This window comes from Ahaetulla prasina, chromosome 14, assembly GCF_028640845.1.
Source record: "Ahaetulla prasina isolate Xishuangbanna chromosome 14, ASM2864084v1, whole genome shotgun sequence".
NCBI classification, from domain to species: domain Eukaryota; kingdom Metazoa; phylum Chordata; class Lepidosauria; order Squamata; family Colubridae; genus Ahaetulla; species Ahaetulla prasina.
Window position 1 is genome coordinate 2,607,089 of NC_080552.1, and position 61,225 is coordinate 2,668,313.

The 61,225-nt window shown below is 48.1% G+C and overlaps 2 protein-coding genes across 3 annotated transcripts; both read left to right on the plus strand.

The window, feature by feature from the left end:
* Positions 1-6,211: 6,211 nt before the first annotated feature.
* Positions 6,212-13,655, plus strand: SCNN1G (sodium channel epithelial 1 subunit gamma). The gene is made up of 13 exons (XM_058157271.1): positions 6,212-6,269; positions 7,002-7,337; positions 7,451-7,754; positions 8,014-8,207; positions 8,627-8,730; positions 9,780-9,943; positions 10,205-10,303; positions 10,676-10,793; positions 11,187-11,265; positions 11,552-11,609; positions 12,009-12,070; positions 12,199-12,274; positions 12,595-13,655. The coding sequence occupies exons 2-13, from the start codon at positions 7,021-7,023 to the stop codon at positions 12,976-12,978; spliced, it is 1,959 nt and encodes a 652-aa protein (XP_058013254.1). The 5' UTR covers positions 6,212-6,269; positions 7,002-7,020; the 3' UTR covers positions 12,979-13,655.
* A 7,491-nt stretch (positions 13,656-21,146) lies between these two features.
* SCNN1B (sodium channel epithelial 1 subunit beta) lies at positions 21,147-59,927 on the plus strand. Of its 2 annotated transcripts, none has more exons than XM_058157888.1 (14): positions 21,147-21,268; positions 47,724-48,045; positions 48,579-48,876; positions 50,129-50,319; positions 52,684-52,787; positions 53,360-53,523; positions 53,792-53,890; positions 55,158-55,250; positions 55,506-55,623; positions 55,893-55,968; positions 56,058-56,115; positions 56,348-56,409; positions 58,273-58,348; positions 58,946-59,927. In XM_058157888.1, exons 2-14 carry the CDS (start codon positions 47,735-47,737, stop codon positions 59,354-59,356), a joined length of 2,061 nt encoding a protein of 686 aa, XP_058013871.1. In that variant the 5' UTR covers positions 21,147-21,268; positions 47,724-47,734; the 3' UTR covers positions 59,357-59,927. The 2 variants fall into 2 exon arrangements, with proteins under 2 accessions (XP_058013871.1, XP_058013870.1); XM_058157887.1 differs by lacking the exon at positions 21,147-21,268 and adding an exon at positions 22,440-22,599.
* The last annotated feature ends 1,298 nt before the right edge of the window (positions 59,928-61,225 follow it).

The following is a 61,225-nucleotide window of genomic DNA, read 5'->3' on the forward strand; positions in this document are numbered from 1 at the left end:
AGTGCACGGGTGGCCTGGGTGCTTGGGACAGAACATCCCGTCTGGAATTTGAAGCATTTCATCATTTGTGCATAACACGAGTAGCACACATTACACTAGTAGCGTCTAACAAGAATGTCAAGATACTGCAGTACAATTCACTCTGTACTAAGAGGTGCAACACTTGTTGAGGAAATGAGAGGGCTTGAAAACCTGGTTGTGCCAACAGGCCTGGGAACCCAGAGTGGGATGGAGCCCATCCAGTGGCTTCTTTGACTTGTGGTTGTTGTGGGGGGAGGGGGGTTATCACTTTTTATTGCTTTTTTAATGAGATTTTTATCTTTGTAAGCTGCCCAAAGTCACTGAGAGTAAGTTAGGCAGCCATATACATTTTCATTAATTAATTAATTAATTCATCCATTCATAAATGCCAATGCAAAACAATGCCTTTTTTGCTGGGCTGTGAGAAACACCCTTAACGGTGTTTCAAACCTGATTTAACTTTTTGAACGGTGTTCCCGCTAAGGAAGGCTCCTTTGTGGAGTCTCTGGTGCTCCCTGAGCGTGGACATTTTCTTGCAGACATTTCATTACCTGATTAGGTAACATCTTCAGTATTAGAAGGGAATGAGGTTTGTTTTCTGTTTAGCTTGCCCTGCCAGTGTTGGTGTGGGTGTGGGTGTGGCTTTCTCCGTGGTAATTCCTTGATTAGGCTGTTGTTTATTGTTCAATTGTTTCTCTGGTGTTCACCCCTGCTTATCTGGGTGTTGGCTGCTAGAGAGGATATGTTCTGGTCTTTTTATTTCCTTTTTCAGGTTGTTATTGCCTCTTGAATGGTGTGTAAATATTGTTTATATCTGGGTGCCTCTTAATGGCTGATTTGTCTGACTGTGAAGCTTCCAGGAATTCCCTAGCATTTTGGATTTAGCTTGGTCTAGAATGCTCACAGTTTCCTTATCAAAACTAGAGTTTAATCTGTCTATGAAATTCAGTTTTCTGACTTCTACATAATGTTCATGGATGTGCTCTGCTACTCTTCTGCTAATAGTGGCTTTTACAGTCCTTATTGCATGTTGTAGATGACTACTGTTTCTTCTTCATGGGCTATTGTGTCATTTGGTTTACTTAAGATGTTTTGAAGGACTTCAATAGGCTTCTGTGCTAGAGTGACACTGTGTGATGTCGTGCTGGGTTGGCTAAGATATTTTTGATGTATGGCAGTGTTATCCTTTTCATAGCTTGTGTTGGTTGGGCTGTAGCAGGTTGAGTAGTCCGACCTCTTGGCCACACAGTCTGTGGTCTAGCACAGGACATCATTGTGGAAAAAAGGACTGAGCCTCACCTAGAGCAACCCTGGAGAAACATCCTTCCTTTCCTTAGTATGTTTGAGCTCTACAAAGTACACATTTCAACCTCCAACACAGGCATGGGGTGATGGAAGAAAGCACACAGTACTCGCTTCTAAGTGGCACCCTCTGCTGTTAGGAGTCTCTGAATAAACTGGATCAGGCCCAAAGGCAAAGTCTGCTTGGTTTGGTACATAAAATTGGGGTCCTTTTGATAGCAGGAGAAACTGATTTAGTCCTCGGTCTCCTGCAGACTGAAGGATGGCAATTAAGTCCAAATTCCTTGAAACCCTTGTCTGTTTAAGAGGAGTGGCAAAAGACCACCCTGGGCTGGATTTGAAGAATCACAAACCTGTGGAGTCAGAATTGTGAAAGGGAGCCCATGAACTTTTAGTCCAAGCCTCTGTCTTGGGCAGGAAAGCCATCCAGGAGAGGGGTTGCCCAGCATCTTAAAATCTTATAGGGATGGAAAACCCATACAGTAGTGGCCAAAATTGGGGAAATCTTTTGGGGAAAGTATATTTTTGAGGTTTGATGGCTAATAACACCACTTTTTGGGGGGGGGGAGTTTCAAGATAATCCTATTCCACTGCTGGAATGGCCTGGGAATAGCCCAGAGCTTCAACCAATTGAAAATCTATGGAGCCGACTAAAGAACCTTGCTAGTCAGAAGTGACCCAGCAATCTGGGCAAAAAATCAAGAATAAAATTAAAAATAATGCAGGATACAAGGGAAAGGGGGGGTCTTAAAATGCCTAACTTGAAATTGTATTATGAAGCAGTTGTTTTATCATTAATTACTGATTGGATTAATTTAACTGAGGAAAGAGTTTTGAATATAGAAGGGTATGGTTTGTTATATGGGTGGCACGCCTATATATTATATGATAAGAAAGTAGATAAAATATTTAAAAATAATATAATTAGAAATGCATTATTGAGGGTTTGGAGGAAATATCAATATAAATTAGATGGAAAGATTCCAATATGGGCAATCCCGAGACACATGATAGAAAATATAAATATATATCAAAAGATGGAGGTAGTTACCTATAAAGAACTTCTTTGTATGGAAAAGGGGAATTACAATTAAAATCTAGAGAAAAGATGGGGAAGAGAGGAAAAATTATACATGGTTCCAATATGGACAATTACAAGCTAGATGGAAATTAGATCAAAAAATAGGTGTTAAGCAAACTGAGGATAATTTGTTAAAACAAATGAGAGATTAAGGCCAACAGCATATTAAGAGGTTGTATAATGTATTAGTAGAAATAGACTCAGAGTCCGAACTAGTTAAGGATTGTATGATTAAGTGGGCACAAAATTTTCAGCAACCAATAATGTTGGAAACTTGGGAAAGAATTTGGGTGAGGAATGTTAAATTTACACAAGCGCAAAATATGAGAGAAAATTTTATAAGATGTTTTATAGATGGCATTTAGACCCCAAAAGTTGTCATGTATGTATCCTAATGTACAGGCTAAATGTTGGAGATGCGATTGTGAAGATGCCACTTATTACCATATATGGTGGACTTGTAAAAAAGTTAAAGCATTTTGGATTAAAGTATGGTGGATCATGCAGAATATTTTGAAAAGAAGATTAAGTTTACTCCGCAGTTCTTTCTACTAGGAATAATTATGGACTGTACAGCTATAGAGACTAAATTGATTTTGAACTTAATAACAGCTGCAAGACTTTTATTGCTTTTTAATGAGATTTTTATCTTGTAAGCTGCCCAAAGTCACTGAGAGTAAGTTAGGCAGCCATATACATTTTCATTAATTAATTAATTAATTCATCCATTCATAAATGCCAATGCAAAACAATGCCTTTTTTGCTGGGCTGTGAGAAACACCCTTAACGGTGTTTCAAACCTGATTTAACTTTTTGAACGGTGTTCCCGCTAAGGAAGGCTCCTTTGTGGAGTATCTGGTGCTCCCTGAGCGTGGACATTTTCTTGCAGACATTTCATTACCTGATTAGGTAACATCTTCAGTATTAGAAGGGAATGAGGTTTGTTTTCTGTTTAGCTTGCCCTGCCAGTGTTGGTGTGGGTGTGGGTGTGGCTTTCTCCGTGGTAATTCCTTGTTTAGGCTGTTGTTTATTGTTCAATTGTTTCTCTGGTGTTCACCCCTGCTTATCTGGGTGTTGGCTGCTAGAGAGGATATGTTCTGGTCTTTTTATTTCCTTTTTCAGGTTGTTATTGCCTCTTGAATGGTGTGTAAATATTGTTTATATCTGGGTGCCTCTTAATGGCTGATTTGTCTGACTGTGAAGCTTCTAGGAATTCCCTAGCATTTTGGATTTAGCTTGGTCTAGAATGCTCACAGTTTCCTTATCAAAACTAGAGTTTAATCTGTCTATGAAATTCAGTTTTCTGACTTCTACATAATGTTCATGGATGTGCTCTGCTACTCTTCTGCTAATAGTGGCTTTTACAGTCCTTATTGCATGTTGTAGATGACTACTGTTTCTTCTTCATGGGCTATTGTGTCATTTGGTTTACTTCAGATGTTTTGAAGGACTTCAATAGGCTTCCGTGCTAGAGTGACACTGTGTGATGTCGTGCTGGGTTGGCTGAGATATTTTTGATGTATGGCAGTGTTATCCTTTTCATAGCTTGTGTTGGTTGGGCTGTAGCAGGTTGAGTAGTCCAACCTCTTGGCCACACAGTCTGTGGTCTAGCACAGGACATCATTGTGGAAAAAAGGACTGAGCCTCACCTAGAGCAACCCTGGAGAAACATCCTTCCTTTCCTTAGTATGTTTGAGCTCTACAAAGTACACATTTCAACCTCCAACACAGGCATGGGGTGATGGAAGAAAGCACACAGTACTCGCTTCTAAGTGGCACCCTCTGCTGTTAGGAGTCTCTGAATAAACTGGATCAGGCCCAAAGGCAAAGTCTGCTTGGTTTGGTACATAAAATTGGGGTCCTTTTGATAGCAAGAGAAACTGATTTAGTCCTCGGTCTCCTGCAGACTGAAGGATGGCAATTAAGTCCAAATTCCTTGAAACCCTTGTCTGTTTAAGAGGAGTGGCAAAAGACCACCCTGGGCTGGATTTGCAGAATCACAGACCTGTGGAGTCAGAATTGTGAAAGGGAGCCCATGAACTTTTAGTCCAAGCCTCTGTCTTGGGCAGGAAAGCCATCCAGGAGAGGGGTTGCCCAGCATCTTAAAATCTTATAGGGATGGAAAACCCATACAGTAGTGGCCAAAATTGGGGAAATCTTTTGGGGAAAGTATATTTTTGAGGTTTGATGGCTAATAACACCACTTTTTTTTTGGGGGGGGGAGTTTCAAGATAATCCTATTCCACTGCTGGAATGGCCTGGGAATAGCTCAGAGCTTCAACCAATTGAAAATCTATGGAGCCGACTAAAGAACCTTGCTAGTCAGAAGTGACCCAGCAATAAACCCCAGTTAATAGAAGCCATAATTCAATCTTGGTTTCACATTATGTCAGCTGCGGAACTAAAAGACTTGGATCACTCCGTGGGAAGACATTGTAAGGCCGTAATTTATGCTAAAGGTTACCCAACTAAGTATTAACTGATGTGATCATTTTTGTGTATCTTGTTTTTTGTATGGTGATAATTTTTGTATATCTCATTTTTTTACGTGTTTTACTTTTCTTCTTTATCTTGTAACTGCTATTCTAATAGCAAATCCTTCATAAAAGTTATTACATTACATTCTTGATTAAAGTATCTTTCCATTGATATATTATTTTATGGTACTACTCCAAAAAAAGTGGTGTTATTAGCTAGCTCCTAATAATATTAGCTCCTCAGGGTGCTATCAGCCAAGCAATGCCAGCTGGCAACCCCCAGGGGAAGGGCCTTTTCTGTGGGGGCTCCTACCCTCTGGAACGAACTCCCCACGGGGCTCCGTCAACTTCCCGACCTTCGGACCTTTCGCCGTGAGCTGAAGACATATTTGTTTCGTCAAGCAGGACTGGCATAGGATTTTAGAATTCTAATTCTTTTTGTTGGGGTTTTAATTCAATTGGTTTTATTGTTTTATATGTATTTTATATAAGGCCGTATTTGATAGGTTTTTTAATTATTGTTTTATTATATTTATTATTATGGTTTTATATGGCTGTCAACCGCCCTGAGTCCTTCGGGAGAAGGGCGGTATAAAAATCTAATTAAATAAATAAAATAAAATAAATAAATAAATAGTTTTAGAAAATACACTTTTCCGAAAAGATTTCCACAATTTTGGCCACTACTGTAGGTAGACCATTCCATTGTCATTCAGACCTCATCATCAAGAACTTTTATGGTTAGTTGAAAGTTAGGTCGCTGCAATTTATGCCCATTATTATGGCCTGGAAAGGGGCTCTTGGCCAGCTTCCCCTTGTGCACCTGGCTACGGAGATCATGTCTCACCAGGTCCCAAGTGCCTTCTTCAGATGGAAAATCCCCCTCTTTTCTGTCCGTCCCAGCCACCCCTCCTGGCAGCTTCCTGGGGCTCCACTCAGTTGGGCTTCTTGCCAAACTCCCTGCCCCCCCACTTCACCTGGAGGTCATCTTGGACCTCTCGGCCAAGTCTCCCAACCTGTCCTGCCGTCCCTTCGTCCCCCGGGCTTGGCCTGAGCGCCACTTTGGTGTCCCTGCGCCAACTCCAGGCTCGGGCCAAGCTTGCCACAGAACTCTAATCCTCTCCCGGCGCCCCAAAGCCTCGTCGGGCACAGCTCGGGCGCTACGGGCAGCGCAGGACGGGGGGTGGGGGGGGGGAAGCGGTTGCCGCGCCACCCGCCGCCGACAGGGGCCGCCTCAGGACCGCCGGTGCCCGGGAGGCCGCCTGGCCGGCGGGGGAGTCACCCTGCAGGGCGGGGGCGCCGCCCCAGTCGAGAGAGGCGGGGCGCGGCGGCGGCGGCGGCGGGCACAGCGCGGAGAGCTCCGGCGATTCTGGCACGGCGTCTGGCAGGTGAGACGCGGGGCCGTCGTGCTGGGGGAGGGAGGCTCCCCCCGGCCGTTCGCCTTGGGCTCCTTCCTCGACGGCCCGCCGGAGGTCCGGCGCTGCCCCGTCTGAGCGCGGGCTCTGCCGCGGGACAGGGAACGGCCGCTGCCGCCCGCCTGCCCGGCCGCCCTCTCCTGCCCGGGGCAGCGTCGCGGGCTGAGCTGGGGCTTCGGCGACTCCTCCGTTACCGCCGCCGCTTCTCCTGCCTGCGCTGCCAAGCCGAGCTGCCCCGTCGGAAGAAGCCGGCAGCTGGCACCGTCGGGGCGCGTTCGGCTGTGCCGTCCTGGGCGGCGGGAGAGCAGCCTTCTTCGGGGCCAGAGCGCGGTCGCTCGCCGGAGGAGACGTCCCGACCAGCGTGGCTCTGGCTCGGCGCCCCTCTCGTTTAGTTGGCCGACCCTGGAGGGAAGGCTGGGAGAGCTGCGCGATGGAGGAACCGTCCAAAGCCCTCCCGGCCCTTCCTCCTCCCCCTTCCTTTCACCCCAAAGCCTGAGCTGTGTCTTTGGGGCCAGGTGGGGCTGAGCTCCAAGCAGCCGCAGGAAAGGTTTCCCTGCCCCTGGACCCCTCCCGCTCCTGAAGCTGCTTGGGAAGCCCAGCAGAGGCCCTGGGAAGGATTGGAGCCGGCCCCACAGACAGATCTTGGCTGAAATCATCAGAGGGAAGAGTCTCCTCCAGATAGTTTTCTCTTCCTTCGTGCCCCAGGACAGGACCACCAGGCAACATGGCTCCCGCGGAGAAGATCAAGGCCAAGATCAAGAAGACATTGCCCGTGACCGGCCCCCAGGCCCCCACTCTGAAGGAACTGATGCACTGGTACTGCATGAACACCAACACCCACGGCTGCCGGCGCATCGTGGTCTCCCGGGGACGTCTACGCCGCGTCCTCTGGATCATCCTGACCTTGACGGCAGTGGGGCTGATCCTGTGGTACTGTGCCCAGTTGATCATCAACTACTACACAGCCTCTGTCTCCGTCACAGTGCAGTTCCAGAAGCTGCCCTTCCCAGCCGTGACCATCTGCAACATCAACCCTTACAAGTAGGTGCTGCCGGTTGGCAGGAATCTGCAGCAGGGGACAGAGAAGACAACAGGGGGGAGGGGAGGGCTCCTGCCCGCCACCAAAACTTTCCTCGGCTCCTTCTTTTACGCAGATACAGTGCCATAAAAGAGCACCTCGCAGAACTGGACAAGGAGACCATGTCAGTCCTGGAGTCCTTGTATAACTTCTCGGGAGCAGGAAGCAAGCCACGGGAACGCCGTGATGCAGGCAGGCAACACCCTGAGAAGAGCAAGTTTCTCAGGAAGTTTCCCCTGATGAAACTGGACAGCCTCCATGCCAAGCCCACCGTCAATGTCTCTGCTGGATACAAGCGGCGGATGAATGCCAGAATCATCTCAGGCAGCTCCAGCATAGTCAACGTTAGAAGCCCACGTGATGTTGTGGGCTTCCAGCTGGTGAGTGCTTCTTCCAGGAAAGCTGGGGTCTTCCTAGGGGCGCCTTTCTGGGATTGGAATTATTGGCATGGCTTGTGGCAAGGGGGAGGCCCACCTTTTGGTTCTAGCATGAGCTATGCTCCCACGGAGGGCCAAGAGGGAGAGGGAGGGGGGCCTCCCATCGGCAAAGTGGTGATGCCCACAGCTCAGCTTTGAAAAGTTTTCCAAAATGGGGCAATTTGGCCTGTATTCCCGCCCCAGCCTCTTGCTTTTCTTGCAGTGTGACACCAGCAACAAGAGCGACTGCACTGTGTATACCTTCAGCTCAGGCGTCAATGCCATCCAGGAGTGGTACAAGCTGCACTACATGAACATCATGGCTCAGATTGATGCGGAGGAGAAGGAGAGGATGAGCTACTCGGCAGAGGAGCTGATGCTGAGCTGCTTGTTTGATGGGGACTCCTGTGATGCCAGGTCAGCTCTGGGGAAAGGGAAGACAAGAGCGGGCACCTGGGCAGCTCCTGGTTCACCCAAGAGAGAGCGGGGAGGGCATGCCAGTCTCTGGCCAACTCAGGGAAGGGCCAACTCATACGAGGGCTACATTGGCACTGCCAGCTTAGCCTGAAGGCACCAGATTCACTCCACCAACTAAGTGGTAGAGAAACTCCGGCCAGACTTGGCCTGTGTTTGTAACTGACCCAGTTAAGCTCTCTGCCTTTCAGCCTCAGCTCTCCATTTGGAAAACGAGGAAGAAGAAGAGCAACCCTGTCACAAGGTCGAATTCCTGTTCTTGTCCGTCCAGGCAGTAGAAACCTGACGTTCCTCACCCCTGTTTTTAGGTTTGGGGAAGCGTAACGCTCTTAATAAAATGTTTCCTATATGGCCTCTCTCAGGAACTTCACTTCCTTCCACCATCCTCTCCACGGAAATTGCTACACCTTCAACAGTGGGCAAGAGGGGAAGATCCTGACCACGTCCACAGGAGGCAGCGAGAATGGTGAGAGCCGCAGGGGCTGCCGAGAAGTTGGTGCTGGGGCAAAGGAGAAGAGAGCAAGCTGGGCTCTTTGCCCACTAGTGGCGTCTTTTCTGACTTGCTTATCTGTGGTTTCATTTCGATGTGGCTCATGTCCTGCTTGCTTCTGTCCTTCTTGTGGACCCTCCATGTTTCAGGGCATGTGGGGCTCTGTGAACTCCAAGGCTCTGCCCACCATTTCTTTTCACCTGGCCTTTTCGGGAGCAGTCGAGGTTCTGCTTTTGCAGTGTGGCCTCCCCTACCCTGTAAAGCCAGCCTCTCTGTCCAGGACAGGACTCTTCCCAGACTCCTGGCAAAGAAGACACCCCAAGCAGAAGCCCCCAGCCCCCAAGGGGCAACGGAGGGCTGAATTTGCTCAGAATAAGCAGAAAAGAACTTCTCTAGAAGAACGGAGGAGCAGGAAGTTAGGTAGCCCCTCTGGCAACAGGACCACGTGGGTCCCTCTTGGAGCCATCACTGGAAACACAGTCATTGACTGTCAAGCCTGAACTGCTCCTTTCCTTGCCTCTCGTGTAGGAATTCCTCAACATGTGGCAGAATATTTTTTCTGACCAGGAGATGCACATTGTGGCCTTGTTTTGTTTTGAGATAAAGTCGGTATCCATTTCTCTGGAAAGGGTTTCTTGCCAACCACCAACCCCACCCCTTGTAGAGGTTATATGCAGCATGAGTGTCACAGTTAGGGCACCAGGCTAGAAACCAGGAGAAGGTGAGTTTTTCCCCTGCCTTTCTGCAGCTGGATCATTTTGGGCCAGTGACTTTCTCTCAGCCCCAGGTAGGAGGAAATCGTTTCCGAAAAACCTGGCCAAGAAAACTGCAGGGACTTGTCCAGGCAGCCCCTGAGAATCAGAGAGGATTGAACAGAAGAGAGGGGAAAACTCGCAGCACACATTTACACAGAAGACTGATATTACTGCTGACGTAGAAGCATGTTCCCAACCTTCTTCCCTCCCCGCTTTGCTCCTGCTCATTCTCCCTGCAGGGCCTCAGGTTACTCCTACTTCTCTGCCCAGGGCTGCAGGTGATCCTGTATATAGAAGAAGCCGACTACAACCCCTTCCTGGTGACCTCCACGGGCGCCAAGATTGTGATCCATGATCAGAACGAATACCCCTTCATTGAGGACATTGGCACTGAGATAGAGACGGCCACGGCCACCTCCATCGGGATGCACTTTGTGAGTGACACCGACTCGGGGTCTCCGGCCCAGGAAGCAGGACAGACTCCCGCAGTTGGGAGGCTCTTTGGGAAATGGGGCTTTCGCACATTCTTTGCCCTTTGCTCGGCTCCAAGCTGCATCTCCTGAGCAGGTCAGAAAGAGGCCCCCTTGCAGCAGAGGAACACTTGGCGGAAGGGTGTTCCCTTGGTGGTCCCAAGCCCCCTCCCCTGGGTTCCCCCAAGCGTCTCCCCAACAGAGCTCTTCTTTGTCCTGCTCCAGACCACGTCCCACCGTCTCAGCCGGCCATACAGCAACTGCACGGAAGACGGAGGTGATGTTCCCGTGCAGAACCTCTACAACAAAAGCTACTCATTGCAGGTGAGTCCATCTTGACCACCTCTGGCCGTGGCCTTCCCTGCAGCTGCCCCTGAAGTGACACCCGTTAGAGCTAGCCCCATTCAGCAAGCGCCCTGGCCATCCCTTCCCAGTTATTCAGCAAATCGAGGCTGCCTTCTTTGGGCATCAGAACAGCCCAGGGGCAACTGTGACCTGCTTCAGTGGCTGCAAGGCCCACTGACGCTCCAAGCAGCAAAGCAGGCTGTGCCTTGAGCCCCTGTGGACCCTCCCTCCCTCCCTCCCTCACACCCACAGCTGCTAGGGATTAGGAGGAAGAAGGCCATGGTGGGCATCTCACCAGATTTCATCAGTGCTCGATTTCTCCCCTCCCCCCTCCCCCCCTCCCCCATACAGATCTGCCTGCATTCCTGCTTCCAGAATTCGATGGTGAAAACCTGTGGATGTGCTCAGTACGCTCAGCCCCTGCCTGCTGGAGCCGAATTCTGCAACTATAAAAAATACCCCAATTGGAGTAAGTCTCCCCAGGAGGTTAGAGGTGGACTGTGGGCATCTGCCTTTAGAGCAGAGTTCTCAACCTCGGCCACTTTAAGGCGCATGGACTTCAACTTCCAGAATTCCCCAGCTGAAGCCCACCTCTCTTAAAGTGGCTGAGGTGGTGAAAGTTTTAGGGTCTCCTGAGGTCCCTTGAAAGTGGCAGCCGAGCTCTTCCGGTTTCCTGGGGCTGCCTCTGGGTTGCCCACCAAGCTTTGAAAAGAAGGCTCTGAGATAGCCCTGCCCTGTCGGAGGTGGTCTTCCTGCCCTTCCTCAGGCTCCCCCCAAGATGCTTTCTCCACCGGGGCCCAGTGAAGCTTTGGTCCCCTCCCTCTCTCTCCCCTCCATCACGCTTCTTCCTGTTCCCTTGCAGTGTACTGCTACTATAAGCTGCACGAACAGTTTGTGAAAGAGCAGCTGGGCTGCCAGCAAATCTGCAGAGAAGCTTGCAAGTAAGCCCTTGCTGGAAGCCCCCCATTCAGGCCCAGTGGAGCCCCCAGGGTTATGTCCGCACAGGGCTTGTTCCAGCACTAGAAATTCCCCATCGTGTCAGGTTGGGAATAATTAAGAGTCACTTCTAGCTCTGCTGGAGCACTTTAAACACCTGAGCTTTTAAGCACTGAACCAGGTGGACACACTCAGCAGAGAGTGTAAAAACTGGGGAGGGGGCTGGAAGGCATTGCCCTGCATCTGGAGCCCCCTTGCTCCCAGCTCCTCAGCCTCTGCCTCTCTTCACAGATTGAAAGAGTGGACTCTCACCACCAGCCTGGCCCAGTGGCCGTCCAGTGTGTCGGAGGCAAGTTCCTGCTTGGCTGAGGGATGCCCACCGAGCGCCACCCTTCCACACTCACCAGCAGCTCAAGAGGCATTTGGTGCCCCCAACCCAGTTGGCTTCTAACCGGGCCAAGTGGGTGCAGGAAAGAGGAGGTTGTGCCAGAAGCACAGAGGGCACCATCTTGCCTGCCTTCTTCTTCAGAGGGGAAGCAACCAGTGGAAATCGGGTTAGGGCCTGCCAGGATAGACAGCTCCCTTGCCCACCCCGGGCTGGGAGTGACCATTCTGAGGAGGCCAACCCAGGAGGGGCACATGCACTGCCTCTGGCTGGGAGGGTTGAGAGGAGCCAAGTCTGGGAGTGGGAGAACCAGGCAAACACATTCCACTAACCTTCCTTCTCCTTCTTCCTCCCCCTTGGAAGGAGTGGATCCTTCGAGTTCTCTCTTGGGACAAAGGCCTAAATGGCCGCAAGATGTTAAACAAGTAAGTTTCCTGCTGCCTCTTTAACTGTCAGAACCCGTTGGTCCTCAGGCCATTCCTGCAGCTGGGCTTCCCGCTGGCTGTCCTCTTACTGCTCCCCAGTCCTCACTTCTTCCCTCCCTCCTTCCCAGGACAGACCTGGCAAATCTAGTGGTATTCTACAAAGATCTGAATGAGAGGTTCATCACCGAAAACCCAGCCAACAATGTAAGTTTTCCCTTTTGACTAAGTTCCAGGTTGCTCTGCTTTGTGGGACCTGATTCCCTCCATGTCCTGGATCCCTTGCTGGCTGGATGCCCAGAACCCACCCCTCCCAGCTGGCCTTTCTTGAGAGAGGCATCCAATCCATCTGCCCTGCCTGCCCTCCGAGCAACTGGCTTTCCCAGCTGTGGCAGCGGGACAGAGGGGCTTGGCACTACCTGGATCTGGCTCAGGAGTTAGGGGCAAGTCTGTCCGCTCTTCTCAGCCAGGATCTCGGCAGTCACCCTCTGGTGACCACGGGAATCACACTCGCATCCCTCCCCCAGATTGTCCTGCTCCTGTCCAACTTCGGGGGCCAGCTGGGGCTGTGGATGAGCTGCTCGGTGGTCTGTGTCATAGAGATTGTGGAGGTCTTCTTCCTGGACACGTTCTGCATTGTCCTGCGCCACCAGTGGCAGAAGGCCAAGCGGTGGTGGAGGGGCCACTCAAGTGCCCAGGACCAAGAAGAGGACAATGGGCTCCCCGCAACCAGCCCAGAGCAAGGCTATCACAACACAGCCTGCGCCCAGGATGACGATGACCCCCCCACCTTCAACACGGCCATGCGGCTGTCCCCACCCCAAACACCCCCACCCAACTACAACACTCTGCAGCACATCAGCCCCTTTTCGGAGCAGCTTGAAGACACCCTGGAGGTCAGGACCCAGTGAGGCCAGCGGTCTCCACAGAAAGCCCTGGGACTTGGGGTGCCACCGGAGGCCTGAAGCCGCATGGCAGCATCACAGCGACTTCCTGTGCAAGAGGCTCGATCGGGTGCATGCTCCCCCTTCATCTCTGCCCTTGTGGGGAGGCCTGCTGTTACCACGTGTGAGGATGGCAGACGGGCAAAGTGGCACCCATCCTGGGGCCTTGAACTCTGGACAGGAGCTGCCTTCTCTCTCAGTTGGGCAGCCCCACTGGTGGCCAGACTGATCCATCCTGGAGGCCAGGGAGTGGTCCAGGAGAGCTCCAGGCACCTCTGGGGGGCAGCCAAGGTGTAAGCATCTAAAGCTGGCTCATTGGCTGTGGGGGGGGGTGGCGGCAGGGGGAAGGCCAGTTCCTGAGGTGGGGAGCAGTTGCAGACCTTAAGGCCTCTGCTATATTTCGGCCAGTCCTGGAAACCTGCACAGGCCAGCTGCAGTCAGAAGGAGAATCTCCTGCCCCTCCCTGGAAGGCACCTCCTGCAGAAACCCCCAAGCCCTGAGGCTGTCGGGAAGATGTGGAGCGGAGAGCAAGCCAGAGGGACGTGAGGGGTCGGTTTCTGCGCAGCCGACATCCCTCGAGTACCTCAACAGCGGCCACTGCAGAGGAGGGCAGCTGAGGCCGAAGGCTAATAAAATTGTCTTTGACGGAGCAACGTGTGTGACTCTCTACAGGGAATTGGAGGGAGGCTGCGGGGGGGGGGATTTCACCACCCCCTCCTGATCCAGCAGGGTCCTCCCTTCTGCCAGAGCTGCTGTGGTGTTCAGCCTTCCCAAAGGGGGGGAGGTTCCAGGGAAATGTGCACCTCACCCCAAAGGGCTTCTTTTGCAGAGCAATGGGGGTGTGTGTGATGCTTTGGGTCACCTTTATGGCCATGGAGACAAGCAACAATATCCAGACTGGGAGGGAGGGGCAGGGCAAGTGGGGAGGCTGCCTCCTAGTCTCAGCAGTTCCCTGGTCAGCCGCTTTATTGGACCACATCATAGGCCCCTCATATGGACCAGCCATTACTGCCTCTACCCACCCACCCACCCTTTCATCGAAGGCAGGTGCTTCAGGGTGCTCCGTGTTTCCCTTCCTGTCAAAAAGGGCTGAACCTCACACGAGGAATCGCTTCTCCCACACAGACACAGAGCAGCCCCCTTGGCAAACCACTTGCACAATGTTGTAATTCCACAGAAACCACAATGATGCATTTACATCAGGACATCTGATGGAAGCTCAGAGATCATGGCCATTGCAAGATCCGCCATTGTGCTCTCCCTCTCTCTCTCTCTCCACCTCCCTCTCAAACACACACACACACACACACACACACACGGCTCCTGCAGATGCCCCTCCCCCTCCCCCAGATCTCTCAGAAAGAGCCATCAGCTCTGAAAGATGCACCACCTCCTGTACCTCTTCAAGGCTCAGGTTTCCACATAAATCTTGCTGGGGCTGCCAATGGATTCAGAATCCAGCTCAACGCCTTCTGGATTGAGTTGGCAAGGAGTGAGATCCTTCCTCCTGGTCCTTGGTCTCTCTGTTGATCATTTTCTGTTCAATGCACCAGACCAATTGACAGAGTCAAGAAAGCAGCTAAGCTGTCCGAAACAGAAATGAGCCAAACTCTGGTGGCAGCAAAGTTTGTGTTGTGCCCACTTGATGGCATTTGTCATGGACTGGGGAGGCGTCTTCCTGAGAGAGGCATAAAAAGCCATGGCTGCCCATCTTGAAGGAAGTAATTATGCCCAACCTTCACCAGTGAAAGTTGTGCCCAAGCCAGAAAAAGCAGCTTCCCCTTGCCAAGTCCTGAGGCGGGGCAAGGAGGGTCCGGTGGGCCTGGCCACTCCCCAGCTGCCAGCAGCCACTTGTGGCAAAAGCTCATGGGAAGCAGCCTCGGGGGTTCCCCTATCCAGGAAAGGGGCTCCCCTTTTTTGCTGTCAGCCAAACACTGAGGGACTCATCCCCGCTGTAAAGCCAGAAGCCCTGCCTGGGCAGAAGAGCCCAAGCTCCACGGACCTCCCACCTCGCCACATTTACCCACCAAATCTCTACTTTGAGAAAGGCAGCCCTAGGCACTCAGTGACCCCTCCACTGCTGCCTCCCTTAATCAAGTCTCTTCCCCCGCGGAACAGATCCCCCAGGTGCCAGGTCCAGGCCCTGATGGGCAGGGCAAGGCACCACCCAGCCCATGGGACATCTAAAGGGCTTTCGGGGGAAATTGGCTGGCAGCAGCAGGTGAGGGTTGGAGTGCCTTCCAGTAAATAGTATTTCAGGTTGCAATATCCGTTTTGTCCTTCTTGGTGTTTCTGGCTGTTTTGCCTTCTTAATCTCCAGCCATCCCAGGGGTTGAAGGGCAGAGCTCTGCACCCAAAGTTGTGCTGGGAGGGGAGGAGGTGAGGCCTGAAGGTGTCGGGTGGGAGAAAGAAGAAACTGATTGAGCTTTTCTGCACTTTCACTGATGATGTTACCTAACTGGGTGATGAAACGTCTGCAAGAAAACAGCCAAGCTCTGATACCACCAATGATCCCTCTTTCTACCCCGAGTAGCAGCATATCCCCCTTTCCAGCCAGGGGACAGAAAGCTCCTGGAGTGGCCTTCGCTTCCCCCACCAGGACATGATCTCAGGGTGGTTTCCTCCGGGGCAAAGGCATGACCTGGGGCTAACAGCCATGGTGGCCATCAGCAGTTTCTGGGCAAAAGGTCCACTCTGCCCAGGACAGGGGACGTCCCGCAGACTCTTCCTCCTAGATGCAACCTGCAGCTAAGGTGACCCGATTGCTCATCTCTGAAGTGGCCACCTTGAGAAATACTCACGACGTGACTCAGTCCTGACTGTGCTGGTCTTCTCTGCAGGGATGGCCTTCTGAGACGGAGAAAGGGCAGGGAAACCAAGTGGTGGGCCTGACAAGGAAGGCTCTGGCATTGGGGGGGGGGGGGGGGGGCAGAGGGAGCTGAAAGCAGCCCAGAGCACTGGAGGGAGGAGGAAAGAAGCAAGGGCTCCCCCCCACGCTTGGCAGCAAAATCACACAAGATGATCTGAGGGGGTTTAGCAGTCAGAGCAGTGGTGAAATCCAAATTTTTTTACTACCGGTTCTGTGGGCGTGGCTTGGTGGGTGTAGCAGGGAAAGGATACTGCAAAATCTCCATTCCCAACCCACTCCTGGGAGAAAGATATTGTAAAATCCCCATTCCCTCCTCACTCTGGGGCCAGCCAGAGGTGGTATTTGCCAGTTCTCCGAACCGCTCAAAATTTCCGCTACTGGTTCTCCAGAACCTGTCAGGACCTGCTGGATTTCACCCCTGAGTCAGAGACCAGGAGGCGGTCTCTGGGACAGGTGATGGCCACCCTTGCCCACAAGGCCCACTTGAACCAGAGAAAGGACAGCTTGTCCACCTCTTCCAGGGGCTCAAATATCCCAGTCGAAGAGTTAGACCCGTTGACAAAGCCAGACCTGGGGGCAGAGACAGACTTTCTGAATTCATTCAATTGGTCCTGAAGGAACTTCGGGAAGGGAAGCCAGCTGTGCCTTGCTGGGGGATGCAGCTTCTGATGGCTCACATTTGCTGGATAGCTGGATTCCTCCTCTTCCCCCGGCCCCAGGAGCCGAGATGTACCATCTGACTACCTACTCCAGGTGACATTAGGAGCTGACCCTGACTGGGTCAGTTGGGAGAAGTTCCAAGAATTTTCTCCAAGTCAGGCTGTAGCAGAAGTTCAGATGGGACAGGCAAATGAACCATCCTGACCTTGGACTGGTCTAACAGGTCATTTCGAGTGTTAGGCATATATGCACAGGATCATCAGTACAGCCTCTGGCTTTGGAAAGGCAACCATACGTAGCACTTCTTTATGGGACAGTGAACAGGAAATGCTTGTCAGGCCCTCTTCTTTTCATTGGGTATGTCTAGTCTAGTGAAAATAAGGACTAGGGGTGACATGATAACAGGGTTCCAGTGTTTGAGGGGCTGCCACAAAGAAGCGGGGGGTCCACCTATTCTCCAAAGCACTTGAGATCAGGACAGGAAGCAATAGATGGAAACTAACCAAGGAGAGAAGCAACCTAGAATTAAGGAGAAATTTCCTAACAGTAAGAACCAGTGGAATGGCTTGCCGTCAGAGGTTGTGAGTGCTCCATCACTGGAGGCTTTTAAGAAGAGACTGGACAGCCACTTGTCTGAAATGGTGTAAGGTCTCCTGCCTGAGCAGAGGGTTGGACTAGAAGACCTCCAAGGTCCCTTCCAATTCTATTCTGTTATTCTGTTTTGACGCTTCTTTCGTATAGATTTTATGCATTCAACCAAACAAAAGAGGCACCATTTCCACCAGCTCTGGGTTCTTCTGATGTCTGTCATCCATATCAGCGAGGCTGTTTCCCATCAGTTCACTCAGGGCAGTTCGAGGGCGGTGCCACATCCCTCTTTCAGCTTCCCAAGCAGCCTAACCCTCCTTCCCTCAGCCCCACAGTGGAAGGGCATCAAGCTGCGCTTGGAAGCCCTGGCAGTGAAGCAGAGGCTGCTCCTCTAGGCTGGTCTGAGGTTTTGCTCCAGGAGCTTTCCCCCAGTCATGGTGAAAATATGGCACCCTTCTTTCTGCCATGTTCTCATGGCATTGCCTTCCCCTCTTTGGCAGACTGCCCTGCGCCCTGAAGCCCAGAGTAGCTACAAGGGCAGAGCAGCTCTTCTGCTCTCCATCCCCCTTTGCAGAGGTGGCAGACCTGGGCAAGCAGCAGCCAGCAGGTCAGAGAGGCCCTTCTCATGCCTCTTCCAGTCCTTAACCATCTAGTCAGCCGCCTCCCTAAATGGCGACACTCAGCCAGTAGTTGATAGACTGCTCCCTCCATGATTTAATGGGGTGGCCCTTCCTGGTTTGACACAAGGGAGTAGAGTTACAGGCATGGCCCCTGCCACCAGCCTTCCCTCCCCAAATAGGGACCCAAACATTTGTTGCCTCCAGAGAGGAGAGAGAGGCAGGAAAAGGGAGACACGCTGACTACACTTCCTGCTTGTGACTCCGCTCGCTTTGTGAGTCCTTTTCAAAGTTAGTTTTGAAATGTTTGTGCAACTCCCTTAGCAGGACAGGCTTTGTGAGAGGTGCGCATCAACCTCCCTGTCCTGGAGATGAGCTGGGAAAACGGAGGAGGAGGAGGATTGTCATGTGCTCCAAACAATTCAGCCTGAGCTGTAAACACAGCTGCCTGTCACTCCACCATTGTATTTCATGCAATTAAAACTTGTGTTATGGAAACATTCCTATATCGCTCTTAGCTTATTCAGACATTGTTGATCAGATTTACTGATAGCATTTAAAAGGTTTCCAGCAGCTGGTTATTCACACAAGTAATTGTAAAATGCAATACAAAATTTTGACCCCTTGCCGTGGGGGTGGGGGGAGCATCAGCCACACCTCCAAATAAGCTGCAGCCTTTTCCCCCCAAGATTTCTCAGGCTGGAAATAAAAGCAACTCTGAAAGCAGTTAGTGGCTTTCCTCTTTATTTTTCAATCCCAGGAATCTGAGACCACTGTGGAGCCTGAGGATTAATATTGGATAAATTGCACAGGTAAGAAAATAACCTGGAATCAGGTGGGGCTGGGGGCCCATGGATCACAGGGTATTGCTGGAACATGGGTACTCCAGGCCATGCAGAGGGGTCCAGTAAGGTTGCACCAACCTGTTCAGTCTGGCAAGGTTGGCACACTCCGAGTTTCATCAATTAAAGAATGCCACTGATCAGGACCCTGGAAGTGCCCCTTCTCTGTTGCAACCTCTGCCCTCTGGAATGAGGTTCCCCCTGGAAGATTTGAAACCCCCCCACCCCACCCCATGGGTATTTTGATAAAGACGAGACTCTTCAGCCAGGTCTTTGGAGAAGTTGACAGATGCCCCTTTCTTCCTTCCCATTCCCCTCTGGGTTTATTTTTTCCCCATTGTTGTTCCTTTTGTCTTGTGTTTTTTTGTGTTTGAGTGTGTATATGTAGGCGTGTATGTGTATATGTATCTGTGTGTATGTATGTATGTGTGTGTAAAAAAAATAACAGAATAACAGAATTACAATGTTGGAAGGGACCCTGGAGGTCTTCTAGTCCAACCCCCTGCTCAAGGAGGAAACCCTATGCCATTTCAGACAAGTGGTTGTCCAATCTCTTCTTAAAAACCTCCGGATATGTTCCGGTCTCTCTCAATATATCCTTTGCAACATTTAACCTCCCAGGCTGTCTGTCCCGAATATTTGCGGGCTGACCCCTGAGCCTCCCAGCTGGCAGGAGGTGGGCACTCAGTGGGCTGGGTCTCTCAATCAGGGCTGCCACTTTGCACAAAAGAGCCTGAGCGAGTCTGGGGAAGTGATGGACTTGGCAACCTGGCAGCCAATTGGGCAACTGCTGTGGCAGTTCTTGTCATTCACGGGGACGCTACACGTCGCATGGCATAGCGAGGTCTGCACTGTGACGGTATCTCTAAACAATCTATCTAAAAGCTTCAATGGCCAAGGCCAAAAATGGGCGGTGGCCAGCATCTGTGGGTCCACCTGGTGGCAAATATGGTGTGTGAATGTGAAGGGAGACAGTTGTAAAGTGTGTGAGTTGACCAATGGAAGGAAAGGAGAAACACGGTCATGTGCCTCTGAGTCTGAGAGAAAGGAAAGGAGGCCACAGAGCAGAGGGTGGTTTCATCTTGTGCGCCAGAAGTGATGAATGATGCAGTGTAGGATTCAAATTCAAAGGCCCGCAGACCTGAGCCAGGCGAGGGAAGACAACGGGAGGGTCTCGTTCACTTGAGTAACGCAGAGACGGAGGGACCTGTTCTCAAATGGCTTGCAAAGGATGGGCCATGTTTCCTCCCGAGCTCTTATATCAGCTATAAGCACAAGCTGTTTGTGCTCCTGGAACAGCTGAAAGAACCAGAGATAAAACTTTCCAGCAACATCGAGAAGAGCCTGGAGCTTCGGGTCTCTTCCCTGATGATGCTCCTGGCCTCCTGAATGTTTCTGTTCTTCTTGGGAACCAGGAGGCAAAAAGGCCTGTGCCTTAAAAAGAGGCTTGCCTGAGTGTGTAACAACAATGGGAGATGGGCTCTGCAGCTAATCCCACTCCTCACAGGCAGGGAAGCCTGGCTTCCTGCTTATTTGGGGAGTACCCACCCCATGAAGAACCTGCAGCTGTTTCCATGGTTGCTATTCCTCCAGGATAAGGTGCACAACCTTTCTGAGGGAAGATCTCAAGAAACCAGAAGTGGACAGCCCTGAAACCAGGCTGCTGGATGGGAGAGGCCCAAATCTCAGGCGTCACAGGCAGCGTTCTGAGCTGGACATCTGGCCAAGAGGTTGCTCAGTGAGGTGACTATGCTTAGTGCTGGATATCAGCTGGCAATGCCACCTCTTATCCTCTCTCCTGTCTCAGAAAGCGGCTCTTCCAGTCCCTTCAAGGGGGAGCTTCCCCCTACAACAAACTGTTCCCTGTGGGCCCCCCCCTGCCCTTTCCTGCAGGGATCAGCATGTCTCCAGAAGAGCTGAGGGCTTGAAGCCCCCTCCCCAAACCCAGTTACCTACACTGGATTAGTGCTGCCACAAATATTTTTCTAGTACTAGGAAAAAAAAGATCCAGAAAAGCTCCTCCTTATGGTTTCCTTTGAAAAAAAGCCCCGTCAGACTTATGCACTCCCTGGCCTGGTTTCTGGAGAAGGAAGTAGGTGCAGGATACAAACTCTATGACTAAGGAAGGCAGAAAAGAGATGCTAAGAAGAATCAAGCTGTGACTGAACTTCCCAAATTAACCTAAAAGCTTATGGGCTGGGAAGCTCCGCAAGAGCCTCCATCCCCTCTGAAAAAGCAGCCCCACCTCTCCTCTGAACCTGCTCAACCTGAGGCACAGGCAGGCCTGGGAAGGGAGGTGCAGCAGTTGGCAGAAAAGGAAGTGAAGCTCAGCTGGAGCCACAGGCAAAGGTGGGGTTTCCTCTGGGGCGCCCCTTGGTAACATCCATAGCCGATCAAAGGTGCTGTGACGTGGGGAGAGCCCAGACTCACGCTCTGCAGGGCTGGCCCTCGATGGCAGTGCCAGCCTTTTGCCAGACACCGCACGCCTGATCCAGCCAGCCGAGTCTCCCGACTTTGGTTCACAGCAAGCCATACTTTCCAAGCTCTGCTTCTGCGCTGCTGGAAAGGCATTATGGGGACCACCTGAGCCAGTGCAGTGGTTAGAGTGCAGCATTGCGGGCTGACTCTGCTCACTGCCAGGAGTTTGGTCCTGGCCAGCTCAAGATTGACTCGCTTCCGAGGTCGGTAAAATCCTTCCGAGATCGGTAAAATGAGGACCCAGATTGTGGGGGGGAATAGTAAACATTTGTAAACCCCTCAGCAGGCTGTAAAGCCCTATGGGGAGGTGTATAAGTCTCAGTGCTATTGCTGTCCTGTAAAACCTTTGTGACTCCCTCAGAAAAGGGCCTTCATGATCCTTGGCCCAGCAGGAAGGCTGTGCCAGGGCCCTGCAATACCACTGTGGGCAGCTGCTGAGGGCAAAGGAGGCTGGAAAAGATGGTGAAGCTCCAGCTGCACCTCAGCACAGGAGACTCTGGGGAACGAAAGAGCTGTGGCGGGCAGCCCAGTCTGTGCCCAGGGCAGAAATGGATAAGTAGGTGCCAGGGTCAGGCCACCACTCGGTAACAAAATCTTTATCTTGCCATGTCCCAGAATGTCGCCTTCCTCCTCCTCCTCCTCCTCCTCCAGCCTGTCTAGTGTTATTTGCCCTGAGGGCCCCCACTGTGAAAGTCCCCTCCCCGCCAGCTGATTGGCAGGGTGGGCAGGGAGGCAGGGAGGGACTGACAGGAGCCTCCCATCAGCCAGGATTTCCAGAAGGGGGAGGGCAGGAGACACCAGGAGTGCAGAAGCTGCGGGGGACAAGGTGGGGGGGGATAGGGTTGGTAGCTGCTGCCAGTTCAGAGATGGGCAAGAGCACCCAAGCTCAATCTTGCCCCATTGCCTGTAAGGAGAGCATCAGCCAGGGAAGCCCAACTATGGCCCCAGATTGACCCCAAACGCCGATGGGGCCTTCGGCTTCTCCAGATGCCACCATCAAATAGCAGCAAGGATGGAAGGAAGGATCACAGAAACCGCATCATCTTATCAGCTTGTGGAAGCCAAGCCTGTCAATCTGGCATGAACTGGCAGAGTGAAGGAGGGAGGGGGCTCAGGCAGGGTCCTCTGCGTGGAAGGCCAGGCCCTTTCGGGGGGCTGCCCGGAGCTCTGCGGTCTCCGCTCTCCTTCCCCTGAAAGGGAGCGCAGCCGCCACCGACCAGCCGTCCTGAAGCCGCCCTGCCTGAGTTTCTCCGGCCTTCTGGGACGGCGCGAGACCCAAGCGGCCTCGGGGGCAGCGGGCCGGGAGCCCCTCCAGGGCCGGGCAAAAGAGGCCGGGCGGGGGCGGGAGCGGCCGGACAGCCGCGCCCTCCCGACAGAGGTGGCTGGCGCGCCTCCTCCGCCGGCCTCGCTGGGCAATTCCCGGGACAGCACAAGCGGCCGGCCGAGAGCGGCGCAGCAGTAGCAGAGGAGGGCCGCCGCCCGCCCCATCGAAGAGAGCGAGGCGGCCGGGGAGAGAAGCGCGCGGCGCCGACAGGTGAGGGCGGCGGTGGCGGCTCTCCTCCTCCTCCTGCCCGGGCGGCGCCCCAGCCGCGCTGGTCCTCCGGCTCTGCCCTGCGAGCGCGGCCCGAGTCCGACGGGCGAGAGCGGGAGGAAGGGCCTCAGCCGGACGGCAGGCGGAGCTGGGCGGCTTTGCGGGACTCCCGGGCAGGTGTCCGCTGAGGCGGCGCTCGCTCGGGCTCCGCTCCCGCTGCGGGGCTCTCAGTGGCGGGCAAGTTGGGTCTTTCCCTGACGTTCAACCGGCCTTTCTGGAACTTCAGTCCAGGCCTGTTTTGCGGCCGGAGTGAGGCGGAGTAGCCGCCACCTGCCCTTGCCTGGCAGCCTCTCCGGTGTCGGCGCCCGTTTCCCACCAGCTTCAGCTCCGCTTGCTCGGATCGGTCTCCCCGGGGCAGCTTCTCGGGGCGCCGCTTTGAAGCGGAGAGCCGAAGGCCGAAAGGTCCTTGAAGCGACCGCCCCCTCAAAGCCCGGCCAGGTGGGTTGATTATTTCCCAGCCTCGAGGAGTTCCCCTGGCGTCGATTCCGTCTCTCGGTCCCCTCAGTTGCAGATCTCCGGGTGTTGTTTGGGGCGAGCCCAGCCCAGCCCCTCCTTGCGCCGGACAAAAGGCGCCGCAGTTCCCCAAAGCCTTTGAATAACATGGATTCATCTGAGAAGGTGCTGCTGCCAGGAGCCTTTTGGGTTTTGCTCCAGCCAAATTATCCTGTTTCCAAAACCTGACTCTGAGATGAACTGAGATTAACGTGACAAGTCTTGTTTTTGGGTGCTGATGTCTCCTAATTGCTGCCATTTGAAGGTTCTTGCAGAGAGTTTACCTGTGATCTGCTGTCAAACAGAACTATAATTCTCTGCACCTTCCTTGTCCCCGTTTTGTTATTGGGATGGTTTACAGTTGTGTTTTTAGTACAGGCCTTTAGTACAGGCCTTTAGTACAGAAGAACACCCACCTAATTCCCGATTTCACCCCTTTCGCCTTTTTTTACTTATCTCTGAGCAATATTGTTTCTCCTAATGTATTAAAATGTTTTTTTCCCCCCCAAGTCTAAGGAACATGCTTGGGGAGACTTAGCTTTAGCTTCTGCTACAATCAGAATATCCTGTCTGCTACTTGTACTTCTTCCACTAAGTCTTGCACGTTGGTTCTAAAAAGTTCCAAAGCGGGAGTTGTTAGAAGTCAGAAGTTTCTTGGAGAGATTGCAGGTAGCAAGAGTTTGTCTCCCAACAGGGGTTGGGACAATCAAAGTCCTATATCGGGACTATTTCATATCTCTTTGAAGGATCAGCTATTTCTTCTGGGAAATTTCATCCAGAGATAAAAATTTCATCCCAGGAGGAAATTTGGACTGAAGGGCAATAGAAGACACTAACAGCAGAAGTGCTTTGGTTAATTGTTCCTCTTCCTTTAACCAAGGACTCTCAATAGCATGACAAAGTGCAGACTTATCATATAGTCCCCCTCTTAACTGCAGCTTTTCTTCTGGAATAAATCTGTTATATTCAAATTAGGGAGTCATTTAATCAAACCCAATAATATTTGCATACAAAAATTGGAACCACCACTACATGGCAAAAATCCTAATGACTGCCATCTAGTCGTGGTTCTGATTTTTTCATGCTGATATGGTAACCATAATATGATATTGGGGTTTGATGGGATGATGCTAGGTTTTTGGCAGGATAGCCTGGAATAATTATTCTGTCATTTGCTTCTATCACATATCAATTTGAAATTCTTACTCTAACTTCTTGTCTCACAATCTCACAGGATGCAGGTTCCAGCTTAAGTTCACTTTGCTTTATCTTCCACTTTCTTCCCAGCTCTTGTCAGATCTAGCTCTTGGTGATGTCACCAGTCTTTCACCCCTAGTGTTCCTGACCCAAACTCTGATGTTACTTTCATAGCTGGTCCTTCTCGGTTGCCTGAGAGAAGGGATGAGAACATTACCTGGGTCATAAATTCCTGAGTTTCTTAAAGCCTGTGATAACATTTATTGCTGTTTCTCAGCAGTAGCACACAATAGTTCCATTTTAGCTTGCGTTGATCATGGCCCATGTTGAATCAATTACTGTGTCCAGTTCTAGGTTGTACATTATAGCAAGAACTTGTACAAATTAAAACAAGTTCAGAGGAAGCAATGACAGGATAGAAGCTAATTTAATCTTAAAAATGCAACAAATGTGTTCAAGCAGCCATTAGTCAGGCGGACCTCAATTGCACTCAGCAGGGCATTGGACTGGTGGTTTAATGCCATCGTCATATGTGCCCACATATTTTCCTATAGATAAGGGTGCCATCTCTCCTGCTCCCAGCATATTTCATCTTTCTGATTGTGTCAACCCTATGAGTTTTCTGGAGCCTTTGTCTCATTTTCTTTCTTGTGAATTTTGTTTGAGCTGACCTCTGCTATGGTACCACCTGAGCTCTATCCAGTAAATTTTTATCTTTGGAAGCATTCAAGCATCAACAATCACAGTTGCCATTGTTTTACCTTTGTTCAAGCACCACTATGAACATGCACTGGCTGCATGCACACACAATGCTATTTTAAGGCCAGTTCCTAATTGCCGTGTCCCACTGGGCTATATTCTACTCCTTCTGGCATTACATTATAATTACTAGTGGAACACCTTTGCTTTCTCTTATTTTCTTTTCAGCCTCCTTTTTGTGGCAGCCCCTTAGATATTGGAACACTGCTATAATGTCACCCCCTAGTTCTTATTTTCATTAAATAAGACATATTCAATTCCAGCAATCATTCTTTAAATGTTTTAGCCTCCAGTCCCCTATTCATCTTTGTTGCTTCTCTGCACTTTTTCTAGAGTCTCAAGATCTTTTTTGCATCATGGTGACCAAAACTGGATGCAGTATTCCAAATGTGGTCTTACCAAGGCATTATAAAGTGGTATTAACACTTCCTTTTTGTACTGTGCATGGGGTTTTCATGGTAAAGATACTGGAGTGGGTTGCCATTTCCTTCTCCAGTGGAAAAGCCTCTTGATGTGGGTGAAGGAAGAAAGTGCAAAAGTTGGCTTGAAACTCAAGAAAACTAAGATCATGGCATCCGGCCCTCTTAATTCCTGGCAGATAGAGGGAGAAGAGTTTTTTTTTTAAGTTTTATTTTTACAATCATATCAAACAATTCATCCAATGTACAGTTATATACAATTAGTCGGGCTTGCCCAGTCACCACCCCCCTTTTTAACACTCTTCCCTCTTCTACCTTCTTTTACTTTCCAAACCTTCCTCTCCTTCTCTTATCTACATCCTCTCCTCCCTCCACCCTTCCTTCTCCCTCTTCTACCCCTCTTCCTTCCTCTTCTCCTCTTTCCTACCTCCTACTCTCTCTTTTCTCCCTCCCCACCGTTCTAAAATGGTAACTGGGCAGACCCGACCCTACATTAATTATATTTATACATCTTCAATAATCCCTGTACATTAACCATCACTCCATCTCTACCCTCAACCCCCCAATTCCCCTCCCTCTTACCCCCCACCCCGACTTCCCAGAACAAAATGTAGGGTATCAAAACTAACAATCATAATCCAAAATAATTCCTAAATTATAATCTCTAGTCTCTCCACACTTAATCACACTCTCAATTCCCCTCTCCTTCAGAAATATATCTAATACAAAATATTTCCTAAATTTACTCATATGCTATTCGATATTTTTTTATCTGATACTTATTTTGAATATAATCAATCCACATTTTCCATTCTAAAATATATTTTTCTTGTGTATAGTCTTTCAAATAAGCAGAGATTTTTGCCATTTCTGCCAGATTTGATACTTTGAGTGTCCATTCTTCAATTGTAGGTAATTCTTCTTTCTTCCAATATTGAGCAATCAAAAGTCTTGCAGCTGTTATTAAGTTCAAAATCAATTTAGTCTCTATAGCTGTGCAAACCATAATTATTCCTAGTAGAAAGAACTGCGGAGCAAACTTAATCTTCTTTTTCAAAATATTCTGAGGGAGAAGATTTTTAAGATCCTTGGAATCTATCCAAATATATGAATCCAGAATTTTCTAGCTTTTTATATTTCTACCAAATATGGTTAAATGTCCTTTTTTGTTCACATTTCCAATATGTTTGAAGTGGCTTTATATATTCTAGACAATTTCTCTAATGACATACACCAATGGCATATCCTTTTATAAACATTTTATCTTAAAATAATGTACATTTTACTCCTTTAAGCCTCATATGTCCCATTGTTTCATCTATATATTATAATCAAAAATTTAAACCACTTTATCATATATTCTTTCACTTGTTCTTCTTTCAAAGTTCAATAAATTTTTATACATTTTAACAATTACATGCTCATTATTTGTGAGCAATTCAATTTCAGATTCAGTCTTGCAATATTTAAAATCATAAATTCTGTTGTCTTCTTTATATCTTTCTAGTAATTGGAAATAAGAGACCCACTGAAAATTATATCCCTCTGCTACCAGTTCCTTTTTTTATATATATATATTTCTCTTGACAAATTCTAGTATTTCATAATATGTTAGCTATTTGTGTTCCATCTGTTATTTCTCATTTAAAAATGCTTCTTGTGATGACCTTGATTCTATAGTTCCATAAACACCCCTTGCCACCCAAATCTCAGGTCCTGCTCTTCTAACTCCGACAGGCTTTTGTTTCTCAGCAACATTCGCTCTTTCATAGAAGCCAAAGAGCAAGCTGCAAAATACGATATCCAGTCAGGTAAGCCTTGTCCTCCTTTTTCCTTTAAATCTTGCAACACCTTAGATTTAACTCATGGTTTTTCCCCTGCCACAAATTTTTTTTTTTTAATTGAAAGAGTTTTAAAAAACAAAAACATTTTTCCCCCTCCCTCCCAAAAAAAAAAAAAACACAACACCCCTCCCCCTCTCCCCCCCCACCCCCGGCTTCCCGGGTCAATCACAAGGTATTGTTATACATAAACCAAACATAGAATAAAATTTTCCCTTCCAATCCAAATAACCACATCCAAAGCTTTTCATCTCCCAACCCCCTCCCCATTACATAAAATAACTTTCTAATTATTCAAAGGCAATCTGATATTTCTTAATCTGATATCTGTTTTGTAGATAATCAATCCATTTTTTCCATTCAATTAAATATCTTTCCTGCGTATTGTCTTTAAAGAACGCTGAGATTTTAGCCATCTCAGCCAAATTAATAACTTTCAATATCCATTCTTCTATTGTAGGTATCTCTTCTTCTTCCAGTATTGTCCAATCAACAGTCTTGCTGCTGTTATTAAGTTCAAAATCAATTTAGTCTCAATCCCTGTACAATCCATTATAATTCCCAAAAGGAAAAATTGTGGCAGGAACTTTATCTTCTTCTTCAGTACATTTTGAATAATCCACCAAATTCTTATCCAAAAGACCTTAATTTTCTTGCAAGTCCACCAAATATGAAAATATGTAGCATCATCACAATCACACCTCCAACATTTCGCTTGGATATTAGGATACATACATGATAATTTTTTGGGATCTAAATGCCATCTATAAAACATCTTATAAAAATTTTCCTTAAATTCTGTGCTTGTGTAAACTTAACATTTCTAACCCAAATTTTCTCCCATGTTTCCAACATTATTGGTTCCTGAATATTCTGTGCCCATTTTATCATACAATCCTTTACCAAATCCTTTTCCGAATCTATTTCAAGCAACACATTATACAATCTCTTTATATGCTCCTGGGTCTGATTTCTAATTTGCTTTATTAAATTTTCCTCCCTTTGCATTATACCAATTTTTTGATCTTCTTTCCATCTAGCACTTATTTGCCCATATTGAAACCAAGTATAATTCCTCCCTTCTTCATTTAATACCTGTAATGATTTTAATTGCAATCTACCTCCTTCAGCATACAAAAGTTCTTTATATGTAATCATTTCCTGTTTCTGTTCTATATTTATATTCTCTATTGCATGTCTAGGGCTCGCCCATATAGGAATCTTGTAATCTAATTTATAGGAATATTTATTCCAGACCAAAAGAGCACTTCTCAACACATGATTCTTAAAAGCCCTATCCACTTTTTTCCATAAAATAAGTACGCATGCCATCCATATAACAAGTCATAACCTTCTATATTCAAAATTCTTTCCTCTGTTAAGTTAAACCAGTCACTTATTACTGAAAGGGTTACTGCTTCATAATATAGTTTAAAGTTAGGCATTCTTAAACCACCTCTTTCCCGTGAGTCCTGTATTATTTTCATTTTAACCTCGCCTTTTTACCCTGCCATATAAATTTATTAATCCCAATCTGCCAATCTTCCAAATTTTTATCCTTTTTAATTATAGGTATCATCTGGAACAGAAACAAAAATCTAGGTAACACATTCATTTTAATAGCCGCAATCCTTCCCAATAGGGATAACTGCAATTTCTTCCAGCCACTCATATCATTCTGAACTTTTTGCCATAGCAAGTCATAATTATTCTTATAAAGTTTCTTGTTCGATGAGCTAATATAGACCCCTAAATATTTAACCTTTTTTACTACCTCAAATCCTGTCATTTCCTCTAGTTTTTGTTTCTGTTGTATAGACATATTTTTAATTATCACTTTTGTTTTATTCTGATTTATTTTAAATCCTGATACCTTTCCATATTTATCAATTACTTCCAACAAAAATCTACTTGAATTTATAGGATTCGTTAACGTAACCACTACATCATCTGCAAAAGCTCTAACTTTGTACTCATATTGTCTAATCTTAATTGCCTCTATTTTCATTAATTCTCGTATTTTATCTAATAATGGTTCCAGAGTCAAAACAAACAATAATGGTGATAAGGGACATCCCTGTCTTGTTCCTTTCGCAATCTTAATAACTTCTGTCAAACTACCATTTACTATAATCTGTGCTGTTTGCTCTCCATAAATCGCTTTAATTATTCTAATAAAACAGTCTCCAAATTGCATTTTCTCTATTAATTTAAATAAAAAATCCCAATGCAATCGATCAAAGGCTTTCTCTGCATCCAAAAAAATAAGTGCCGCTGAAGTATTCTTCTTTTCCAAATATTCCAATATATTAATAATCTGTCTAACATTATTCCTCATCTGCCTCCCTTTTATAAAACCAGATTGATCAGTATGAATTCTTTGTTGTAAAACTAACATTAATCTATTTGCTATTATTTTTACAAAAATCTTATAATCATTATTTAAAAGTGAAATCGGCCTATAGTTACCAGGTTTAGAGCAGTCTTGCTCCTCTTTGGTATCAATGAAATAAAAGATGTTTTCCATGACGGGGATATTCACACTCCTAATTGTATCTGATTAAATAATTCTTTAAGTGGGCCTAATATTTCATCCTGTGTTTTTTTATAATAAGTTGCTGTAAGACCATCTGTACCAGGGGTTTTCCCCATTTTTAATTGTTTAATTGCCTCCACTATTTCTCCAGTAGCTATCGGCCGATTCAGCTCCTCCCTCTGTTCTAATGTTAGAATATTCACCTTATAATCTTTCAAATAATCATAAATGTCCCTATCCAATATTTTGTCTTTTGCATATAGTGCAGTATAAAATTCTGAGAATGCCTTTTTAATTTTATCCTGTTGGTATATCTCTTTACCTTTATATTCTATTTTTTGTATGACACGTGCTTTCTGTTTCTTCCTTAAATTATATGCCAACCATCTCCCAGGTTTATTTGCATTACAAAAGGTATTATGTTTAGCATATTGTATATTCGTTGCCACCTGGTCTGCCATTAACATATTAAATTGACTCTGTAATATTTTTATAGCCTCTTTAAGTTTATGATCTTGTGGGTTTTGAATTAATAACTGTTGCTTCCTTTGAATTTCTTCTTCCAAATATCTACGCTGCCTTTGTTTATTATTCCTTTGCCTGTTGTCCAAATAAAATCAATATCCTCTAATAAACGCTTTGCTCGCCTCCCACACAGTTCCTATAGGTGTCCCTTTGTACATATTAAAATCAAAAATTCTTTTAACTGTTTCTTACAATAAGTTACATTATCCTCATATCTAAACAGATTTTCATTCAACCTCCATGTTCTACCACCTTTTTTCCCTTGTAATAATTCCATCCATACTGGGCTATGGTCAGTTAAACACCTCGAAATATCTTCGTTTTCTTCACCCTAGAAAGCAAGTCATTAGAAATTAAAATAAAATCAATACGTGAAAAGATTGATGCCTATCAGAAAAAAAGTAAAATCTCTCTCATCTGGATTCCGTAACCTCCATATATCTCTAAACTCAAAGTCTTCCATCATTTCAAAAAGGATTTTGGTAATTTTGCATGTATAGGTATCTTCTTGGAGGAGGTTCTCTTATCCTTCTTGTATCAATTACTCCATTCCAGTCTCCTAATAAAATAAACGAACTATAATCCCAGAGGGTCAACCTCTCATGTAACATTTTGTAAAACTTTTCTTGTTGCTGATTAGGTGCATAAATACCTATCAACAAAGTCTTTTGCATCTATCACCAGTTCAATAGCAATAAATCTTCCTTGAATATCTGCCTCAATTAACTTAGCTGGTATATCCTTCCTGATATATACAACAATTCCATGCTTCTTTTCCAAAGCTGATGCAACAAAATGGTTACCCAATTTTGAATTAATTAAATATTTTTGGTCTGATAATTTTATATGTGTCTCTTGCAAACAAATCACATCATTTTTAAATTGTTTCAAGTAGTGAAATATTTTCCTTCTTTTCTGAGCTGAATTCAAGCCATTAACATTCCATGACAAGATTCTATTTGCCATTACTGGCCTCCTGAAGCTTTGAAGCAGACAACGAAAGCTCCTCCTCCGGTATCTTCCGTCTAGCTCCTCCCACAGCTTCCATACTGGGATCCTGACTTTTACTTTGAGACTGTTGCTCTTTACGCTTAAGGACTCCTCTTGTCACCCTTTGCTCTTGTGGTTCCTCTAATACTGGCAGCAATAAAGGCTCTTGGATCACCACGCCTTCTTGAGTCTCTTGAAGTTTTTCTATCACTTCTATTTCGACTTTCAAAACTGTAGAAAGAAAATCCTTTGCCTTTAAAACAGTGTCAATTCTATATCTCCTTCCTTGATAGAATACTGTCAGTCCAACTGGCACCTCCCATCTGAATTGAATCTGATGTTTTTTAAGTTCTTGTGTAAAAAGCAAATTCCTTCCTGTCTCTTAACATCTTTGAAGGAATCTCTTTCAACACCTTCAACTCCTGTTCTCCAATTTTTAAAGTTGTCTGATATGAAACTTGCAGAATCTGATTTCTCATAGTCCTTTTCACAAAATAAACCACAATGTCCCGAGGAAGCTTTCTCTGTCTTGCAATCCAAGAATTAACTCTATATATTTTATCAATTTGGTAAGCTACCTCTTGGGGGTCCACTTCAATAAATTCAGCCAATGCTTCTGATATAATTTTTCTTAAGTCTTCTCCTCGCTCTTCTTGCATACCACGAATTCTAAGAGCTCCTTCCATAAGTTTATATTGTAATATCACAACCTGATCTTCATTTTGATCCACTTTTTTCTGAACACCTTTCATTTTGTCTTCTAAATGCTTATTTGACTGAGAGATCTGTTGCATTTCCACTTCCAATCCTTCAATTTTTTTACTCAGTCCTTGAACTGCCATAAGAATATCTTCTCTTATTTTTGCATTAAAATTCTCCATCATCTCTTTTGTCTATTTTCAGAAAGTTTTAATTGTTCTTTCAATATTTCCTCAAGACTTGGTTCAGATCCCCTTCTTCCAGAAGGCTTTAAAGGTTTAGCTGCCATTCTGTCTTCAAAAGAATCAGGAATTCAAACTTAATAACTCTCCTTCCCTCCTTTCAGTATAAAAAAACTCCGTTTGTAACAATCCACAAATAACGCTGCTTCATCGTACTAAAAAATTTTTACTTTCACTTTCAGACGCCATTTTAAAAGTCAATTAATCAAAGACAAAGAAAGGTTTCAAGTTTCAAAAAGGGAGTCGGTACTTGCCGTGCTGATTCTACATCAAAGATCGAACGCTTGTGAAATTCCGTCTGCTTAGAATATCAATCAATTTAATAAGTCCTTTAGAGCAGAAGCGACATTCCTCTCCTTTTCCTGATAAAAACAGGAGCGTGCTGAAGTTGGAGGGAGTGGAATTCGGTGGGGTCATAAATCCAGGAAAATTCGCTCTTGAGAGCAAACCCCCTGTCAGACCTGCCACTTTCCCACAACTCTGATAACCTCTTTCACCCAGAGGTTATGCTAAGCTCAGTGAACAGTGATTTTTTTTCTGTTTCACTGACTTTTACAATCTTCTAACACGGAGTGCTCTGTTAGAGCACCCAGCAGGAGGGTGACGTCACTGGAGCCTCAAAATTTAGATATATCCTTCTGCCACTGTTTAAATGGTACATCAGCTATTAAAACAGATATTGTCTGAAACAAACAAAAAATAATAATTCTAGGCAGGACATTCATTTTATCACAGAAATTCTCCCCAGCAATGACAATTGTGGTTTCTCCCAATTATCTTTTTTTAAATTTTATTCATTCTTGTCTTAACAGTTACAGTATTTTGGAATAACATGCAATTAGTATTTTTTTCTAGTGAAACCCAGATATTTTATCTTCTCAATCTTAAAACGCATTTATTTATCAATTCTTTTGATTTCTTAGTTTCATATTTTTGTTAATATTTTCATCTGTTTATTAATCTTGACACCTGCTTATGGCCAAGTTATTTGCCCATTAATATTTCAATTCCTTTTAAAAGATATTCTATAGGCACCAAGTCATAAGCAAAAATAGTCTCTTTCTTAATCTTTATTCCCACATACCCAGTTCATCTAGACAATTTCTCTAATGACATACACCAATGGCATATCCTCATTTTTGGCTTTACATAATTTAGTATTAATTGTAATTATCTTATTAACATAAATAGTTGCCATTATAAAAGCTTAATTTATTTATCCACTTATCTTCTTGGGAAATTTCTTTAGTTCTTCTTTCCTCTATTTTCAAATTAGTTTGCATTTTCTCTTGACTCTTTTTTTTAAGTTCACTATTATATTGCATAAAATAATGTCCAATAAAAGTTTACATCCTAAACTTTTTTTAAATCAGTGCCTTTGCCTTTGGAAAATTAACACCTGGTGGGCTGCACTACTCAGTGAAAATACTGATGAACAAGAGAAATTTCATTCTCGGGATCAATAGAGAACTAACTGAAAATAAAATAATATTGTGTATAATCTGAAATCATCCAATAAAGTGGTCACTAAAAATATTAATGGAAGAAAACATCCGTGGCCTTGATGAAGGCGACTCTTCATGGGTTCTCAATGCCAGCAGGAAGGTGAAGTTGTGCTCCTGTTGTTCTTTCAACTTCCTCCAGCATTTGGTGGCTCCTCTGGCAGTAGATGGGCCTCAGCTTTGGCTCCACACAGCCCCTTTGTGCTCTTAGGGTGTTACTTATGGGGGGTATGTGACATGGACCACATAAGAAAAGTTCCAGTCTCTTCAGTGACTCTTTCCTGAGGGATCCATGTCACCTGATGGTCCTTGAGGCGAGGATGGGCTCTCTGCAACACAACTATTCTGGATCTCCAGATGGAACAGGTTAGGAAAACCATACACTGGAAAACGGCTTTCTTTGCTGTCTTTAAACTGCCTGAAGTGGACAAAACTGACAGGAAAAGCAAAATAGCAAGGAAAAAGACACAGACTATCACTCTCTGCCTCCTCCCAGGCATTTGTAGCCAGGAACAGCTTCATTTTTAAAAAATGAATGAGAGAATCGTATTTTTTTACATTTACAAATAGAAAAACCTACAACACAGCATTGGCTGGAGCATTTGTGCTCTTCTTACTCACCAGTAACACCAGACCTCGCCAGCACTTCCTTCTTCCGTGAGGTTTGTGCCTCAGCTCCCACTGGAAACCAGCACATACCACACCTGACGTGATTACGGGTCTATCAAGGAGGATTTGTGGTTTCCAAAACTGCTGCCATTTGTTGCATGTTGCTTCAGGGTGGGTCCTGCTCAAGTCCGGTGGTAGGACTTCACTCATCTACACTTTGTGTGTTGTGCTGGTGGCTGTTAATATGGCTCTGCACTACATCCTACAACATCTTGAATCTTTAAAGACCTATGCAAGGGTCCTCTTTGTAGACTTTAGTTCAACATTCAATACCATCATTCCAGACACTCTTCTAACTAAGCTAAACCAGCTACAGGTATCTGAACACACTTGTAAGTGGATCATAAGCTTCCTAACAGACAGGAAGCAGCAGGTGAAGCTAAGCAGGATCACATCAGATACCTGTACAATTAGCACGGAGGCCCCCCAAGGCTGTATGCTCTCCCCACGTCTCTTCTCTGTATACCAATGACTGCATCTCTAATGATCCATCTGTTAAGCTACTGAAGTTCGCAGATGACACAACAATGATCAGTCTCATTCGAGACAATGGTTAATCAGCCTACAGAAGGGAGGTTGAACAACTAGCCTTGTGGTGAGACTGGAACAATCTGGAACTGAACATACTCAAAACCATAGAAATGGTGGTAGACTTTAGGAGAAACCCTCCCATACTTCCACCTCTCACAATACTAGACAACACAGTATCAACAGTAGAGATCTACAAATTTCTAGGTTCTACCATATCGCAAGATCTAAAATGGACAGCTAACATCAAAAACATCATCAAAAACGCACAACAAAGTATGTTTTTCCTGCGCCAACTCACAAAGGGCAAACTGCCCAAAGAGCTGCTGATCCAGTTCTACAGAGGAATTATTGAGTCTGTCATCTGCACCTCTATAACTGTCTGGTTTGGTTCTGCAACCCAACAAGACAGACACAGACTTCAGAGGATAATTAGAATGGCAGAAAAAACAATGGCTATCAACCTGCCTTCCATTGAGGACCTGTATACTGCCTGAGTCAAAAAGAGGGCAGTGAATATATTTGCAGACCCCTCACATCCTGGACATAAACTGTTTCAACTCCTACCTCAAAACAGAGCTCACCAGAACAACTAAACACAAGAACAGTTTTTTCCCGAAGGCCATCACTCTGCTAAACAAATAATTCCCTCAACACTGTCAAACTATTTACCAAATTCGCACTACTATCAATCTTCTCATCATTCCCATCACCCATCTCCTTCCACTTATGACTGTAACTTTGTTGCTTGTATCCTTACAATTTATATTGATATTGTTTCCTGATTGCTTATTTGTACCCTATGACTATCATGAAGTGTTGTACAGTAAGTTTTGTACCTTGATGAAAATATCTTTTCTTTTATGTGCACTGAGAGCATATGTACCAAGACAAATTCACACTTGGCCAATAAAAAATTCTATTCTATTCTAAATGACCACAAGTGGGCAACCAGCTGCTTGGCAGGAGCCCGGCTCCCATGGAAAATACATACTTGGGTGTGCGTGCAAAAAAAGAGAACAAATGTACAAACGGACAGGCAGAGCAAAACTTTCTGACTTTGAGCAGAGAGTATTATTTTCTCTCTCTCTTAGCAAACCTTTGCTCCAAAGAATTCTCTGTGGATGGAGGAAATCTCCCTGTTTTTTAAGCCTATCTGTACTCAAGATTAATTTAAGTGTGACTGATGTTTATCAGCTGAAAAAGCGACCAATGGACGGATAAACATTCTTGGTGACCTTCCCTGCCTTTGCTCTGAGAAGCCCCCAGCCAGGGGCCAGGAGCACCCACCGGAAAAGGCCTATCCTGGATCTCAGGCAAGTACTCGGCCCTTTTCAATGGCAGTTAGAAGGAGTTTTAAGCAGGAGTCAAAGTTCAAGAAGTTCGGCAGAAATCTCAAGTGGCTCAAACTATTTGCTTTTTCCAAATTGCAGATTTTGGGCGCTGCGCCACCAGGCCAGATGCCAGCCAGGCCGCTTGTGCAAGAGAGACAGGATCTTGTGCCCAAGTGCGCCAAGAGGACTGGGTTCCTTCTCCCAGTTCCTGATTCAAACAAATCTGTTTGTTACCCAATGAAGCCATCTCCTCCCTTCTACTGACATCCTTGGTGGTCCTTCCCTTTCTTTCTCTCTCTCCCTTCCCCCCCCCTTCTAGTGTACAGAGGTGTCCAGGGCCAAAAGGGAGAGCTGCCCTTTCTTTGCCACATCTCATGGACCACCTGCCCCTGCTGGTGAGTTTTTCTAGACCCCCGGCTTGCTTTGCTGTGCCAAGGGTGCCCCCCTCTTTTTGGTGCTGCTTATGCCCCTGGTGGCATCTGTGGTGTCCAGGGAGCCCCTCAGATCCTCTAATAATAATAATAATAATAATAATAATAATAATAATAATAATAATAATAATAATAATAATAATAATAATAATAATAATAATAATATATTTTAATTTTTATACCGCCCTTCTCCCGAAGGACTCAGGGCGGTTAACAGCCAGATAAAATACAATACAGTACAATACAATAAAACCACTTAAAAAAATGGTTTCAGGAGAAGTTCAGAGCATGCCAGGGAAAGGAAAGGCAGGCTGGGACTAAAAAATATTTAAGGGAATTCCCTGACTTTGGTGGACCAGCAGATTCTGTGCCAGTTCCTTGTGAAGATCTACAAATGAAACGGTCCTGGGGCCATTCCCAGCTGGTAACTGGGCACTTGGAACCCTGCTTGGTGAACGGGGGCTGGCATAAGAAGGAAGGTACGTCTGCAAAACTTCCCAATGTGGATCCCCCTTCTTCCCCTGGATTTTCCTAACCTCTGCAGACCCAGGATTCAGGAAGGTACTTCTTTTTCCATTCCTGTCTCCTCCTGACACAGGAAATGGAGGGACAGTTGCGGGGCTGCTGGGGGGCCAGGAGGGAGGCTTGCTCTGGTGCCCAGGTACAGCCAGCCAAGAGACCTTGACTTCCTGTATGCCTTTCAGACATCATCATAGCCCTTCTTTTCCTATTTTTCTTGAAAACCTATATTTAGAGAAGTTTCTATGTGTTCCAGAATTGGATCACATTTTGTGCATGTTGTATCAGTTCTTCATTCTAACCTAGAGTAATAGTACAATAAACATTTTCAGTCGTGCTCGATGCTAAATATTTGAAAATTCTGGTGTTCAAAATCTAAAATGTTCTCATCTATTTAGTTGTGGATTTGCAAAATGTTTTTCTTCCATGCTTCTTTGTGATTCAGAGATGAAAGTTCTGTCTTCCATGTTTGCAGTTTTAAATTGCCAGATAGAAATTTGTTCTGTGCTGTGTTTAGTTTAGGCATGTACTATTATTATTTTAATAGAGCATTTATAGCCAAGCCTGATGTCAAGTTTCAAAGTGTGCTCTTGCAACCATTAGACACCTCTGACCTTTACATCTGACCGCCATAAAAGAAGCATCTTTAGTGCAGCCAATGACAAGTCAGTAAAGCCCCTTGCATCCATAAAATTTATTTATTTATTATTTATTTTTCTTTGTAAATATAACAGTATATATAAGTATAAGCATGAAATAACCATACGAATTGGATAAAATCAAAGGGAACATTAGGACAGGAACGGTAGGCATGCTGGTGCTCTTATTTTATTATTATTTATTTTATTATTTATTTTATTTGATTTGATTTTTATACCGCCCTTCTCCCAAAGGACTCAGGGCGGTGTACAGGCAGAAGTAAAAAAGACAATACAATGTACAATTTAAAATGTAAATTAAAAAACTTATTATAATTAGCCCGAAACTTTAAAATATATAAAAAACTAAAATCCCATTTAAAATTGATATTAAAAATTTAAGAAAATTTAAAAGACCAATAAAATTCAAGCCAGCCCCGCGCGAATGAAAAGATGTGTCTTCAGTTCGCGGCGGAAGGTCCGAAGGTCAGGTATTTGGCGTAAACCGGGGAAGCTCGTTCCAGAGTGTGGAGCCCCACAGAAGGACCTTCCCTGGGGCCGCCAGCCGGCATTGCTTGGCGGACGGCACCCTGAGAAGTCCCTCTCTGTGAGAGCGACGGGTCGGTGGGAGGCATGAGGTAACAGCAGGCGGTCCCGTAAGTACCCAGGCCCTAAGCCATGGGCGCTTTAAAGGTCGTAACCAAAACCTTAAAGTGCACTCGAAGGCCACAGGTAGCCAGTGCAGTCTGCGCAGGAGGCGGTGTTACGTGGGAGCTACAGTAGCTCCTCTATCACCAGCGCAGCTGCATTCTGGACTAACTGAAGCCTCCGAGTGCACCTCAAGGAGCCCCATGTAGAGAGCATTACAATAATCCAAGCGAGAGGTAACGAGCGCGTGAGTGACTGTGCACAAGGCATCCCGATCAAGGAAGGGGCGCAACTGCCGAACCAGGCGAACCTGGTGGAAGGCCCTCCTGGAGACGGCCGTCAAATGATCTTCAAACGACAGCCATTCATCCAGGAGGACACCTAAGTTGCGCACCCTATCCTTTGGGGCCAATAACTCGCCTCAACAGTCAGCTGCGCTGCAGCTGACTGAATCGATGGAGGGATTAAGCTTGAGCCTGTTTCTCCCCATCCAGACCCATACGGCCTCCAAACACCGGGACAGCACTTCAACAACTTCATTGGGGTGGCACGCCCCTTAATATTTGGAGCTTATTAATATTTGGAGCTGATTCACATGTTTGAATTAATTTCCCAGCCAGGGTTCTCATCTGGGCTGAACCTTGATCTAAGCAAAAGGGCCAGAATTGTACAACCTACCAACTCAAAAAACTCCGGCTGCAAGAGCACCGTGTTGACTGCTCTTTTTCAAATATGTGTCCAGTGTTAATTCGTTGCAACTACCAGTCTGCAGCATACCCTATGTATCCCTTCCAAATGGGGGTTATTCCCTGGTGTGCATAGATTACAGGTTATGAACACAATATGGATGTGACCAGATGTGCATCTTCTTTGACTTTAGGCTTTGTTTTCCAGGCTTTTCTAACTTGCAAAAAACGGCAATAGTTTCTCCATGCAATGCAGAGGAACCTTAAATAGATTCTAACAGTATCTATTAAAATATCTATGTATTTCACTTGCACCATCTACCTTCTCTTCATTCCCATACATCGCTATTCACTCTTCCAAAGCACAACAATAGTTGTGAAAATGCACAGAGGCCACATTTTTCTTTTTTCCAGAGAAAAATTCCACTGTTGAATTGTAGAATTCCTAAGTGATCTTATTCTCAGGTTTTCCGTATTAATATCCCTATATTTTCTAACCAGCAAAGAAACTAATGGATAGGAGGATTCATAAAGATAGCTAAAGCAGATTAATAGGTAAAGAAATTGTGCCTAGGGACAAACTGCTCAGTAGAAATTTGTTGATAAATTACAGAATTGCAGAATAACCAAGTTGGAAAGGAACTGGGAGTTCTAGTCCAGGGGTCTCCAACCTTGGTCCCTTTAAGACTTGTGGACTTCAACTCCCAGAGTCCCTCAGCCACCAAAGCAGGAGTCTCCAACCTTGGTCCCTTTAAGACTTGTGGACTTCAACTCCCAGAGTCCCTCAGCCAGCAAAGCTCTGAGAGTTGACTCAGAGCAAAGTTCTGAGAGTGACTCTGGGAGTTGAAGTCCACAAGTCTTAAAGGGACCAAGGTTGGAGACCCCTGTTCTAGTCCATCCTCCTGCTCAATATCTATCTTAGTAAAAATGATAGAAAGTGAGCACTTATTCCACACACTTATTCCCCTTCTGGTCCATCAGCCCTGCCTAGCAACATTCAGGAACAGTTTTTGTAAAGAATGTAGATTACATTTCCACTGTGGGAAGGGTTCCTTCTACTGTACTGCAAAAGGAGCAGGTGAAAGGCCATAGCTTCCAGGCATGGCAATGCAGGCATGCAGAAGGGCTGAATAGAGTTTGGCATGCAGAGGGGTGGGACAAGAAGCAATTTTTCACTGATGTTCGAGATTGCTCCCTCCCCCAAGCCCTGCAGGTAGGGGGGTCCCTGGGGGGAGGCGTCAAAAATGTCAACAGGTGGCTGAGATGGTGAGTTCCACTTGTTTCTTATCTGCATTGACAAATACTGAATTTATTTATTTGTTACTGCCATTTATATGGCCCTCAATTTTTAACAGTCCCCATCCCATATCTGTGCCTTTGATGCATTTCCTATGTAAACAACTTTATGTTAAAAAAAAGAGGTAAACTTAATTCTCTTCTTCTTTGGGCCTCCTCTGACTTCCTGTCTGTAGCCCCCCCCCCAGGTCTTCTTTTCCTCCTTTTTTGAAGATTGGGCAGCCTTTGCAGCCATGATACAGGTAGTTCCCGACTTAGGACCACAATTGAGCCCCGAATTTCTGTTGTTAAGCAAAACAGCTGTTAAGTGAGCTTTGCTCCATTTTACGATCTTTCTTGCCACCTTTGTTAGTGAATCACTGCGGTTGTTACGTTAGTTACACAGTTGGTAAGTGAATCTGGTTTCCCCATTGATTTTGCTTGCTAGAAGGTGGCAAAACGGAAACTGGGCACTGCAAGCATCCTAAATACATGCCGGTGGCCAAGTGTCTGAATTTTGACCGTAGGGATGCTGCAATGGTCATAAGTCGCTTTTTTTCAGTGCCGCTGTAACGTCAAACTGTCACTAAATGAATGATTGTAGATAGATAGATGGATGATAGATGGATAGATAGATAGATAAGAGAGAGAGGATAAATAGTAGAATAACTTTATTGTACACTAACTGGCATACATTAAAGTGAAATTTCATTGCATATAGCTCTCAAAGAGTCCCCACCTCCAATATACACTACATGAACATAACAAAATAAATAAATACAAAATTATGCATGTACCCACATATATTATATGACCCGGAGAAACAACACAGTCTAGTCCGGATGTATACATGTACATGGTGAGAGAAATGAATCTTGAGAGAGTTTACCAGACGGATGGCACATAGGGAACAAAGCTGTTCCAGAATCTGGTGGTCCTGCTAGAAATGCTTTGAAACCTCCTCCCAGAGGGGAGCAATAGAAACAGAGACCGTGAAGTGGGTGTGTCGGGTCTCTGTAAGTCAAGGACTGACTGTACTTAATTCATTCTCAGAAATGGTAGAGAAAGATTTGGGTGGGCTTTCAGGAATGCAATGGGACAACTCACCGCGAGACAATTCAACAAATACAGACGTTAAATTAATTTTGACAGAACTGTGGCCAATAATAATAAAATAAAGGAAGTCAATCCAGAACTACAAGATTTATAATAATTTTGATGAAAACGTAGTCATAATTAAAGAAACTGAATGAAACGATTAATACAGCGTGATCACCAAACCAGTTGTTAAACCAGCAGGATCCCACCACTGGATGAATTGTCCCCCAACAATTTGCTCCATGGCAAGTTGGCCGTGGCGAGTTGTCACAGACCCAGGAACAAAGTGGAGGCACCAGAAAAGGTGTTCCAGCCTTTCCTTTGTTACCTGCTAAGCCTTTTGCCACCTTCCCGGAAAAGCTGGTATATTCATTTCTTTGTTGTCTTAAAATGTTTGTTAATCTCTTCTGCAGCCACATTGACTAGCATTCTTCTTTATTTTGTTTTCTCTTTGGAATTATTTGTGATTGTACTATTAATACATCCTGGTCGAGAAACTCGCCTTCTCCTTGGCTCCTCTTCTTGTCAGTGTTTCATCGTTGCTCAGGGGTTGTTCAGATCAGCCCAAGAAAGAGGTTCCGTTTTGCTTAAGATCAGGAATGTCACAGGAAGTGGCCTTTTCCTCCAAGGTTCCTGCTTCTCCTTCTTCCCCAAGTATGTTCTGTGTTGTCAGGTCCAAGATGGAGGATTCTCTTCCCCCTTCCATCTTCTGAAGGAGAAAGTTTCCACAAGAAAGGGCCGGAATTTCCTAGAGGGAAATGGGTCTCCTAATAAATACTGGGGTCAGGGAATCCTTCCGACTTCCCCTTAGAAAGAGCAGCTGTGTGGTGTAGATGTCCTTCAAAGTGTGCACCTTTCTCTGCTTTTCCAGGTTTGAGATCATGACTCTCCCTAACAGGCTCTGTTGACCTGTTTCCTCTGTCCTTTCTTGGAAGAAAGTGGCTTTAAAATGGAGAACCTGCTGCTAAAAGCTTCGTGTGCGGCTGTTCTAACAGTTTTATTTGAGAGCGTTTGTGTCTAGTCAGAAACCTGTCGGTCGGCCTGTGGAAGAACCACATTGGCCCCTCGAACGGTTTCAGACAAGACGCGAAGAGCTGGTTTATGCCTTTGAGGGCTTGGAAGGGGACCCCTTCATCCTGGTCCTCCTGAACTTTGCCTGGACTTCCTGCAGGTGACTCAGGCTGAGTTTTCTGCCCCACTTTGGAATGTGCCCCTGTGGAATTGACCTTTAGAGCTTATCTTTTTCAACAGGAATTTCGCTATGAGAGATTGCAATTGTTCTAGCATAATTGCTTCTTATGCTTTTATTATAAATTACCAGGAGATTTTGGTAGACAGTGGAATAATTTAATAAATTTAAAAATGTGTATGTAATTTTAAACCACATCAATAAAAGTATAGCTTACAAATAAATCACTGATGAAAGGGGCCATTTAAGCTTCTGCTGCAAGTGAGCGCATCCCAGACAGGTGGCTGGCTCTGCTTAAACACCCCCTGCCCCAGGAGAGGAGGAGCCCACGGTTTCCTGGAGTGGGTCCTTTGCCAGGTGCTTCTAAATTTATTTAACAGTAACAGAGTTGGAAAGGACCTTGGAGGTCATCTAGTCCAACCCCCTGCTCTTGCAGGAGACCCTATATCGTTTCAGACAAGTGGCTGTCCAGTCTCTTCTTAAAAACCTCCAGTGTTGGGGCACCCACAACTTCCGAAGGCAATTTGTTCCACTGGTTGTTTTTCTCACTGTTGGGAATTTTCTCCTTAGTTCTAGGTTGCTCCTCTCCTTGGTTAGATTCCATCCAGTGGTGGGATTCAGCCAGTTCGCACCACTTCGAGAGAACCGGTTGTTAGCTTTGTGAGCAGTTTGGCAAACTGGTTGTTGGAAGAAATCATTAGGGCAGAGAACCGGTTGTTAAATTACTTGAATCCCACCACTGATTCCATCCATTGTTTCTTGTCCTGCCTTCTGGTGCTTTGGGAAAATAAGTTGGCCCCCCTCCTCTTTGTGGCAGCCTTTCAAGAATTGGAAGACTGCTATCTTGTCACCCCGGGTCCTTCTTTTCACTAGACTACACCTAGGCCCGGTTCCTGCCATTATTCTTTGTATGATTTAGCTTCTAGGCCCCTAATCACTTTTTCTTGCTCTTCTCCAAATGCCTCTCTGAACTCTGAACTCCTTTCAAAGGAATTTGGCTTCATGTAACCTAAATTCATTATTCCTTTTTTTTTTAATAAAAAAGTTTTATTTTTACGTTCATATCCAACAACTCATCCAATGTACAGTTATATACAATTAGTCGGGCTTGCCCAGTCACCACCCCCTCCTTTTAACTCTCTTCCCTCTTCTACCTTCCAGAGCTTCCTCCCCTTCTCTTATCTACATCCTCTCCTCCCTCCGCCCTACACCTTCCTTCTCCCTCTTCTACCCCTCTTTCTTCCTCTTCTCCTCTTTCCTACCTCCTACTCTCTCCTCCTTTCTCCCTCCCCACCATTCTAAAATGGTAGCTGGGCAGACCCGACCCTACATTATTATATTTATACATCTTCAATAATCCCTGTACATTAACCATCACTCCATCTCTAGCCCCAACCCCCCAATTCCCCTCCCCCTTACCCCCCACCCACCCATCCCGACTTCCCAGAACAAAATGCGGGGTATCAAAACTAACAATCATAATCCAAAATAAATCTTAAATTATAATCTCTAGTCACTCCACACATAATCACACTCTCAATTCCCCTCTCCTTCAGAGATATATCTAATACAAAATATTTCCTAAATTTACTTATATGCTATTCGATATTTTTTTATCTGATACTTATTTTGAATATAATCAATCCACATTTTCCATTCTAAAATATATTTTTCTTGTGTGTAGTCTTTCAAATAAGCAGAAATTTTTGCCATTTCTGCCAGATTTGATACTTTAAGTGTCCATTCTTCAATTCATTTTTCCTTTCACTGCCCCCTGGAATGGCACCTGTTCAGTTAAATGAAGGTAGCTAGCTCCCTGTTCCTTCTCCTCTTCACCAACAGGTCTACATGCATGTTCTGCATTAGTCAGACCAGTGGTGAGTTGCTCCCGGTTCGGTCCGGTTCTTGCGAACCGGTAGTAAAAGTGGCGGGAGGCTCCGCCCACCCGCTTGGATGTCATCATGGAAGATCTGTGCACATGCACTCCTGTTGCAAACCAGTAGTAAAGGTAAGTGGAACCCACCCCAGAGTCAGACTCCACCTGGAATCCAGGCCTGGGTCCCTCAACCCATAAAGAAGGATTGAGAGAAACTGGAACTGGTTCAGAGGAGGATCACGAGGAGGATCAGAGGAGTAGAAAGGGAGTTCCGGGAGACCTTCGTGGAGGGCAGAAGGTCTACTTCCAGTAAGGGAGGGATGGCATCCCAGAAAAGGTCCGGACCTGTCTGTTACTGCCCACCGCACACAATATGCTGCGAATGCCAGAGACCTTTTTATGATGAGGGGAGGGGAAACTTTCAGTGGGACAGGTAGTTGCTAGGGTTCCCTTCAACCTCGGGCTTAATGGAGGAGCCCTTAATTTTACAGCTACAGTAAAATCATATGACCTTCTGCATAGGCTGTGGATTTAAAATATTTTCCTCAGGATGCAAAACAGTCTCTGGTACTCAGTCTAGTTGGTCCTACTAGGGAGGTTTGAGAGCAGATCTTGGATTCCAGGCCTGCCCTTTCCACCTTCGAAGAATCTGCATCCCCAGCAGATGCTGGAGCCTCCAGGGTGGGAGAAAGGGCTGCTCAGGAGCCTTTTCTGGCCTGCCAGGCTGAGCTGCCTGCCTGCCTGCCTGCCTGCCTCTGGCTTCCTTCCTCCAAGGCATCCTCTTCGAGGCAGATTCCTCCTGCTTCTCGGTGGGAAATTCCCCCGCAGGACTGAGGGACTCTGGCCTTGCTCACCTGGAGATGGGCAAGGCTGGCCTTTAAGCTTAACCTTGGCTTTACTCAACAGAACAAAATTTATCTTGAAGACCAAAGAAGTAGAAAAGCAATCTGCATCCAACTCTGCTGGCCCCTCAACCTTTGGCCCCAGAAATGGTCCCCCTTTGCTCACCCTGTGCTCCACACATTCCCTGAGCCCAGCCCTTGCAGGATGTTGTTGTTTTAGCTGGGTTAAAGCTGGGAGGGGGGGTCATGGTGAAGGAGCTGCCTGGGAACCTCCTGGACTACACATCCCATACACCTCTGCAGAGATGCATCCTGGCTTCTGGAAGCTGCCAGAAGACGAGCTGTGCCCTGCTCTCATGGCTAGGATGGCATCGGCTCTAAGGCAGACGAGAGCAATAAGCTTTCTCAAAAGAGAACTACACCCGACAAATGGATCCATCCGAGGGGCCTTTGGTTCTTGGCAGTCCTGAAATTCCTGAAATGCCCGGTCCTTTCGGTTGCTGGGATGCAACCCGCCTGGCATGGGGGACCTGGATCTGTTCAAACTGGCATTTCTCCACCTTTCTTATACTCCACACAGCTTTTCAGCATTGAGGAAGCTGCTGCTGATCTCTGTTGGAATGTTTTGAGGTCTTCCATATACTTTCTGCTGGAGTTATTTGTGATTGTGTGATTCTAAGAATACTCCTTTGCAGGATCTCCCAGCCTTTCCTCCTCAACCATCTCAAGTCATTGGAACTGACCTGCTTACCATCCCAATTTCCTTTTCTGGAACCTGCATACAAGCCTGGCTCGTCTCCTCCTCTTCTTCCTCCTCTTCATATCCTGAACTCCAGAACACCATGGTCCCTTTCTCCCAACGTATCAGTCACCTTCATTCCTTTTCCCAGTTCTTCCCTGTTGCTAAAGCTTAGACTCAGCAGAACCTTTTGTTCCTTCCTCTGCCTTCTGACAAGTGGAGCTATCATCAAAAGAGATCAGGAATTCGTTGGCATGTAGCCCTGGAAGGCTGCAGCTTACTCAGGAGGAGAGAAAAGAGGGGAAATGTTACAGTGTATGTAAAGTAGAAAATACACTTGACAGAAATTCACAAATCAGAGCATGGAAATCCTGATGACGGTTGTGTGTAACAACAAAAGGAAGGAGAAGTATACTTGACATTTTGCAGGACCTTATTATAAACTGCCTGGACAGGTAGAGCATTTGGGTGAGGCTGCTCTGTGTCATTTATTTAGCATATGGCAAATACATGGACTTATAATGGTTCAAATGTTAATGTCCAGTCCACCCAGCCATTCAAGGACAGGCTGGTCTGTGTTGAAAAAATCAGACATTGGGCCAATGTAAGCTCTTGATGGACACAATGTGGTGGATATTTTGTCGAGGAGCATCACAGTCACACTGAGGGGTAGAGACAAGACCCTACTTGAACAATGAGTCCTGGCAGACACCATGTTGGATACAGATCCTGTTCAGAGTTGACCAATGCTGGCGAGGAAAGTCAAAACCTTTTGTGTAGGGCACCTTTTGTGTAGGGTCATCTACGTAACTGCCTGTATCTGGGCGTTCAGCAGCCCATTTGGCTTTCCACTGTGTGTTGCTGTCAAAGTTGTTAGACAACTGTTGAGCGGGACTTCCTGGATTTAAGACTGCCAATTAAGCCTGATAGATGAGGAAGGTGAGCGTGCACAGGAAGAAGTGGGTTTCTCATAATTGTTGTGCTCCTTCACTCCTGCTCCGTGTCGTCAAATGACCAGACTTTCAAAGAGGCAGACAGTAATTATGCATGGGTAGGGGAGGGGGGGAGTTCAACCGTCCGAATATCTGTTGGGAACCTAACTCTGCTAAGTGTGCCATCAAGTTCCAGAATCATCACTGGATGGCCCAGAGGGCCATATTTGTCCTCCTGGGTTAGTGTTCTAGATTCTCCCTGTCTACTCCCATATTCAAGCTCTGATTGAGCAGCATCTAAGATTGTGAGAGGAACCACCACCACCACTGCACTACCCTGCCTGCCGCTGGCTCCTCTGTTGCTTCTTATTCTCAAACTGCTGCTTATTCCAACCAATGAGAAATTGGGCATTTTTTTTCTTATTCCATTTATGTCACAGACTTTTTCTCTTGTTTTGCAGAAGCTTCTGCAATGACTCTGAAGAAGTACTTTGTGAAGGCTCTCCATCGCCTCCAGAAGGGCCCTGGATACACCTACCAGGAGCTGCTGGTCTGGTACTGCGACAACACCAACACCCATGGGCCCAAGCGCATCATTTGTGAGGGTCCGAAGAAGAAGCTGATCTGGTTCTTCCTGACTCTGCTCTTCGCTTCACTGGTGTTCTGGCAGTGGGGCATCCTCATCAACACCTACCTGTCCTACAACGTTACAGCCTCGCTGGCCATCGGCTTCAAGACCATGACCTTCCCCGCTGTGACCATCTGCAATGCAAGTCCTTTCCGGTGAGTTCCCTCTGCAGGGATCCAGACTGGTATCGGGAAGGTCTCTGGGCAACCTGGGATTCATCCACTGTACCCAATGCTGCTGTTAAAATTGGATGGGATTCCATCTAAGCTACCCATGAGCCATAAGGCCAAGCCAGTGATTTTGTCCAAGGAGATGAGCACTCACAGGCTGCTCTCCTCATTTCCTTCTGTAAAAACTTAATTTGGCCCAAAGAACCCAAATTGCAGGGCAGTTGATACCCGTGGTAAGAACCAGGCTCTTGATTGACCTTGACCCAGCAGAGAAGGTATTAGGCAGGAGAGGCTGACAGGTTAGCTTGGAGAAGCTCAAAAGTAGTGAACCTCCCTCTCTTAAGGAGGCAACAAGGAGGACATCTTAGGATTTCGACATGGCCCTTAGTTTGGCTTCCTACCTGGCCTTGTGCCCAGTTATTGTTTGGAGATGTGTGTGTGGTTGCATAGGATCCTCTCTGCATTTTTCACTTGTAATGACCAAACCTGGCGTGAACTTTCTTTGGCACATGTCTCAGGTATTCTAAGGTGAAGCCCTTCCTGAAAGATCTGGATGAGCTCATTGAGGCAGCCCTCGAAAGGATCCTGCAGCCTCTTCAGGAAAATGCATCGGCAACCCCTGCAGCAAATCTAAGCCAGAAGCTCAACTTGCAGCTCTGGAACCAGATGCCCCTGGTCTTGATTGACGAGAGCGACGCAACTCATCCAGTCATCCATGACATTCTTGGGAACAGCTCTCTTGGTCTTGGAGGGCACCACAACTACTCTTCTTTTGACAACCCGGAAGCAAGGAGGTACAAGCTGGCTCTGAAACTGGTAAGCGGGAGGAGGAGGATTTCCCCGTGCCCCCCAGATGAGGAACTCATCCCATGCTCCTAGGCATGCCAATGCCCCCCCCCCAGCAGCCCTGCCTGATGGCGCACCTGCGGGGCTCCCCCACAGGGTGGTCCCAGCAGCTCTGAGCTTCTGGCTAGGAGTCTAGGACAATTCACTGCAACCAACTTGACGTGGCCATTTAACCATAGCCAATTCACCATGGCCATCTCGCTGTGGACAATTCACCCCAGGACAAGTCGCTATGGCCAACATGTGGTGGGACAGCTCAACTCAGAAAAATCCATGTGGCATAACTCACTGCAATAAATGTTATCTGCCACTGTTTCTTTGACATTTTTTTCATTGACAAAAAATGACCTACCCAAAATTGGCAAACCTCTTTAATTCATATGGCTGTAATTACTTTCATTTGCAGTCTGCAGTCTTTCAGAGAAAGGTTATCAACACTCACCTATCTCATGTGGAACACTGCCAGAGAGCTAATTTCCAGACGCAGGGCAAGGCCAAACTTGGCACAGAGTCACAAACAGAATTTTCAAATCTTGAATCCGCCAGATGAACTAATTGCTTCTTGAAAAAACTCACATCCTGTTCACTTCTCTTTTATGTCTTATGGGAAGGGCCAAACATCTCCAAGCCTTACTCCCAAGTTGACCCCGTTTCCTTAATTGTTCCTGTCTCCTGGCAACTCTGCACATGCGCACACTGGGAACAGCTCACACTGTTCTTCTGCCTCGCTGATGTCAGACTCCAGAGGCAGCAAAGAACTACCAGATGGCCTTGGCCCCTTCTCTGTCTCCAACTCAGAGCCATCATCCAAGACTTCCCCAGACTCCAGGATTGGCCCACATTCCTCCCCAACCTCCTCACTGTCCGAATCTCAGCCCACAACAATAACAGTGGCAGATTATTTTGTTGAGTTATCCATGGTGAGCTGTCCCATGGCAAGTTGACAGTGTTGAAATGGCCAGGGTGAGATGGGCATGGTGAATTCTCCCATTCTGCCCAGCTAGACATTTCTCTGGCACCTCTGCTTGTAATTGGGCCAAATGGTGGGTCTATTTAGAAGATATTGAGGAAGCCTCATCAGGTCACTTGCTCAGCTGGAAAGAGCTCTTTATTTCTGGGACAGCCCACCAGCAAGGTGTTACATACCTGAAAAATCCAAAGCCTCCTCACAGCTGCTAGGCTTCCAAACATGTTCTCCCTTCCCTCCTGGTTGCATCCTCAGTGCACACACCTCACCCCCCACTGCTTCTACCGGAAGTTCACCAGCGCAGCCCAGGCGGTGGCCGAGTGGTACGTCCTGCAGTCTACCAGCATCTTGTCCAAAGTGCCATTGAGCAAAAGGATCGAAATGGGCTACCAGGCAGAGGACATGATCTTGGCGTGTCTGTATGGAGCTGAGCCTTGCAACCACAGGTATGTGCGCAGGAGAATTCACTTAGCATTTGACTTGGTTCCTTCTTTAACCGCAGAGCTTTGTGCTGCTCTTCGTGTTCTGTGTGAACCCACGTCCTGCGGCCTGCAAAACAAACTAGAATATAAAAATCAGCCTGAGGTAAACCAAGGAAAAGGCAGAGATCTAGTGCCCGAGTTTCCCATAAAGGGCTCCACAAGCGAGTTCGTTGCTGCCCATTGGCAGACTCTGAACTGACCCCCGCAGAAGCCTCAGCTGCAGGGGAGGAATCGCAAGGAGATGACGGAGGGTTGAGTGAAAGATGCAGCAGGAAGTGAGTGCACTTGGCACTACCAACTGTGGTGACAACCACAAGCCACAATGGGTGTGTGTGGTCTGCAGAGTCGCTCCCTTTGGTGACGCAAGCTGTGCTGGCAGTCCGGCAGGGGGTGGGGCGTCCAAGGAGGGATGAAGGTGCTGCCTTCTCGGCCTTTGGGCTAAGAGCGTCTTGCCAGCTCTTCCTCCACTTCCTGCTGCCTTAATTCCTTTTCTAGCCCAGTCCGGTTCGGTCACGGAGGGTGGATTACCCTCTGAGAAATAAGATCTTGTGTACTGAAATAAGATTTTGCAAAAGTTTCAGTCTGTGATCTGGAGAAGCTTAAACCAGCCTGGCTGAAGCCAAAACCAACAAGGCATTCCTGTGGAATGGGGATCGGGGGGGGGGGGCTCCCCCAGGCCAGACAAGGCTTTGGGTGCTCCCCCCCAAGGAAGGACAGTTGCCAGAGCCGATCCTGGCCAAGAGGCTTGTGCTTTGGGTACCCAGAAATCTTTGGGGTGAGCAGATGTCCATCCTTTGGCAGGGCTTCCTGAGAAGAAAGGTCATTTTTTTTTACTTTTTAGGCATTTTTTTTACTACCGGTTCGGGCGAATAGGTAGTAAAAAGTGCTTTAAAAAAGTAAAAAAAAGGTTCCGATGATCACAGCTGTTCCGTGCGATCAGCTGAACCTTTTTTTTACTTTTTTAAAGCATTTTTTTACTACCTATTTGCCTGAGCCTGTAGTAAAAAATACTTTTAAAAAGTTCCCACAATCGTGCGCCAGAGCTGATCACACACGCACCCGCACTGTTCTACTTACCTTCCCAAGCCTCCCCTTTTGTGCACACTGTGCATGCGCAAGCGCAGCCTGCGTTTCGTGTGTACTGTGCATGTGTGGCTCGCATTTAGTGTGTTTTGTGCATGTGTGCGCACGGCACGCATTTGACGCATGGTGCACATGCGCGGCCAGCAAACCGGTAGTAAACCGGTTCAGATTTCACCCCTGCAGAACCTCTCCGGGCTTTGGCTGTGACTCTGTGGCAGCTGCTTGTCCTTTCGGCCATCGCCTTGCCAGGAGCCATCAATCAGTCAAAATTTGAACTCCTGTTTGAAGAGGGGCAGCTGACCCTCTTCACCAAATTGTTTGGGTTTTCTATTGAAAGAAAAGCATCTCACCACACAGCCATCTGCTTATTTTGGTTTGCACTCAGTCCATCGTTTGCTGACCCCAGTTGGTGCCACCCTGTGCTACGCATCCCCATAAGTCATCCCCAGTCCCAGGAAAGCATCGCCCCCTTTGCCTTCCGGAAATGCCAGGAGCCTCGTGTTGCTTGGAAGGTCTCTGGCCAAAAAGGCTCTTGCTTAGAGCCGGCTGGGCCCATTTTTCCCCCCCTGAAAACAAGCATTGGGCAATAGGAGAATATATTCATTTTATCAGTGGATTTATTGGAGTTATATCCTCCCTCCCCTTTTCATCATAGCAACAACCCTATGAGGTAAGCTGGAGAGTTGCAGAGAAACTGAATGTGTAAGGGGAGCTCCAGAGGTGACCTTTCTTCTGAATGTCAAAACCAGGGCTCTGGTCAATGAGCCCTGAGGCCTGGCTTCACAGGGTCCACTCCACACGCAAGGCTCAGTGAACTGCTGGCTCCTGGGCCTTTCATGGCTTAGGGCCCCCTCTGAAGGCTTGATGCCTGTGACTCCAGGTGGTTGGCAGCTTGTTTCAAGAGAAACCTCCAGCAAGGGATTTGCTGGCTGTCTGGTTTTGGGTGAACCCAGGAGGCACCTTCATGTCCATAATTTTGGCCTCTTGGGTTGTGTGAACGTGGCCAGTGCGTGAATAACCTTCCCTGGGGAGTGAAATCAGAAGGAGACACTAGGCTTGATCTGAATTTTCTGATTTCTCAGGGCAGCTCAGGGTCTGATGGAGGGTTTCCCTGGAGGACTCCCAAGTGTAGCACCAGAGAGATGATTAAGTTTGGGAAGGGCCAGTCCAGCCAGTTTGAGGTGTGCCAGGATCCCCACAACCCTCCCTGTGAGAATAATCTCTTCACTGCTTGGCTTCCCACAGAAACTTCACCCACCTCTACCACCCAGACCACGGCAACTGCTACGTCTTCAACTGGGGAGTGGAGAAGCAGCCCCTTGTCTCCTCCAATCCGGGGGCAGAGTTTGGTGGGTACCCCGGGGTTGTGGAAGAGCCCCCAGGGGAGTTTCTCAAGGCCTGGCTGAGCTCCAGCTGGAGGTGGGGGGAGGGCTCTCTAGGGCTGGCAGGGGCCCCAGCCTCTCCCCTCACATTGAAGTAGATTTGGTCCTAAGGAAGGGAGAAGGTGCCTTGGGGTCCTGCACTGCAGCTGTGGTGATCAGAGCCATTTGTAGGTCTGGAGACAGGGGGAAAACTCTCCTTAGGCTGGCATTGCTCATCCAGGCTGAATTTGTGTGGCTGTCGATGCCAAGCCCCCTTCCAAAGGCTGGGCACATCTAGCCCAAAGCAAACCGGAGCAGGGAGACCCTGGCAGCCAAAGAAGCTCTCTGTTGCAAGCTCAGGCCCTTCAGCCGAGCGTGGGTGCTAGCCCCCCCCCAAGCTTGTGGCCTGCCCTAGTTCTCTAGGGTGTGGCAGATGCCCAGCCAAGACAAGACCCCCAACAAGGAGAGTGAAGACAGGTGTGGATCCCTGTTTCCGCACCCCCTTTCTCTCCCAGGACCCCCGGCCTCCGGGTGATGTCTGTGGGGCTTTGCCTCTGCAGGGCTGAAGCTGATCCTGGATATCAGCCAGAAGGACTACATCCCCTTCCTCACCACCACGGCTGGAGCCCGGCTGATGCTGCACGAGCAAGGCAGCTTCCCGTTCCTGAAGGATCAGGGCATCTACGCCATGTCAGGGACCGAGACCTCCATCGGCGTCCTAGTGGTAGGTGGGCCGCTCTGAGCTGACCGCCTGAAGAGAACTGGGACCCAGCCAGGAGTGGGAAGGAATCCGGGGGGTCTCCTGCATCGGGGGGTTGCTTTCCCCTTCTTGCGGTAGGTTCCCAAGAAGTCCTTCGGAGGACTGCAACCCTGCGTGACTTGCGCTGGCCAGAGATGTGAACAGGGACAGGGAAGCCCAATTTGGGGGGAACACCACCCGTGCCTGGATGCCAGAAGCAACCGTTGTTGTCTCTCTGGGCCTTTCTGCCTAGGATGAACTGGAGCGGATGGGCTCTCCCTACAGTGACTGCACCCTCAACGGGTCTGACGTTCCCGTGAGGAACCTCTACGAGGACTACACTGCTTCACAGGTGATGGGGTGTTCCGGTTGGGGTCCCTGGTTTTCTGGAAGGGGGCCCCTTTCATGTTGCTGGGGGAACTCTGCAGTATGGCCAAAGGATGAGTACCGTGGGATATTGATCTGGTGTGGGGCATGAAATGGCTGGTCTTTGTGGCCTGGGCCATTAATGCTCTTTTCCCATCAAGAGAAAAGGGGAAGCTGGGGGTGGGGTCATCTCCTGGTCTGGCTGCCTTCAGTGACCGGCCTTCTGATAGGACTTGAGCTGGGGGTCCTGAAGAGGCCGGAGACTCGCTCCCTTCTGAACCTGGGAAACTGAGCAGCTTCCCCATCTGGGGGTTGGTGCATGATGAGAGCAGGAATCTGGGGTGCCTGTGTTTGTGATTCTGTTGGGGGGCAGCTTTGGGTTCCCCTTGGGGGGCCACCCTTTGCCCCAGGCCCACAGTCCTGCTCTGTGGACAGAAGGGCCGTGTGAGCTCTCTGAGCGAGCACTTCACCCACCTTGGGGACTCCCCCCTCCCCCCCAGGTGCAGCTGCAGCCTCTTGAAAGCTGAGCCCTCTTGAGTGTTCTGGGCAAGGCAGGTGAGCCCAGGGAGGCCCTCCCAGGCAGGGCTGTGGGGCTGCTCAGAAGGAACAGAGCTGCCCTGGTTCTGGAGGTGGGGGGAGGACCCCCACCCAAAATGCGGAAGAGGGGGGCAGAAGGGCCCCTAGGTTCTGAATCTGCCCCAGTCTCCTTCCAAAACTGCCGAGGAAGTTTCCAAACTACTCAGGGCCGCCTTGTCCTTGAGAGAGAACAAGGGCGCTTCCTGGTCTCTGGGTGTGCTGGGTGGCCTCTTTTTTCCTGATTGCTGGGTGGTTCCAGATAAGCCTTTCATTGCACAAACACACTCATTTTATAATCCTTTGTGCTTTTCCTTAGAAAAATCTGCTACGCAGGAACACTTTGCACTGGCAGCCTCCCTCCTCGATGGGTGGGGCCCTTTTCCAGCCAGCATCTCTTGAAAATGGTGGGGGGGGGGGAATACCAGCTGGCCACGTGCTGTGGCCCTTGGCCTGATTCCTGCAAGAGACCAGCTCAGACCTCTGGAAGGAGCCGCCCTTGGCAGCTGGGGCACAGCAAGGCGGGCAAAGGCATTTGTGGAAGAGAGGGTCTTTTGTCCCTGGGCTCCCCTCCTCTGCCCTGCCCCATGTGAAGAGTCCTGGGCGGGGGCAGCCTAGCTGGAAAGGGCTGCTCTCCAGGTCTCCGCTAAGATGGGTTCTCTAATGTTTCCTCTTCACAGGCCAAGGAGTTGGGGGCTTGTGTCAACTGCACCCACCCTGGCAGCAAGATGGCCCCCTTCCGAAGCCAGTACAAAACCATGTACTCCATCCAGGTGAGCAACAATGCTGTTCCCCCCTCCCCAAGGAGGAGCCACTCTCGGTGCCAGTCTCTGCTCTGCTTCATGTGGAGCCCTGGGGGGGCGGGCGCTGAGATGGTCACATTCCCAAGAGCTCTTGTGGCCCCTCTGTGGGGGCCTCTTGGAGAAATTCGGCTTGGAGGAATTCGGGGGAGGCGGTAGTGCCCAGTAGCTGGGGCCGGGGTCTGCTCTTGGGGAGCACATGGCCAGCAGGACCCCGTCCTCTTCCAGGCCTGCCTGCGCTCCTGCTTCCAAGCCAAGATGGTGCAGATCTGCCAGTGTGCCCACTATTCCTACCCGCTGCCCAAAGGAGCCCGTTATTGTAACAACGAGGATTATCCTGACTGGGGTGAGGAAATGGAGGGAACGACCCCGACAAGGCAATGGAGCTGGAGGTTTCTGGGCTGTCTGAGGAGGGGGAGAAATCTGAAAGCACAGCTAATGCCAGCCAAAGCCCCTTACTAGACACCCAAGGGGGCTGCTCCCAACAGAACGAGACAAGCGCACCTTCATCCTTAGATAAAACTTGGGTTCGAGGCGTTTCTCCTGCAGAATTAAAGGTAACACTGAAGCTCAGATTAACAGCCTTGTGCCAAGACGGTGTTTCCCTCCTTACAGCCTACTGCTACTCCATCCTGCGAATGAGCCAGGAGCATCGGCAGATGTGCATCCAATCTTGCAAGGAGACCTGCAAGTAAAACTGGATGAGTGGTCAAGCAGAGGGGTGGGGCGGGAGCTGAGGGGGGCCAAGGGAAAGGCCTGACCTTTCGTCTCTTCCTCCAGCAACACTCAGTACAAGATGACCATTTCCATGGCGGACTGGCCCTCCGAAGCCTCAGAGGTGAGTCCTGCCTGTGGCCGGCTCCTCACCTGCCTCTCCAAGAGCCGGGCAGCCATTTGACGCTTCTCTGAGGTGGGGGGCTCAGCAACATCTCCGGGGACCCCTGTTCAATAGTTTAAATTCCCTGGAAGTAAAAAGGATATTTAAGCAGAAACGTCCTCCTTCTTGGTTCCCGTGAGAGCATCTGTCACCTGCCGTGACCTGCTTGTGACCTTTGCTTTCCTCTTGCTAGGACTGGATTTTCCATATTTTATCTTACGAAAGAGACACGTCAACCAAAGTGACTCTGGACAGGTGCGTGCGTGTGTGTTTTCCTCGTTGAGGCCGATGCGGCAGGAAGCATCGGTTGCAGCTCCTGGGCGGAGTGAAAGGCCAGGAGGGACAGCCTCCCCACACAAGGGCCATGGATGGGGAGAGGTTGACCAAGTGGCCTTGAGTCACCACAATCGCTTGGCCAGCCCTGACTGTAGAAAGGGAAGGGAAACGTCCCTTGGGAGGGGAATAGGGGCTTCTGTCCTTTCGCTCACTTGTGGGTCAACCAGGAGGAGGAGGAAGCCTAGCCGGTTCTGCTTCCTTGCCGGCACCTTTGGGTCTCTGCACAGAGGGCCCAATACAGCTGTTCCCAATCCCTGCAGTAACCAAACACCTTTCCCTTCTGGTCAAAAATACTCTGTGTATGTATTTGTCCCAGCTTCCCTCTTCCCGTGAACTTTCCTCAAACCCGTTTTGTCTCAGCTCTCGCCTTCTGGTTCATAACATCGCACATGTCCCTGGGAAGTTCTCTCCTGTTTGTTCCAGCCCATTGGCCCGGCTGTAGTTCTGCCATCTCTGCTTTGTCCCCTGTGGGGGTGCTTGGCAGGGGAAGAGGAAAGCCCACCGGGGGCCCCTTTGGCTTCTGAGACTTGAGCAGCCCAGCCTGACCTTTCAACCTGCTGGCTAGATAGGACTCAGCCCCCTGGAGTGAGAGAGAAGGAGACCGAGACCTGGCGCAGACATAGGCACCTGGACCTCAGCAAGGAGCATCTGAGGATGGTCTCCTTTGAAAAGTGATGAAATAGCGATGCTGTGTGATCTATTCACACTTGGCTGAATTGCCGCATCCCAGGAGCCCACCGATCTGGAGGGAAGTCTGGCCACAGGGCTCTCTACAGTATTTTGATCAAGATCTTGACTAAGGGACTTGAGGAGACACTTTAAAAATTTGCAGAAGACAAACTGAGAGAGCTAGGTAAACTTTGAAGGAGAAGACTCAGAAATTGAAAGACCTGAAGAAGCAGGTCAGGGATAGATTATCCTAGAGAAAGTGTCTATGTCAGCGGTCCCCAACCTTCCCACCTTGGTAGCCTGGCCTGGCCTGGCACAGAGGGTGGGATGTGTGAATGGAGCTTTGTGCACGAGCACAAGTGCCCTCCACTCTAGCACCCTCTGCTCGTATGAGTGGAGCTTCACACATAAGCGCTTGCCCATCGCTTGCGTGGCCCACTTTCAAACTATGATCTATGGTCAAGACTGACCGGATGGGACATCATGTAAAGTTCTGTATCTGTTTAGGAAAAAGGAAATGCGAGTGTAGGATGGGAGAGAGCTGGTAGTCCTCATGAAAGCATCAGGCCGTCATTCTCTGCCACCACCATCTGTGTGCTGGAGGAGCTAGAAGGGCAAATACTATTTGCACCACCAGGATCTTAGAGTCCAGATCACGGGAAGTAATGGGTTCCCTCCGTGTGCCTTGATCAGGCTCTGTGGGTAGGGCCTCCTGAGGGCCAGATAGGTCTTCAGAGATCCAAAGGTGGGGGGAGGGGACCTACTCTCTATTGCCCTGGGTGACAGAACCAGAACCACATGGAAGGAGGCTCAGGCTAAGATGTCAGGAGGATCCTGATTGTAGGAACTCTCAGCCAATGGAGCAGGTTCACGCACAAAGTAGCCAGTTCCTTGCTGAAGAGCCAGCTAGAGATTGGAGGGTCGTCTGTGAGGGATGGTGGAGCAGACCTTGCACTCAGGTGAAGGTTTGAGGCACCTTCAAACTCTTATGCACCTGTTGTTCTGTGATTATTCTGAAAACCGCCGGCGGTTAGAAAAGGTGTGGAGAAACAGGAAGGAGGTCTCGTCTCACACTTTGAGGAGTCCTGAATGTTCCTTATTTTTCCGTCACAGAAATGGAATCATCAAGCTCAGCATCTACTTCCAGGAGTACAACTACCGCACCATCTCAGAGTCTGCAGCAACAACAGTAAGTGACACCTTTGGGGTGGCAGGAGGCCTGGTCCTCCGTCCAGCCCCCTCCTTCCCTAGAAGTCCTGCGAAGGCTTGCCCTCCCCACCCAGGAGGCCGAGTTCCTTGGTAAGCAGGAATGGGCAGCGCAATGGCGGGTGCCTCCTCTGATGTGGAATGTCGTGTGGGAGGAGGGTGTGCGCTCTGCTCATGCTTAGCAGCAAGCCCTGCTTTGCATGTGGCAGGAACAATGGCAGCATCTGGGGAAACTGGGAGAGGCCGACTGGAGGCAATGGGGTGACTGGGTTGCTTGGCAAGTAACAAGGAAACTCCAGGCAATGGCTCAAAGGTCCTTGCAACCCAGGAGAAAATAGTCCATTGTCAGGACCTGAAATCCAAAAGGTTAGACGTCTGGCTTTGGCTTCTGGAGCTGGATTGGTCAGCGATCCGCACCTCCACGTTGGCCTCGTGTGGGACCATAAGAGCAAGGAGCAGTCCGGCTCCAGGCCCCTTTGGCCAGGGGAGTTTGGCCAAGCCATGAGGCCGATCCCTGCATCTCTGCTCCAGGGATGCCTGAGCTGGCCAGTCCTCACCCCAGCCTCTCTCCCCACGGCAGATTGTCTGGCTCCTCTCCAGCCTGGGTGGTCAGTTCGGCTTCTGGATGGGGGGCTCCGTCCTGTGCCTCATCGAGTTCGGGGAGATCCTCATTGACTTCGTCTGGATCAGTGTCCTGAAGCTGATCTCCTGGGGCAAGGGGCTGAAGTGGAAGCCGGCCCCCAGGCCCCCAGATGCCCTCCCGTCCGTCTGCGAGAAAGTGGAGGCCTACACCAACCTGGGCTTCTGCGGGGAGGAGGAGAAGAAGGCCATGGCTGAGGACCCGGGGGATGGGGCCCCAGATGCTCGAGGGGCTGGCTCTGAGCCGGGCACTCCACCGCCCAAGTATGACTCGCTTCGTGTGCTCCCTGTGGATCTGGTGGCGCCAGACAGCGACGAGGAAGATGCTCCTGGAGTCACAAAGAGCGAGTGAGGCCAGGAAAGCAAGAGTCCTCCCGGCTCCCCCAGGCACCTGCAGGGCATCCTTCCCCTCCCTCTTGGACAGCACAGCCGTCCTCCAGCTCCGCTCAACACAGCAGCAGCTTGGGAGCCCTGATCTGCTGCTAACTGCATTGCTTTTTGGGCATAAATCTGGCTGGTCAAGAGGTTGGGGTAAACATTCTGAAAGTGGGGCTTAGAGCCAATCATGGGAAATGCTTGATGGTGGTGCACATCTTAAAATGAACAAGGGGCCTGGGGAGGGGGAGGGGGATGGGGGCAGGCAGGGCAAGGCCTTCTGTAATAAAAGAGGCTTTCTGGGCCCTGCCAGCGCCTGCTGCTGCTGCTTTATGGGAGAGGCACCTGGTGGGCAGGAGACGTCCCATGATGGACTTCATTGGAGCTGATCAAAAGGCTGATATGGAAGGGAGTCGCTGCGAAGAAATGGGCCACTATAAAAGTTACAAAGCTTGTCACAGAATAAACCCAGTTTGGGTGAAAAATATGCTCCCTTTGTCACCTTTCCACCTCTCCTTGCCCTCACTTTCTTTATTTTGGGGGCATAAAACTCCCCTCCACCCAGGACAAAGAGTCACAGGGGTTGAGGAGAAAGGTGCCCGCTGCTTCTTAGAGGGTCTGTCCGATGCTTGTGGGCAGGTGGAGCTATGAAAAACTGGCAGCAGGCTGTGTTGCTGGCTGGCCGAATCCGAGCCAGAAAAGGGTGATCAGAATTCACTGCAAGTGCCCTCTCAAAGGGAATCCCAGCATTCATTCTTCACCCTTGCCAACATGTGAGGCAGAGGCACCAGGCAGAAGATGGTTACCCAGACCAAGAGGTCCTAGATGTGCAAAAAGGCAGTCAAAGGATCCACCTCCAGGCAGCGCCCGGAGGAAGAAAAGTGTCCCTGATTAGGGGCGGAGAGCCAGAGAAGGGAAAGAAGCAAAGCATCGTGTGTTGCTTGCTGTCTCCTGAAGTACTGGGGCCCTGCAGGGACCCTGTCACCTTCAAGAGCACTTGGGAAAGGCGCTGCATGGTTGAACTCTGGGTTTGCTGTTTGATGCAGAAGGGGACCCTGAGCTCAGCCACTTCTGGGTAGGAGGGAGGGGGGCAGCTTCCTGGTCCCTCAGAAGCCTGAGCAGCTGCAGGATCCCTGCTGGGGATCTGAATGCAAGAATCGCTGGGCTTCATGGATGGAACACAAGGAGAGAAGCCACCTAGAACTAAGGAGAAATTTCCTAACAGTGAGGACAATTAACCAGTGAAACAGCTTGCCATAGGAAGTTGTGAGCCTCCATCCCTGGAAGCTTTCAAGAAGAGACTGGAGAGCCACCTGCCTGTATAGGGTCTCCTGCCTGAGCAGGGGGTTGGACTAGAAGACCTCCAAGGTCCCTTCCAGCTCTATTCTATCCATTTTGATCAGCACAGCTCTTCCTGGATCAGTGGCCTGGATCTGTTTGGCATCTCTGGCCACTGCAATTTTCAGAACAATACTGTTTGGTGCTAGGGGGGAGAAGAATCGCCTCTCGAAATGCTGCACACTTGTGTTCTCCTCCAGAGTGAGTTTGCAGGCAAAAATGCTGCCTTTCCAGTCTTTGAAGCTCAGGCACACACGTTTGAAGCGGTGCGCACACACCCGCAGCACAGCCCTTGGGCCGTTGAGCCGCTGCTGCTCACCATGTTCTGGGCTGAAGGGCACTGGGTGGCTTGCGCAGGCGGCTGCCACATCGGTAGGTCCTAAAGACCAAGTGTTGCTATTGAGCCAGAAATCTGCCATGTTGCTCTTACATTTTGTGGAAAGCAGAATTCTTCTGCTGTATGAAGGCGAAACCATCTCGCTTTTACCTTTCAAAAAGCATTTTTGGC

Coding starts and splice junctions, on each gene's coding strand:
- SCNN1G (XM_058157271.1), top strand. CDS start 7,021: ATGGCTCCCGCGGAGAAGATCAAGGCCAAGATCAAGAAGACATTGCCC. Junction 8,731..9,779: donor CACAGGAGGCAGCGAGAATG/GTGAGAGCCGCA, acceptor TTCTCTGCCCAG/GGCTGCAGGTGATCCTGTAT. Junction 10,794..11,186: donor TAAAAAATACCCCAATTGGA/GTAAGTCTCCCC, acceptor GTTCCCTTGCAG/TGTACTGCTACTATAAGCTG.
- SCNN1B (XM_058157888.1), top strand. CDS start 47,735: ATGACTCTGAAGAAGTACTTTGTGAAGGCTCTCCATCGCCTCCAGAAG. Junction 52,788..53,359: donor CAATCCGGGGGCAGAGTTTG/GTGGGTACCCCG, acceptor TTGCCTCTGCAG/GGCTGAAGCTGATCCTGGAT. Junction 53,524..53,791: donor CCTCCATCGGCGTCCTAGTG/GTAGGTGGGCCG, acceptor CTTTCTGCCTAG/GATGAACTGGAGCGGATGGG.